Source organism: Condylostylus longicornis, unplaced genomic scaffold, assembly GCF_029603195.1.
Source record: "Condylostylus longicornis isolate FDR11 unplaced genomic scaffold, ASM2960319v2 ptg000072l, whole genome shotgun sequence".
NCBI classification, from domain to species: domain Eukaryota; kingdom Metazoa; phylum Arthropoda; class Insecta; order Diptera; family Dolichopodidae; genus Condylostylus; species Condylostylus longicornis.
The window spans coordinates 3,693,815-3,765,903 of NW_026578040.1; the positions used below are offsets into that span (position 1 = coordinate 3,693,815).

At 25.5% G+C, this 72,089-nt stretch overlaps 1 protein-coding gene across 1 annotated transcript; it reads left to right on the plus strand.

Moving 5' to 3' along the window:
• Positions 1-8,384: 8,384 nt before the first annotated feature.
• Positions 8,385-32,367, plus strand: LOC129612441 (cGMP-dependent protein kinase 1). The gene is made up of 11 exons (XM_055526032.1): positions 8,385-8,614; positions 24,468-24,557; positions 27,368-27,424; positions 28,893-29,185; positions 29,932-30,215; positions 30,282-30,451; positions 30,510-30,748; positions 30,810-31,115; positions 31,169-31,400; positions 31,462-31,811; positions 32,088-32,367. The coding sequence occupies exons 1-11, from the start codon at positions 8,507-8,509 to the stop codon at positions 32,251-32,253; spliced, it is 2,295 nt and encodes a 764-aa protein (XP_055382007.1). The 5' UTR covers positions 8,385-8,506; the 3' UTR covers positions 32,254-32,367.
• The last annotated feature ends 39,722 nt before the right edge of the window (positions 32,368-72,089 follow it).

The window sequence follows — 72,089 nt, forward strand, 5'->3', positions numbered from 1 at the left end:
ATAAAGTTGTGTATATATATTCCATGTCTATGAAAAGAAAGAAATTCACCTAAACCACAAAAACTACAAAAGTATTGTTTGGGATAAAATCTATACGTTCCTATGTTACTAATGTCTGTTTGATTTTGCGTGTAAACCATATTTACCACTTCATTTATATATATATGTATAACAAACAGAAGTCTGATGGGATAACTGTTATCACAAATATTACTATTCAAAACTTAGCTAGTATAAAATCAAAAAAATAGATCATTGTCAACTTCAAACAAAAATATTTATTTAAAAATCATATTATAATAAACAAACTAAAATTTTTTACTTGAATAAGACAGCCGTCACACAGCCCTTAAACACCCTTACATCATATTTTGTAAATGAAGAGACTCTCAATTAATATTATTTAAGTTTATTCTTGGAATTTATTTTCGAACTAAAAATAAATTTCTAAAAATAACTTTGAAGAAATACTTACATCTCTTCAAGAGCTTTCTAAAACTAATAACAATTTTATTTGAGTGCTTTCCAAAAATTTTTTGAAAAAAAGTGCTTATTAGTTTTACTCTGGACCGTCAGTCCGTGCGTGCGTGGACATGTTTACAAAACTTGTACACTCTTGAAGATATAAAACTGAAATTTTATATGTACAAAGATCTTTACTAGAAACCTATTTCCGTAGAACAAAATTTTTACCTATCTCCCCCCCTCTAGAAATTATACTCCCCCAAAACAGTAAAAATGCCATTTTCTAACTATTTAGTGCAGTGAAACCATAAGCATTTTTCAAATTTTGCAAACGCAGAAAGGCAGTGGCTTGCTTCCCCTAGCGCGCTACACTATAGTTCAACTTTATAAAAACAAAATGACCGTTCAAATTTACCGTTATCTAAAGTCCGTTTTTCCCAAATTTTCGTTGTCGTTTTTCTTCTAGACCCCAGCCTGTAGACGCCTGAAATGTTAGGGGCTTTTAGACACTAATAAATGCTTCATTTCGTTGGAAGAAACTTTTATTTCCACTCCCCCTCAAGTTATCGCCTCTTGAAATTTGTAAAATTTGAATTTTTGGCACCTTATATATTTCAGAAATCGCAAGCTTTTTCAAATTTCTATAAACGCAAAAAGCTAACGGTAAATTCCATGACATTAAAAAATATAATTATTTTTCTTTACTCACACAATTAACCCTTAAAATCGAGCATTATGTTAACCCCACTTTATATTAATTTTTGCTTTATTTTAAAGACTGCATAAGTCGTTCATCTTAAATATATGCAATCCTAGAAATAGTTTCGTTTATGAGTGAAAATAATTTTAATAGTGTGATAGGTATACATAGACTGTATTTAGCATTATTTTCACTTGTTGAAGGGAAAAGTGCTACAATACAAACCATTGGTTTGATCCAACTTGATTCAATACTTATTTTGAGATCAGATTTTTCGCAAATCTGATTTCTTGAAAAGTCTGCGAAAAAAATAATTTGCATGACAATATTCACTAAGTTTGTACAAAAAAGTGGTATATAATCAGACAAACAAGTTTTTAGGAAAATTTACTTTTACAAATAAACTTGTAATAAAATATCGTGTACACAACAATTAAATTTTACACATATATAAATTATATGAAATAAAGAACAACTCCTGACAACTCTCAGGAAAAAATATCTTACACAGTAATTTTGTTAATTTTACACAAGTTCTTCACTCTGCCACATTAATTTAAATATAAACGAATTAGGTTTCCTATCTAATGCAGCGTTTCCAAGTTTTTTCAATTATTGTACCCGTATTTTATATAAAGCGATATCCGATAAGATTACTGGTCCCAACAAAGGTTAAAATCTATTTTAATAAGGGTCTTTTAATTAAATGAGAGTTTTGAAATTATAAAATGGGCCCTGTTGTTTGTATAGGCCAAATACGCTGTTCGAAACATAATTATATTGTTCATTTAATATCTACAAAAATATGTTAACATTTCGGTGCTGCTGCTTGGTAAAGTACGATTTTGTTTTATTTAACAAAATCATTATTAGGGTTTTCGGTTTTTCTTATGTTCTTTTTTGGTTTTTATGTTTACTAGAAATAAAATATCACAGAGTGAACATACAGAAACAAATTAAAAAATAAAATTTACAATTTGTTTACAGCAATATTTTTAATATTTTTTTCAATTTTTTGGTTTTTTGTACGGTTTTAGTTTTTATTTCTGTAAACAAAATAGAGAAACTGATGCAATAAAAATTTTCTGATGAAAATTGAAACAATTTTTTTGCGATTTTTCACTTTGACCTTTACATTACACAATCAACCATATGCACATACTCGTAATGTTTAATATGTAAAACCGCTAAAAATATTTTTAGTTTTATTTTGTTGTGGAGACTTTTATGATTGATTTCTGTGTTATTATCTTCATCGTACTTTTGTATACGTGTGTTAGTTTGTTTATTTTGGATATTTTATTTATGAGAAGAAAATTGGGTATTTTCAATTTCATTTTTTGTATTCGCATTTATTCACAGGTAAACGCGCTTTTATGAAAGGCAAAAATTAAGATTTGCGAAAGAATTTTGTTTTTTTTTTTTAATGATAAAGTTAGTGGACATGTTTTTTTTATTTGTTTAACCCATTTCTGTTATTTCATTTTCGGATTTTGTTTGGAAATTATTTTGATTAATAGCTTATAGTTGCATATTTTAGTTAAAATATTTACATATTTTAATAACATTATTTCATGGATTTATCGTACATGTGTATGAAAACATGTATATGTGTATATAGTTATATAATAATGTGGTGGGTGTTCATTCTAATAATTAATGAATTAAAGGTGTTATTTTGAAGGTGTTTAAGAAATGAGAAACATACACTTTACATACTGAACGTGTAATTACATTTTTTGTTAACCAAATAAATAAAATATCGCTTGGAAAAAAAATAAAAATTAAGAAATATAAAAAAAATAAGTTTATATAAAATATTTTATTCATTGAAATTATATTGATTCTTTAGAATATTTAGATTGGCTCGGTACATAAATCAAATTTTTACTTTAAAAAATGGAAATACAAAATAGTTTCAGAAAAATTAAATAATTAAAAAATATTTAAAGCAATTAAATTTTGTCACACTATTAAAGTATTCAGTTCATTCTGTATGCAAATTACCAAGTTTTACTACGTTAATAATATTAAAATATATTTGAAAAGTTTGCATAACACTTAACGTTTTTTTCTAAATTACTGCGCAAATGAATATTTGTTTACAACCTTTTTTTATGAATATTAAAGTGCAAGTGCCTACAATTCTAAGATTGTAAAACTTAAGTTTTACTATAGGTACCTATATAGGTACTACGAATATTGAAATTATTAAAATATTTATGAGTTTCTTAAATTATTGCAATTTACTGGACACTATACACAAAAACAATAACAATATAGTATGTTATATTGTGCATAATATAAGTATATAGTTTGTTTAAATAATTTATTTTGAACACGTTGTCATTACACTTGGCTGATAAAATATTCGATATCAAATTGATAAAAATACGGTAAAGGTATACCTATGCAATTATATGTGTATAAGTTTCATGTATATTTTTATATAGAAATTGTGTGTAAACACTTATCTATAGATAAGTCTTTACAGAACAAAATCTATGTATTTAAAAAAAAAAGATTTTATTAAGGTAACCATGTAACTGAATTAAAAAGTCTATTGATTTGAATTCAATTAACAAATATATGTATTGCACTATTTCGGTCCTTACTGCAATAAAATCAATAAGATATTACTAGGAAAAAGTCCAAACAGTTCAGTAGTTTTATTAAAGAGAAAAAAAATTTAAAGGCTAAGTTATGTCAGATTGCTTATTTGAAAATACTATTTAACACAAACTTATGATTTTGTCATTTAAGAATTTCGAATAATTGTCATTTATTAAAAAGAATAAATTCTATAGCTATCAATTAGTTACTTAATTACTATATTATTATACTCTCCCAAAAGAAAAAATGTTTTTAAAATTCCTAGAAATTTGAGCTCTTGACAAGAGTTTGGGTGCAAAACTAATTATAAATCTTAAAGTCGTGCTGGAGATTCTTTACATTTTTGGAAAACGATTTTCATTAATTTTCTTCCATTTTTCAAATTCAAAAAGTAGTACGCAGTGCGTAATTCTAGGTAATAGCATCTATTATGAACTTAATAAAAAAGGTTTCAGTTGGTTTGAATTATACCCTTATACCAATTGAATTATACCCTTTCATTGTTGTATAGTAATTACTCCAACCTGCGAAACCATTCTATGGAAACTTCGCGGATATTTCTGACCTATAATTGGACACACAACTGCCAAGTTTTGTTATTTTTCCGAATATATAAAATTTTCTTTATTGTTGTATGGTAGTAACCCGAACCCGTTGTCCGAATTGATGTCGATTGCTTTATTCGTTTTTGAGTTATCGTGCAATTGGACGGACGGACGGACATGTCTAAATCAACGCAGAATTTTACGTTGAGCAAGAATATATATACGATTAAGGATATTTTGATTCACAGTTTATTGTAATATTCCACTGTTGTTTTTTTTTGAGTGGAACTAGTGTGGTTCGGTTTTGTTTAAAAATGAATGCAAAATTGTATTTATAAATGAAAATCAGAAAATTCGAGTTTGTTCCAATTACAAATCGAGCACGTTTGGATACCTTTATACAATTAATATATACTTATGTACCTACCTTTTGAACATAAATTTTTAAATGATAATTATGTAAATAAATTGAAATAAGTTAAAACACATGTTATGCGTGTATATGTATTTAATTTTTATATCAACGTGTAGCTATCAATAAGTAGAACAGAAAAAAAAACTAACGATATTTTTTTTTTCGTATGTTATCTCCGATATCTTTATTAATTTTCGATGATAAGAAGTTCACTATTCAGGTATACACTTTTTAGTTCTTACAGTTTCATTATTAATATGGTATAGTTAATATCACATAGATACATATATGTATGTATATAAAATCATAAAGATATTGTAATGTTTTTATCTTTGTATACAATTAAATATTTTAAATTTATTTTGTTAGTAAACACCAAATAGTGATAATGGCGAAACGGAAACTTTAACAAAAAGATAATTATTTTTGTTTTCTATAAAAAAGGAAATTAAATTTATAACAAGAAATTAATTATTTTATTTATATTTTTAATCATGTAGAAATGTTAAGTATGTATAGTTGTATTCGTGAACGTCGAACGATATGTGATGATTATAAATTTTCAAAACTAAATTCCAAAACTTGACTATATTCATTTAAATTTAATGTGGTGTGTAAGAACATTTTTACTTAGAAACAGATCAAAAAATTTAATTTGTGCCTTTGCTATGTAAATATGTATAATATATGTATGTATGTACATATCTTCATAATGTAATAGTGATCTTTCCTGATTTTACGTTGCAGAGTTAATGCTAAACTGAGGGTATGATATTGCTATTAATAAACTGATTAAGTGTTACGTTTTTGGCCTGTACTCTTTTTACTTATGCTACCTTTAACTCCAAAGCAGAAATTGAGGTCAGTCCTTCGTTACCGTACTCTAAATATAAGATAATTTGTACCAAAAATAGAATTTGATTTTTAACAACTATGATTCATAATCACTCTGTTTTTAATTTCATATCATGTGATATACCTACCAAATTTCATTTATTTAAAAAGAAGATATTTAAGACCATTAAAATTTTTTAATATATTTTTAATGTTTGCTTTTTTACCTCATGTGCCTGTCTCAAGGAGATATTAAAATTTTGAAATACATATTGGTACATAAAGTACATCTTTATTACACGAAATGTTTATACCTAAATTTATTTTGTTTATCTACATACACACAAATTCATTATAAATAAAAAGTATTTCACACGTTTGAATTATACCTACTTTTTTTTTAATTTATACATTCATACAGGTGTTGAGTCGCTACAAATATAAATTAATTATTTTAAAGTGTAATTAATAAAAAAGGAAAAAAAAAAACATAAAAAAAAAATTTTTAAAGTTCGAAATTTCCTATTTTCTTTCTGCTACAACAGTCGTTATTGAACGCTCTAACTAATTAGTGGTGATCGGAAAATAAAAGGGTGTCGCCCGATTGATTGTTCAAATAGTTTTTAATTCTCTAAATTTTTTTAAAATCTCATTTAATTTTTTCTCTCTTCAGTTCAATAATTGAACAAAAAACTTTAAATTTATTGCTATGAAAAAAGTTATGAACCGAATATTGTATACGGTTATGAATTCAATTAGTTCTTTAAAATATTTTCAATTTCACGGTAATAAAAGGTACTTTGTACTTAACAGAAATAATAACAACATAACCTATAGTAAGTGGCAGCTTTAATAAAATATAATTTATATTAAATGGAAAGCTCTGATTAAATTAAAGCTATGGTATCGGTAGTTAGTTAAGGTGGAAAAAAAAAATTTACTAAGTGGATAACGCAATATATTAAATAAATTTCATAATTATTGAAAATTTATCATTTTTCGCAGCAGTTTATCGAATTATTAAAAATAAAAAATCTTTTGAGAAAGTGTTTACAAAATAGTTAAAAATTTGTAAACTTAAAAAATTTTTATTTAAAATTTTCTAATATAAAAAATTAATAAATAAAATGTTAGTATTTAAGTATTATTTTATTCTTGAGGTTATGGCATATTATATGTAAACTTATTCTGGGAAAATTTCATATTTCAATGAGTTGGTGAGGTGTTAACTATTAACGCAATTCTTTAAACGAAGTTCTGTTCGGCAAGTAATTTTTAAATCACTTAGTCTATAAGTCATACACTTAATTAATTTATTATTATTCTTTACACATAATTATGTAATTGGTTTGCATGTGTCCGTATTTCTATAAAAGAATGTTAACACAGGATATAATCAAATAATTACCACAAAAATATGATTAATGTTTCAATAATAATTTCATTAAAAACCAGTATAAAACAGTTTTATGAAAATTTTTAGTGCTCAGGCAAGGATATTTATATGTGTATGTATATAAAAAAATTATGATAATATTGTAATTTAACACTAACAATAATAAATAATATTTCAAATTCCTATCAAAAATTAATATCCGAATCTAATTAATTATATTAAACAAAAACACTTTCAATTAGAACGGCGTCGGAGGTACAGGCATTTTTTGCCATTTAGTACAGGTGTACAGAAAAATATGAAAAGGCCATTACAGACTCAAATAAAATACTCGTTCAACATACACCAATAAACATTTATGTACTTCTCCACAAAAAAATACAGAGTAAAAAAGTTCAATTAAATATTCTGGGGTTTCTTTGAATTGTTCATATTTTCCACTTTTTTTTTATATTTAGGTATATTTTAATTATTCTCGCGGGTAAAATTAGTTTTAATTAAAATTACCACACAACTTTACATATTTTGATATCACTGAAAGAAATTAATAAAACAGACATTGTTATTCTATGTTATTTAATATGAAGATAACATGAGGCTGTATGCTGTACTCTCTTTAATAACTTTTATTCATATGATTATATTATGTGTGGTGTGGTTATTGTTTCTTTTAATGATACATGCATAATTATATTTACTCTTAAGAACACTTTTGTATCATCGTTGTTTTCTCATTTTTATTTGTTTTATATTTTATTAACTGTGATGTTTAAAGGTTAAAAAGTTAGCGTCGTTTTTCTCTAAACTTTTTTATAATTTTTGAATGGTTTACTTTTTTTTTATTTTTCTTATTTAATTTTATAAGGTTATGCAAACATCAACTGTGTTGTGACTCAATAAAATATGTTGAAATACGAAACGAGTATACGAGCATTTTTTACCTATCGAATATTTTTAATTAAAAGATAATAATAAAAATAACAATTATACTTACAATAATTACCTTTTATAAATACAAAAAGTTAACAAGACAAATTTAAAAATATTAGAACGCGTTTACGTATTATACAAGTTTTACTAAAATCAAGTGAAAGTTACTAGTATTTAAGCTTCTTCACGTAAATCTTGAATAAGTTATTTAACATTATGTAGGTTATAATACCACCTTTGAATAATAGAACTACAAATAATAAATAATAAGAATAATAGTAACCATTATTAAAATAAATTTTTTTTAATCTTTGAATTGAATTGCAGCCTTTCTTTTTCTTCAATAACTGAATAGTAGCATTCTTAAATTGTGAATTTTTATTTTTATATTAATTAATTTTTAATCGCATTAAAATCATATGATATTTTTATTACAAAAAATATTTGGTTAATATTTATCTTTATAAAGTGAAAAAAATTTACATTTAAATATATTAAGTAAATAATTAATTAATTAACAGAAAAGCAATAAGTAGCAATATTAAAACCAAAGTATTTAAAAAAAAATAAGTTTGCAAACATAAAATTAAGTGTATGGAAAAAAGAAGATGGCTTGTATAAGAAAATTATTCACAAAATGTAATGGATTTAACCCAACACCAATAGTTTCACCAACAGCTGCTAATAAAACAACTATAATTGAAAATAGTAATGCGGTAAATATATTTGATTATTTCTAAAACATTGAATTTGAATACATGTTTAGATGTAAGAACTTTAATCATGTGTATACTTAATAAATATAATTTTTTCATTTCTCTGAATAAACATCAATTCCTCATTAATGTATTCCATCTGCATATTATTTAAACGGTGGTTAATTGAAATTATATCGTGGCTATACCAGTACCATGATTTTTCTTAGGCTTGATTTCCTGACCCTACGGCTCAACAAATAGAACTCTTAAGGAATTATCAAACAAAACTTTTGAATTTTTCCGACCTCTTGAACAGGTTGGAATTTTTGGTCAAGTTCCAAATTCAAAAACTCGTACTCTTTCAGTGATGCATCATATATGTAATATCAGTCGATTAATAACTTAATTAGAGATAGCGTCCTATCAACACTTATAATTGCTCAGCTCTATAACGTCTAACAGCCACTTTCAGAACGGCTAAAAACGTTTATTCATAAACAGGTGATGACAGAAGGACATGCAAATATAAGCACAGACACTGACGTATCAAAAAGCATACAAAAAATAATTTAAAATATGGATCTTAAATTTTAGAATGTCAGAACAAATGTTAGAAATTTAAATTTTCATATTTATAGAGCTAAGTATATAACGTATTAAGTTTTTATTAATAAATTAAGTATGAACTTTTAGCCTTCACTTGAATTTCAATAATTATTAGTTATTGTTGATAGTAACTTATAATTTCTTTGTTATGAAATGGCTTAGTCATTCTAAAATTAAACATTTGTTTCTTAGTATTTTATCAATTAATATTAATATATAGCAGCAACAATAATTTCCGTATTCATAATACTAAATTCATATTCGTTAGTATGAAGTTGTAATTAAAAAATCTCTAATTCAATGGTTATGAATGTTTTCTAACATATTTTTATCATTGAAATAGCAATCCACAAATACTTTCTTTTGATAACTATAAGAGTATTAATTTATCAATCAATTGTCTTTTTTTTGCAATCGATATAATTATTGTAAGAAACTGTTATATAAGTAGATATGATATCCAAAGTACATATAAAAATTCTTTAAATTTCATGACTGATTTCCTTTAAATATATACTTTATTATTATTACTTATTGATAAAAGCTATAATTAACTACTCGATATCTTAATAATTTTATCTTGTAATATTTTATAACTCTTTAAATAGTGACAGATAGTTATTATTATATTTCATATAAGAAATGAAATACCAATGAACCGTAGGCGATAACTGCTAAAAAATTCTTAGGCTGTGGTTAGAATGCATTTATGGTTGTAAAAATTTAAAAATACGAAGTGTTTTTAAATTTTTATAAAGTATCAATTACCATGTAAAGTTGAAATCGCTCGAAAACCTCAATAGCTAGTAGAATAATGACGAATTTGTAGCAATTAGAGTGCGTTATGATGAGATACATAAAGTTAGTTATTAAGCTAATTGTTTTTAATAAAGACGAGAAAAAAAACACAAAAATAAAACAAACAGGAAACTGAGTCGCGACACAAGCTACTTCTATATAAACTGCAGTCAAAAGACTTGTCAACGAAGCAAGTTTGGTTGAGGTCCAATATCACTTACAATATTAACCTATCTCAGAACTCTGCTATGCAAGTTGGAAACGTGTTTTATTATTAAGAAGGAAAAAAACTGAAAACCTGGTACTTGCAAATGTGCAGTATAAAACCATTATTATAACTCCAAAATTTTGTGAATATAATTATTAATAAGACAACTGCCTTTTTGAAAAGGCACAACAGAACATTTCATTCAAATTTTAGAAAACACAAACGTGTAAAAAAACGGGAGAAAAAATTTGCTAACTGAGTTTCAGTGAAGTTAACTTAAGTTTTATAATAACAGCAAAGATCGATAAAAATCGTATGTCTTGGTGCAAGACCTCCCAAAATTTAGGTAATACAAATATATATGACAATCTAGTATTTTGAAAAGATGACTTGTTCAAAACAAAACCACGTCAGACGCCTCTATTTTCAAATGTTTTTAAAATATTGTATTCTACAATATAAGAATAAGTGACATTAACAGTATCTCCATTATTGAGCACTATTAACTCATTAATTTTTGAGCCTTATCTAAATTAATAGTTTCTTAATGTTTACTGATTAATATTCAACATAGGTTAATTGCATTTCTAAATAGAAGTTAAAATAATATTGTAAATGATCTAGGGTGGAGAAATATTCTTAAAGCTTGTTCTTACACTTTAAATTTTATTTGTGTATAAATAGATAATAATGACATTTTAAATGAATTTTTTGGTTTTCTACTTTAATAGTTTAATGATCACACAAAATAATTTTGTGTTTAATATCTAAATTGAATAGTTATGTTCCACTTTTTATGATAAGATTTCAGATACTATTTGATAATTTGAAAATTTATTTGATAATTTAATTTTTTTTTGATCTAATAAAAATTTCACTTGAAAGTATTTTATCAAACACCTAAAAATTTCCTTATTTAAAAATTTCCTAATTTAGAATTTCCTTATTTATACGTCAAAATTAATTACTTCATTTATTTATTCGTTGGGACCAATATTTGGTCAAGTCCAGAATATATTCAAAATTAATGTAAATTCTTTTGAGATGCTTGTATGTGTACTTATGTATTAAAATTTGCAAAATTTAAAAACAGTCCAAAACTATACTTTGCATTATTTCTTATAGAATTCTTTTCTGTTGTGTTTATTGTTCGTATTAAAATTAAATTTTCATATTTTCTTGAATATCTCTATTTTTTTTACAAAACATTAAATTTAAATGAAATGTTGAGCACAACATTTAATAAAATTTATATTTTAATGACAAAACGTAAAGTGTTTCTTGCATATCCAAGAAAACAAAAAAAAAAAACAAAATCCTAATAGCCTAACCAATACCCATTTGTTATTACCATAATCAAAGTAAAAAATTTCATCTCTGAAATGCCTTCCTTTCATATTAAATCAGGAATTTCCAAGGATTTTCCAATATTTTTTCTTCTTAATTTAAATAATATCTGGAACTAATATCCGAAACCATAGAAATTTTTAAGCATTTTTAATGTGAAAAGTAATCGAAAAAAGATAAACCAATAGTACAACACTAGGATATTGAATTTTCCGCCTGTCTAATTTAATAATAACAAAATTTATAACGAATATTAGCTGCAATAAAGTGATTCAATATAATTTTTTCCAAAAGAAGTTAAAGAAAAAAATTTTTTTAAAATGAAGTATGGATTAAAGTATTCATTTTACAAACAGCATTTTTTCCACGTATTGGAAATTAAGTTTAAGTAATGAAACTAAGTAAATTAAATTAATTATAACAGTAAACTTGAATTCGACACTCTAATAAAAATAATTTAAAACTTTAAATTCAAAATTTAATTTAAATTTTAGAAAATTCCCTAATATCTTCCTGCAGTACCAACTTACGCTCCATAAACGTTAAAGGTTTTGCTTTTCAATGCTACATTTTTTCTCCTTCAAAAATTGCGTTATTTGTGTAAATGTTGTATAAAAACGATTTCTATATCAATTTTATAAAATTCATATTCAAAGCAACATAAGCAAAAAAAGAGAAAAAAGTCTATGTAGCTATATAATTTTTTCTGCCTTTTCTAATCCTTTGGGTCGACTTATCATTATGCTAATTCTATTAAATATTGAGGGAAAAAACTAAAATTTCCAACATTAACCTTAAAAAAAAGGAAACAAACAAATAAAAATTGGTACAAAAAGTAAGGTAAAGAAAAAAATTCTTATCGAAAAATAGCCTCAAAATATTTTTAGAATTACCATGTTAGTAATGTTTTTGCAAAAATTTCCCATACCAGCATACCTACAATCATATTTACTATTGTACGATGTTATCTATACATACGTACGAATCCTGGCCCAAAGTAAAAAAAAATATTTTAAAGGTAGAAAAAATAATATTATCAAAAAGTTTATAAGGAAAAATTTTTGGCAAAACTATTCATGAGAAGCAAAACAAAAAAAAATAACAAAAATAAAAATATTAAAGTATCCTTTATAACTTGTTAAATGAAAATAAACGAAAAAATAGGAGTATGTATAAGAAATCAAAAAACAAAAATGAAAACAAAATTAGAAACTGTTAATAATTGTAAGGAATAAAACTAAAATAGTCTAGATGTTCATAATAAAATAAAGGAAGAAATTTTATATGGAACTTGTTGCTGTTTACTTGTAAATATCAGCACCATTTTGAAGAGTGAGTCAATATCCTTTTTAAACATGATTATTTCCAGATGTACATTATGCTCCTGCAGATAGTATAGGTACATTGATATATACTTTATGTCTTTCCCGTGATATAAAAATCGGGTTAAAAATTTTATCCTTAAATAAAGATAACTGTAAATAGATCTAAAAAACAAATACTTTTGGTAACGTAAGCAAGGAAATGTTACGTAAAATCCAAAGAGTAAAATTCAAGTTTCATATTATATCCATTCCTTTACTTTTAAATTTTTCAACAGATTTTGTCCAAATTAAGAACGAGTTATTTAAAACTTACTAAAATTTTAAAACTGAATGAAAAATGCTTTATAATTAGAGAAATATTTATGCTTAATCTACAATTCTACTTTTTATATAACATGTTTATAGTTATTGCAAGCAAAATTATCAAATTTGTTTATGTTTAGTTCATTTTGGAAAGAACTAAATTCAGTCGGCAGTATTGCCTGCAAGCTGTGATTTTGATGAATTCAAATGAAGTATGAAGAGGAAAAAATCTTTCTCGGTTTTTAATGTCAACGTGATGATTATATATTTTTTTTATTTTTAATAGAGAGTGAGAGCCAACAACTTTTCTTTGCTTATTTATTAATTATACAGTATTAATATGTGAAAACATTAAATTTAACTATGACTTGTAATATGGCACATTTCCATTTGACTACTTCGGTCTAGAGCTCATATTTATATAGCTTCTGGTTTAAAAAATGAAAATTATGTATTGAAATAGTTTACACACAATTTTGTATAAAATTATGAACATTGTTCAAATAACTTTCAAAAAATTTATTTTAATATAAAGCTTTTAATAAATTGATATTTTAATAAGTCTGTAGGTTAGTCAAATTAAATATTTATCCACTGAAAATTGTTAATTTCAACGATTAATTTGGTTAATTTGCAGATTAGTAGAAAAATGAATTGCAGATTAGTAGAAAAATTACTTTCAATATTTAAGAAACTGCGATTCAAGATAATGATCAATTTGAAGGGTTAATACAGTGCTCATACAAGTAGTTTATTAAGACGAAAGAAATGATTCCTCTTTTACATATTTTAATAAAATATTTTATTTAAGAGAATAATAATATCTTCTGCAAGATCTATTTTATGTACAAAATTTAATTTACTTATCTAAAACTGTAAAAAAATTTTTAAAACAGACGTACAGAATGTAGCTTATTTTACCAAAATATGCTTATTTTTCCAAAGTTTTTTTCAACATGCTGAAAACCCTGTACAATCAAATTAATATACTTAGAAAAAGGGAATTTATGAAATTTTTATGAAAATTCGAACTGTTTTTATAAAGTAAGAATTAAATTGCCGTAAATCGAGAAATTTACGAAATGAAAGTATTTTTTAAATTTTTGCAAAAATATTGTTTTCTTGGTACTATGCTAAATATAAAAAAATATTTAGTTCTGAAAAAAAGAAAATTTCGGTTTTCTCATTTTAAATTATTACAATTTTTCCGCTTGTTAAGGTCAAAAATACAATAATAGTATAACCTTTTTTTTGAACTTAAAAACGTTTACGTTAACTTAAAATATTTTACAGTAACAGGATAGGAAAGAAGGAGATTCTACAAAGTGTATAGACCTTCGATTAATATCCTTTTTTATACATTTATACTTGTATACGCACCTAGATAATTTATACACATTAATACATACATATGTATGCATGTAGTGTGCCTACAAAGGTAACTATATAATAGAATGATTGATGATTATTTTAATTTTCTTTTGATAACTTTGGGTTCCTAATCATCTTAAAATTTTTTTCTCTCTTTTTTGGGGTTTCTAAAATGTGTCAAATCCGGACTTTGTTATATAGAAAAGCAAACAAAAAAAAACTTAAGTATCAAAATATTTTTGTTTTCCTTTCTAATGGTTGTCATAGTGGTGAGAACTATATACATTGTATAAAAGAATGTCAAAGATTCAAAGAGCTATTTTAAAGAAGTAATTTTTATATATATGTACATTTAAAAAAGCATTTAAAGGTTAAATGGAGGTTATTTACAAAAATAAAATAAAAAACATTATATTTATTTTTAAAGTTATTTTGTAGGTTAATAGTTTTCTATTAAAAACCTATTGATACATTTTCTATTTTATAGACTCTACTTGCTATGATATAAGAGTGAACTGTAATAAAATAGCAAAGGATTAAAACAAGGATTGTCATATAAATTTCATATTAAAAGAGATTTGTTTATTCTGTACTATTTTAAATATGTTTTAATTTATTTCGGTCATTTTCGTTATTAAATAAAACTAATAATTAAATAAATATTTTGAAAAATCAGGTTGTTGTTTTTATGGTAAATAATTCAATAATGAATTAGAAGTAAAAAAATGTCATATCTAAGGAATTCGATTGAGTTTTAATATTAAAGCCTGTTTTATTAGCCAGGATTTAAGATTTTCATAAGGCACTTTGATTCAAAAACATATTATAATTATTATTAAAATAAAGATTTTATGAATTTTTAATTCAGCACATAACCGACCTAGTTTATGCATTGCCTACAGAAGATTATGAAAATACCTTTTGAGCACGCACATCCTTTCAGTTTTAAGTAAGTTAGTAAACTTTTAGTTAACGTATCTAGAAAAGTGTAAATTTGGCTCTTAATATTATTTCGCGTTGTGCCACCCGTATTCCCTAAAGAGTTAGCCAGTTAGTTTCGGTAACAACCAGAATTGAAATATTACATTTTAAGAAATTCTATGAATTTGTTCCGTATATAAGGTAAAAAATGTAAAATCTGCCCCCAGTTCGGTTCCCGAGCCCTGATCTTTCCAAAAAATTTACAGATTCATTGGCAGACTTATTTCTCTCTGAAAATAATTTATTTACGTTTCCCCCCCACCGAAATTTGGTGCCATCACAGAATCTTCAATATTGTACGCAATGCGGTCGGTGAAGACGAAATATTTTAAAAATTGAAGTGTTTGAATAGTATAGTATAGTAACATTTGCAATTCAATATTTCGCTTTTATTTTTTGTTGAAGTTAATAAAAAAGTCCGAAAAAAACAAAATTATAATACGATGCAACGTGTCATCATTTTTGTATCACAGTGGTCCTATATTCTACAATATTAATAAATAAATTTGATGTTAGACTCGCTAGAAAACGGAACCCAAGTATTAAATCTTAAGAAATGTTGTTAACTAATTAATTTAAGATATGGCAGAATATGTAAAGTCGGCTCTAAGTTTTTTCTGCGAGCCACGATATTCTTAGTTCGTTTTTTTTTATAACTGTAGTTGAATTATAAAATTTCAAGGAAATCGGTTTTAGTTTTATTATTTTCTCTACAAGGTCGTTATAAGTAAATTCTGCTTGTAGTTCGATTGTTGATAACAGATTTCTTCGAAAGGTAGCTCGTCGTACTGTCATAGGGGTTTTATATATAAAATTTTAAGAAGATTTTTTTTAATATATTCTTAAAAATGATCAAAAAAAAAAATCAGATTTTGATAAAGACACAGTTCCTGAGACCTGTGTCATAACAGGGGCCTAAGAGGAGCCGACAGACCTCCTCCCTAAAAAGAGTTTATGTATACCAACATGGAGAAGTGAATTTCCACAAGAAAAACTATTTCGTTTTCTGAAATTTCATGACATTAGAGCTGAAAGTTTTCCAATACTCTCTTCAATTTCGTAGAATGTCAACGTTGACAAAAAGCAATAATGAAAATTAATTTTATGTATTTATTTATGTATCTATATATTTATGTTGATATATTATATTTTTTACTCAACTGATTACAGTTCTCAATCACATAAAGTTTTGATAATTTTTGAGTGAAAAAAATATATTTTTTGATAAGATTGGAAGCGGTTGACCGACTGTTTTCAAGGTACTTAAAAAATAAATTAAAATATTTAATTAATTAGAGAAAATAAATTCAAAAACACGATTAAAAATTTTAATAATTTTATTATCTGTTCATATGTATTTTTGTAAAATTGCATGAAAAGAGATTTCTTCAAATAGATATAGATAATTAAAAATTTTAAACGGTAACAAGCTCATATACATAATTTTTCTTTATATTTTGGCATTTTCAATTGATATTCAAAAATTAAATGTTACCTAATTCCATTAGATTAAAAACCACTTAACCGACTTATATAAGGTGTATGTTAGATCACAAAGTTTGGCGCATTTGTAATCGGTAATTTTAGTGATTATACATTAAAATGACTAAAAATATAATAAAGATAATACTGAATTAAAGAAAGTTTCAATGCTGAATTATTATTAAATTTAATGAGAATTATTGTTGAATACTTTACCCATTATGCGTATCTAACGAAGTAATGCACCTAAAATGGTATATCTGTCACTGAGCATTGCTTCGTTGTATTTTTCATCGTAGTTAGAGCTAATTATAATTAGGTATTTAAAAGTTTAAATAACAAAAAACTAGTAAAGATGGGCTTGTGTCAATCCTTCTAGACAATTGTAAATGATTCCCTGGAGTTATAAAATATAAGGACTAAGCCACTATAATTTTAAAATAAATCTAATTATTTTAGAATTGTGGCAATGTTACTCAATTTGTTTGTTTAAATATTGTAATTTAAATTGGTCTTCGAAATATCTGAATGTCATAAAAATAATTTTATAATTTCACAGCAGCTACCAAATTTAAGTGATATAATATTAAAAATTTTTTGAAATATTGCCTAATTATTTTTCAAATAACAATTTTGCTGGCGAGCCTCTTTTGCCTTAATCCTATCAAAGTAGTTTTGCTTGAAAAAATTTAGACAGGAGTTAACTATGTATTAAATACATTTAATCAAAGATCAATCATAATAATGTCACGACAAATACGCATGATAGGATAATGGTCATAGAAAAAAGTGTGAAAATAGAAAATATAATAAAATTGGATCAAACCAATGGTTTATAATTTAGCACTTTCCCTTCAACAAGTGAAACTACTGCCCTTAAAAACAATCTAGCGATGTACTATATTATTAAAATACGAATATATTTCAAAAATTGCATTCTTTTAGTATGAGAAATGTAAGCAATCTTTGAAAAAAACAAAGAATAAAGTTGGGTCAAACGAATGGTTTGTATTGTAGCACTTTTCCCTTCAACAAGTGAAAATTCTGCTTTCTATGTATACCTATCACACTTAAAATTATTTTCATTCATATACAAAACTATTTCTAGGATTGCATATATTTAGGATGATGCATACATGCAGTCTTTGAAATAAAGCAAAAATTAATATAAAGAGGGGTTAACATAATGTTCGATTTTAAGGTCTAATTGTGTGAGTTAAGAAAAATAATTATATTTTTTAATGTCATGGAATTTACCGTTAACTTTTTGCGTTTATAGAAATTTGAAAAAGCTTGCGGTTTCGGAGATATAGGGTGTCAAAAATTCAAATTTTACAAAATTAAAGTGGCAATAACTTGAGAGGGGGTAGAGATGGAAAAAAATTTTCTTCTAACGAAATGAACTATTTATTAATGTCTAAAAGCCCCTAAAATTTCAAGCTTCTACAGGCTGGGGTCTAGAAGAAAAACGACATCAAAAATTTGGAAAAAAAGGAGTTTAAATAACGGTAAATTTGAACGGCCATTTCTAATTTCGGTTTTTCTAAAGTTTAACTATAGTATACCGCGCTAGGGAAAGCAAGCCAGTGCCTTTCTGCGTTTGCAAAATTTCAAAAATGCTTATGGTTTCTTTGCAACAAATAGTTAAAAAAGGCCATTTTTAAGGTTTTGGGGGGGTATAACTTCTAGAGGGGGGAGATAGGTAAAAGTTTTGTTCTACGGATGTAAGTTTCTAGTAAAGATCTATGTACATATAAAATTTCAGCTTTCTATCTTCAAGTTTTGTAAACAGACACACGGACAGACGGACGGGACAGAGTGAAACTAATAAGCACTTTTTTCAAAAAATTTTTGGGAAAGTGCTAAAAATTAAAAAAGGCTTTAACATAATTCTCGATTTAAAGGTTAATCGCGTGAGTTAAAAATATAATTATATTTTTTAATGGCATGACATTTACCGATAGCTTTTTGCATTTATAGAAATTTGGCAAAGCTTGCAATTTCGGAAATATAAGCAGGCAAAAAATGAAATTTTCCAAATAATGAGCCGATAACTTGAGAGGAGATGGAGGTGGAAAAAAGTTTCTTCTAATAAAACATACTTCTTGTCAATACTTAAAATCTTCTTATAATTTCAGACTCCTAAAATTTACGGTTTAGATGAAAAACAATATGAAAAATTCGAAAGAAGACGGGCTTGAGATAACGGCTAATTTAGCAGCAATTTTCTTTTCCAGTGTTTAATTATGCTATATTGTGATAGAAAAAGCCTCACACTACCTTTCTGCGTTAACAAAATGTCATGATGGACAAAACGTACCAGAGAAAAATGGACGAACGAGATAATGAAAAAATTGTTTTTCCAAAAAAATTTTTTAAAAAGAAGCAATTTATGAAAATTGATATTCTTTTCAATCAAAAAAATCTAGAATATTTATTAAGTTATTAAGACCTTCTCGAATTTTAATAACTTAAAACATTTGTTTAGTTTATTCATAATTGTATTAGTTAATTTTTCTGCTTATGGAGCGAAGTTTGTCATATACCTAACGGTATAAGTGTGAATCAGAATAAAAAAAAAATATCTATTAATAGAACCCATTGGTTTGAAAAAAGCTCAAATCGGTTTGGAATCTCATTGACAATTCAATTTTTATACGTAATTAAACATAAGTTTGCTATGTCTTACTTTTTTTCTTATATTGTATTTAACTTTCTAAAAGAGAACAAAAATAGTTTTAATATAGAAGGAAAAAGTTCAAATAAAACTGAAATAACTTGATAATTTGATTTTAAAAGCCATTTTAAAAAAAAGAAAATTATATGTCCCTACCATGCCTAAAATTTCAATTCCCAATCCAATTAAAATACAAATTACTGGTCCTCCTTAGTTTTTAAAAGTGCTTTTTCTTAGAGAAAAGGAAAGGACATTTTATTTGATTATAATTGAAGACATTTCATTACACCTTGTTTAATTCTTTGGTACTGCCATCGTATTTTTATTTTAAGAAATGGACAGAGAAATTTACTCTACCCTAAAAAGTCCTTCCGAAACAAAAATAAAAAAATCAAATTAAGGACCAAGGTTTAGTAGAATGAGTAAAACTTCTAGTATACTTCTAACACTTGCTATAATTAACACAAAAAAAAGTTATTTTTGTTTTTGCTTTGTCATTAAAAAATATTCCTTTTCTCCTTTTTTTTTATTTTTCAAGCATAATAAAAATTTTCGATTAATTTCTTTTATGAAATATAAATTCCTGAAAATATAAGAAAGTTTGAGTTTTAAGTAATTTTATTTTTTGTTTTTTTTTTTTTTTTGCAATTTTTTTTACACTTGTCTTTTCAAATTTCCTATTTATTTCCTTCAAGAGAATTAAAACGAATATATACTTCCATCAGTTCCTGACTTTAGCTGCAGGTGCACATATCTATATCAAAGATATAAATAAATAAGGATATTAGGATATTTTATCATGTATTTTGTCCTCATAACGTTATTTAATAATTTGTAGCTACATAATATTATCTCGGAATATAAAACATAAGACAATCTTTTGCTTTTAGTTCCTTTCAAAAACAAAAAAGATAAAATGAGCTCATTAACTTTACTGTATCGGTCCGTTTGTTTCTCTTTCTGTCTGTGCATCAGTTTACAAAACTTCTTAAATTAAAAGCTGAAATTCTATATGCAAACTCATTCTGGCATTTCTGTGGAACAAAAAATTGTACCTATCTCTCCTGTTTTATAAAGCTGTAGCTTCACAAAAATTAAAATATACTATTTTTTTACTATTCTAACAAAACCGCAATTTTTTTAAAATTCCGGAAGCGCAGAAAGAAAGCGGTACACTTCTTCTGCAGCCCCGAAAAGTTGAACATTAAAAGCAAAAGGTAGCCTTTAAAATTAGCTGTTATCGAAAGTCCACTTTTTTCAATTTCTTGATATCCTATTTTCTTCCAAACAATAAGTTTTAAAGGTATAAAAATTAGTAATTTTTAAATACTAATAAATAATTTATTTTGAAAGAAAAGTTTTTTTCATCTTCATCTCCTCTCAAGTTATTCCCTCTCGAAATATGTGGAATTTGATTTTTCAGGGCCTAATAATTCCGAAATTGTAAGCTTTTCCGAACTTGTTCAGAATCAAAAAGGTAACGGTGAATGCCATTTCATCAAAATAAATAATTATTTATTTTAATTCATTCACTAAGCCGTCGAATTCAAACATTATACTCTTTCTTCTTGCAATTTTTTTTGCTCATCCTTAATATATATTATAATTTTATATTTGTTAGTATTTAAGGATATAAGTAATTTAAATAATGACGTAGATGGTTTTTTACTTGTTCAAAGGAACAGCACTTTTACTTGTTTAAAGGAAAAGTGCTATTTTTAAAAGCAATGGGTTGAACCAATTTTATTTTGCTTTTCTACTTATGTACAGTTTTTTTGTTTTTTTTGTGTTATATTTACATATCTATTTTATTATCTTGAATAAATGAGTATAAAAGATTCTCCTTGACACAAAGTAGCCATATCATTTATATTGGTTATATCACACCTTAACAAGCTACCAACTGAACTATAGGTTAATACTTACACTGTAGTTAATAATATTGATTATTTAAATTTTTATAATCCACTACATATTATATAGGGGATGTACGAGCATTATCACGACGTATGTAAAACCAAGAAGAAAACATTTACGAAGAAATCATTTGAGAGCGCAAAGAGCCGGTGACTTTCAGTATTGGCAAAGGTTATAATAAACTTTTACTGTATTAAATATGAGTTCTGAATAAAATCAAATTCAATTTCATCCCGATTGTAAAATATCAAATCATTGAACCCAGTCACTTATTTTATATGCTTTTAGAACACATATTGTAATAAAAATCATTTTGTTGTAAGTAATATCTATATCTACACACATACAATTACGGTTAACATAATCATTTCCGAAACTAAAAAGTACAAAAGGAAATTTCCCTAACGGGTGATTTTTATATATTTTTCGGCATATTGTCCCTAAATTTTTTTGTTTCATTTTTTTTTTAAATATTCAACAATTTAAAAATATGCACATAGCTAGTCAGAGTTTATTAAAGAAATAATTGTGTGATTATGTAGATAGTAGTAGTGTTATATTAAAATTAACGGGAAAAATATTGTTAGAATATTTTTATAACGGTAATGTTCTAAAAAAAAAAAGAAAACAAAACAAAAACGAAAAGGTGAAATAGGTGATGAAAATTGGTTTTAAATGGAAATTTCCATATTATATGTGTATACATATATATACGAATTTTTCAACTATAAAAATTGTACTGAAGCTATTTAATATACAAATATTAAAAAATTAAGTAAAAATATCCTTATACTTGTTTTATCTTTAAACGAATTTTAAAAGGAAGAAAAACTCCAAATTTTAATATTATAATGAAAATAGCTTTTTTCTTCTTGTGTGTACGTACGCATTTGAATAAAAAAAGGACGGAAGGAAAGATAATGTTCTGGATGAAAAGGTACAAAAATTACTTGAATACTGCTACCTTGGGTAGTTGCTGGTGAGATAAAGGAGAAAAAAAATTGTAAACCGAAAGGTCGGTCAATCATTAAAACGATATTATATAAGAAAGTAAATATTATAATACAGTAATATTGTTCTTTACCGTGAATATTATATTTATGTATATATGTACATATAAAATGAATAATATAAAATGTACATAAGGTGGATTTTAATTTTTGGTAGTGACTTAATGACCTTTTATCAGCTAAAAATTTTTACAATATATTTTGTTACTTTTTATATACATACATATCTTGAACAATTCTTATTTTCATGGTGCTGGTGGAATAACAACAAACTTTCAACAATTTCTTAAAAAATATTTAAGCGGGAAAATCTTATTCTTCTCATTCTTTTTTTCACATAACCCTCCTCATACCCATGTCATTGTCCGTACATAGTTTATAAAAAGCAAAAATGAGGTTACAATTTTCTTTAAGAATAAAGAAGTTTGTAGTTAACGGTAATAACATTTAATATTTCCTTCTTTATTATCTGGAAGATTACCACCATCACCACTACTATCTCTTTGATATTATTAAATACGCTAATTTTACACACACAAATTTATATTTGTGTTTACAGTTTTTATTTTACGTGAGTGTGTCGAAAATTTACAATAAGAGGAAAAAAGAACTAACTTTGTTTAAGTGAGAAAAATAATCTAGAAATAAAAAAAATAAAGGAAGAAATGATCCTAACAAGGATAATAAACTGTTAAGATAAAATTTGTTGTACATGTTAACGAAAAAACTTCGTTCATCGGTAACGGTTTTCCTAAAAAGTAATTTAAAACATTTACAGGATAATAAATAATTACGAGGAAAATTTTATTAAAAAAAATTCAGTCCGTCTCTATACTCTTATACACCCTCTTTCAAGAAAAGCCAATTCAAGTACCATTTAAATAAATGAAACATATACAAAATTTTACTTACGACTCGATGCTGTTTTATATGTGTATGGTTTTAGTTTATTTTAAGTTGTTTAACAACATTATATTGTTGCTTCTTTTATGTACATAAAAAATGTGAGGAGAAGAACGGATATAATATCAATAATTAAAATATTGACATTTTCTAAATAGGATTTTTAAATTGGAATTTCTTTTTTTTATGTTGTTTTGTAATTACATGAACCAGCACAAGGAATTTAAATTAATTTTCGAATTAAAGTGAAGAAATTTTTATAATTTTAAGACGCTTTGATATTTACAAAATTTGTAGATTTGTTGAGTATTTTTCTTTTGTAATATTAATTTGAATCTGGAAACTTATAAATTGGCGATGCACGGCTATACAACATTTTAACGTATTTATTGAGATAAAATATATTTTTGGGATATTTTTAAAAACAAAAATAAGATTAATACTTATTCCATCCATGAGAGTGTTGCATTTTTAATAAAATAAACAATTCAATATTGATCAATTGATTTGATTTGGAAAATATGGAAAGTTTAACGGCGAATGAAAATGGTTTTCAATTTAAAATAATTATCAGTGTGCTATCATTTGAAAAAATTATGTGATTTAAAATATAAATTGTCTGGGTACAAAATCGGGTACAAATTCAAAAAACATTATGATAATACTATTACTGGTGGTTTTGAAAATTGAATTGAATTATTCTATAAACCTTGTTTGAGAAAAAAACATCTTTTAAAAAATACAATAACAATTCAAAAAATATCTAAGTACCATAAATACAAAGATTCATAGGAAATACCATTGATTCTAAATTAATTTTATAACTATGTAAATAATTTGCATAGTCTGGAAACATTTATTATTAAATACATTGAAATGCTTAAAAATCTAAATTTTTTGAATTTGAACAAATAAAATTCAACTATATTTTTACTATTTTCAGAATACTGGTCGTTATACATTGCATTCAGAACGTTCAGAATATCCTAAGCAAAATGAATTGAATTCTTCAACCTCATCGCCAATCAGTACGGTAAGTTTAAAATTTATATCAAAAAACAATTTAATTTTCCTCTTATTATAATATGTTATGCACCACATAAATTGAACACAAAATTAATTAACAAAAATTTTCTAATCTTTTCTTATAACACAAACAAAATATAATTCGAACATTTACCAAATATATACACGCAAATATATACACTCTTAATGACTAAATACAAAATATTCAAAAACCAAATATAATTGAAATTTAAAATTTTCTTCTTAATTGCAAATGAACACATTCACACAAATTCACAAAACATACCAACAATATAACAATGCGCAAAATTGAAATTATTATAGAATAATGAAAACCCTAAAATTTCTGAAAATGAAGTTGAAATTATTGAAAAAGAACAAGAACAACTGCAACAAAATAACGATTCAACCACTAATTCTATTGTAGACAATACTAACCAAAATAATAATAGTGATAGCAATAATAGTAATAATAACAATAACATTAACAATTTGGATGATAATGCAATACTAGAATTTTCAGAACAAACCAATAACGTACAACAGGAATTCTTAGATTCAAATTGCAATAATAAAAAAGATATAGAAACTGAATTAAGTGAAGATAAATTGAATAATAATGAAATTATCTCACAAGGATTATCTACAAACGATGATGTTACTCTTAATGAACCTGAAGAAGAACAAAAGCAAAAACAAAAGGATGTATTCAATGAAAATAAAAAGCAATTTTTGGTTTCTGATCACGAAACCAAAAACTTTAAAACTTTAAACGCTAAGGCAATAGTAAACGATTGTAATGAAAATGTTTTGATTACTGTTACACCAACAACTGAAAGGAAACGTTCTTCGGAGTTAAATGAAAATAACATTTTAAATAAAATTTTAAAATTTGAACATATGAATCGAACATGTTCAGTAAATGCAACACAAACCCTTCCAACTAAAAACAATCCCAGTGCAAAGGAAAAACCAATAAAGGTCACATCTACAAAGAATAATCAAACTGTTAGCAATAATATTCGTTATGATTCAAAAACAAATAAGAATAAAATTTTGAAAACACCACCTATAACAATAACGAAACCCAAACCACCTGATCTGAATTCAACAATTGGAAAATATTCACTTGAATTAACAAATGAATTAAGGAAACAAGAACTTTTTGTGGCTAAACAAAAGGAAAATAAAAAGCAAGATAAAGGTGAACGTCATAAGCAACAAGCTATCGTAATGCCATATAATGATAAAAATTTCAATAATCCATTAGCACATAATAAACGTCATAAACAAAATTATTTAAATCGTCAACAGAATCGTCCACATCAACAACGCCATCTATTAAATCCGAATGGATTTATGTCCCAACAGGATATTGAATATTACGATTATTATAAAAGACAACAACAAAAACTGAAATATGAAAAAGAACAGAAAGACCAATTGGATGTTTCTTTGTTTTCGAATACCAATTTAATTGGTAATGAAGAATACGAAGAAGCACGTCGCAATCGGCAACCAATACAATATACAAGTGCATCGAAAATAACTAATGCAGTCCCTTATTTGGAAGAACTGAAAATGAAACAAAAACAGCATATACGTCAGCAACATCAATTATTACTTAATACATATAACGTTCATAATATGCCATTAAAATCAAAAAATGAAAAAATTGAAAATTATGAAAAGAGAAAAGAAACTTCAAATCCAATAAAACAAACAAAAGCAACAGCACCATTAGCACCCAGAACTATTTGTAGTAGAGATTTTGATAAGAACAAAGATAAAAATTTAAAAAATAATTTCATTCCAAAGAACATGGCTGCATTAGATTCCAATTATTCTAATAGTGATGATGATTATTATGTTGATCCATTTTTAAAAATGAAACTATTGAATAAAGAAAAGATTCCGATGGAAAAAACTGACAACTTCAAAAATATTCCGCAATTAATTCAAAATCCAGATAGAATTTGTCCAAATTATAATAGCAAAAAAACAATTAAAAAGAGTGGTAATCGCGAATTGTTTCAATTATTTAATAGTAAGGATGTTTACCTTAGTGACAAGGATGTAAAAGCTGCGAAAAATGTAGAAAAATTTGTTAATAATATAGAGAAAAATAAATTTTTTACCACAAATCAAAACGGCGACAGCAAAACCCCTAATCTGACGGTAAAACATAAAACAAAGCAGTCCAACCCAACATTTGATCCAACAAATATTCGAAATAATAATGATTACATTAATGAACCTAGCAATAATAGTTACATAACTACAGACGAAGATGAAATTAGTAGTGAACTAGAAATATTTGCAGGAAATCCAAAACGCAATCTTCATGGCTCAGCTAATAAGTGTAAACCAAATTATGGATATTCTGAAGAAGATATCAACAGAATTGATGTTGTAAGCAATTATTATGAAGAAGACAATAGTCATTACTATAATTATAACAGTAATGATAACAATATTTATCAAACAAATTATGATTGTAATAACAGCTGTTATGAGAGTAACAGTAAACAAAATCGAGAAGTTGTTCAGGTGAATTACAATTAATTAAATTGTAAAAAAGAAATACTATTATAAGAACAAAATCATACACTAACACAAAACAGTACATTTAATTCACGTGCAAATATACATACAAATATACTTGTAGTATTTAGGTTTTATACCCCTTTTTATTACTAACGTCCCAAATGCCTTTATTATTTTATATATTAAACTAATTTGAAATTCTTAATTTATAAATATTTCTTTAAATAACATAAAAAAACTGAAATTAAATGACATTTTTTTACTCTGCAGCGTAAAAATAATGGGAAAAATGGCAGCCACGGAAGAGATTCTGGTGTTCAAGTTGATGTAAGTTTTATTAAGCTTATAATATGAAAGTAGATTACAACATGCAAATTAAAATTTTTATTTTGGAAAACAAATTGAAGATATTATCTGATCTAATAACTTGTTACATTAATCTGGCACTCCATTTTGTTGGCAAATTGCTAGGAATAAGAAACCTTCCAATACTGTTTTTTACTGTTAACACACAAAGGGAAAATAGATAATTGCAATCTATTCAATGCACTGAATAATGTTTTACCGACCGTACTGTATAAACAATAGGTAGGTTATGTGATGGCAACAAATTTTGCATATGGAGTTTTCGGTGGGAACGTACTTCTCCATAGTAGGGAAGTGTAAATAAACTATTTTTAGCAACCTGTCGGTCTGTCGGTCTGTGTGTGCACGCGTGTATCTCAAGTTCGGCTGAACCGATTTTGATGAAATTTTATATGTAAGTTTATTTCCACCATGGCACGGATTGATCAACTTTTGGTATATATCAGGCCTCGGGAACTGCACTTTTTAGCGGGCCTGTTTTACATTTTTGAACATTTTGAAGAAAATATTCAACCGATTTACTTGAAATTTTATATATAAGCTCAGCTCGACCGTCCGCGAAAATTTCTATGTTTTGGAAGAAATCAGTCATCGGCAACTAGACGTTTACTACGGGCCAAATATACATTTTTGTGTATATAAAGATAAATAATCAACCGATTTCAGTGAAATTTAATGTATGAATTCCTCGTATTAAAACAATGAAAATATAAATTTTTTGGAAATTTCTTGAAATTTGATATTTGAGTTCTGGTTACCGAAACTAGCTGGTGAGCATTTCAGGGAATTCGGGTAGCACAAAGCGAAATTCTACTAAGAGCCAAATTTACATTTTTCTAGGTATGTTAACTATAAGCTTACTAATGTCCTAAAAATTGGAAAGAAGTATTTAACAGACATTTTTATAATATTCTGTAACACTTTCATTTAACTAGACAATACACAATGCGATCGGTTATGTGCTTACCACATCAGATTTTTTTAATTTTGAAGACATTTGCGACTATTTCAAGAACCTTGAAATAAATTTCGTGTCTTTAAATGATTTTTCAATATATTAAACGGCATGACATTTAACATGATATGCCAAAACAGTTTTTGTTTTTCTTGGCTAAAATTTCCCAAATATTTTATATACTATAAAGTGAAAAAATATCATTTTGATTGATACATTCAAAATTCATTGACATTTAGCTGGAAGAAAGTTGAAAAATTTAACGATTGTAACCTTAAAATTGACTTTCATATAAAATGGATCATTTAACTTTCATTTTAATTTTCTGATTTTATGGTCAATGGAAATAACTTTCTACGTATTTCAGAAACGAGCGAAAATTGTATTCACGAATTTACGTTTAAAAACTGTAAATGATTTGTTATTTTAATACTTAATTGTTTACTTTTATATTTATTTCCTTTATTATTTTAGGAACCTGAAAACCAACATAAACATCATCAACAGCATCAACAATTGGACATTACAAAAATAAAACAATCATCAGATGATAGCAGTAGTGGTAATGGTAATAATAGATCCATTAGTAGTAACAGTAATAGAACCGACACAGGTCGAAGTAGCAATACGCCACAAGATTCAAGAGGTAAAACTAGTATTCTCAATCCAGAGGAATCTGATGAGAATTTAAGAAAAGGATTAATATTTCATAGAAGAAGTGATAATAAAGAAGCAATCGATATACCAATATTTGAAAAAGATAAAGAGTAAGTGTATAATAGCTTTCATAAATATAAATATAAAAAAATTGGATCATAAATAGGTTATATAAAAATTAATAATGCAAACTGTATGAAATGCATACCATTTAAAACAGAGCTAAGATGATGAATTAAAACTAAGAATATAAGTAAAACTTTCCACTAATTCTTATTGAATTTAATATCTTTGGTTTTAAAAAAATGTTCTAAATGCATTTAAAACAAAATTAAATTGCTCTGTATAATTTGACACTATCCCTTTCAAATAATAATTTTAAAGTAAAAAAATTTTCAATAGAATTCTTTAAGGATTCTTAAAAGCAGTAAAAACGTGTGTGTTCGCATTACTTTTATGTATTTAGAGTAGAACATAATAACTATGTGTAGAAACTCTTAAAATCGAATGAAATGCTTTTCTATATAAAAAACATTATCTACTTCTCACCACATTTCTAATTATTATAAATATTTAATAATCATGGCTAATCTAAGTGATAAAGATGTCTTTTAATAAAAAGTAGGTACACTCAATTTAGCTTTGAAGTATAAGGTTTGAAGTTAGTTATTGTGTATTAAAAAATTTCCCAATTGAATCCCGTTATGTATATATTAAAGTTGTAATAGTAATATCATTTTCAATACCTTACATATAGAGGGGCCAACTATACTTATTTCAAATTTTTGTACTTTTATAAAACGTAAGCATTAACATTTATGTTCGGTACATTTTCTTTTTTTTACTTTTTCTCTAGAATACGTACCCTTATTACAAAAGCTATTGAAAAAAATGATTTTTTAAACAATTACATGGATAAAGAACGTAAAAAACGTGTTATCGATGCTATGGAACCTGAATTTTATGACAAAGGAGAATTCATAATTAAAGAAAATGAAGAAGGATCAGAAATTTATGTTTCAGAAATGGGTGAATTTGAAGTTATTAAAAATAATAAAATCTTGACAACGTTAGGTCCTGGTATTGTCTTTGGTGAATTAGCAATTCTGTATAATGCAAAACGTTTTGCTTCAATTAGAGGTAACTGGAAATTATTTAATCAATAAAAAACGGTATTAACTTTTAATTGTTTTAAAAAATTTTTAGCTAAAACCAAAGCGAAAGTTTGGAAAATTGATCGAACTAAATTTCGTACAATTATGTTGATATCAGGAAGCGAAGAACGAAAAGAAAATTTAAAATTCTTAAAATCAGCTCCTTTTTTAGAGGAACTCTCGGATGAAGTTCTATTAAGAGTTTGTGAGCTACTAAAAAGAGTAAGAAATGAACTTTTCATTTATTTTGAGTGCTTTGATCTTAAAATTTTTTTATTAGAAATTCTTCCCAACGGATACTCGTATAATACGGCAAGGTGACAAGGGTGATCTATTTTTCATAATACGTGGGGGATCTGTTACAATTAAGAAAACTGATGAAAATGGACAAGAAAGAATTGTTGATAGACGAAAACGGGAACAATATTTTGGTGAACAAGCACTTTTAAATTGTGATCAGCGTTTAGCTAGCGTATATGCTGATCCACCAGGAACTGAGTGTCTTATACTAGATCGAGAGTAAAATATAAAAATTCTTAAATAAAATAATTTCATTTTTAATAACAATAAATTTCTGCAGGGCATTTATAAATTACCTAGGAACAATAGCAGAATTAAAAAAGAAACCGAAAGATAGAGACATTCAACCGGATATCAAAATTCCATCTAGTCAGTTTGATTTTATTAAACTGAAAGATTTAAAAAAAGTCACATGTTTAGGAGCTGGTGCATTTGGTGTTGTTGATTTAGTAACATATAATGAAAAGTTTAGTTTTGCCCTGAAAGTTATTAAAAAAATTGATGTTATTAAACAAGGTCAAATAGATCATATATATAATGAAAAACTAGTGATGTCAATATGCCGAAATTCACCGTTTATAATAGAGTAAGATAAGTGAATATAATTTTGTTCTTTTATTATTCAATTGCACTGTTTAGATTGTATAATACTTTCCGTGACACAAAATATGTATACTTCTTAATGGAGGCTTGTTTAGGGGGGGATGTCTGGACAATCATGTACCAAAGAAAATTTTTTGATGAAAAAACCGCCCGTTTTATATCTGGTTGTGTTGTTGAAGCATTTGATTTTCTTCATACGCGAAATATAATTTATAGAGATTTAAAACCAGAAAATTTAATGGTAACCCCAGACGGTTATTGTAAATTGGTAGAGAATTTTTTTATAGAATTGCAAAAGTTTATATTTTAAATATTTATAATTGTTATAGGTTGATTTTGGTTTTGCGAAACGCCTTGTAACTAGCAGCAAAACAAATACATTTGCAGGAACACCGGAATATGTTGCACCAGAAATAATATTAGATCGAGGTCATGATCGTGCTGTTGATTATTGGGCATTAGGTATATTAATATATGAATTGTTAGCAGGTAGAACTCCATTCCGGGGTACAAATCAAATGAAAATTTATCAACAAATATTAACTGGAATCGATGCTGTTAAAATGTCAGCTAAAATCACAAAACATGCTCAAAATTTGATAAAAAGTTTATGTAAACAAACCCCAGCTGAACGATTAGGTTATCAAAGGCGTGGAATTTTAGATATTAAAAAACATAGGTATGTATAAATACAATATACATAAATTATAAATTTTTTAGTTGCCACTCTTAGAAAATTTTATGAAGCAAATTTGAAAAACAAATTTGGAAATCTTAATAAAAATAGTCCTATATTGTAAGATTGACTAATACAAAGTTAAAAAATGGTCATAAGATTTATATAAAGTCCAAATTTAATAGTAGAAAATTGCCTTTGTTTAACCCATTTAGTCTAAAGTGGCAACACTGACTTTAATATTACAAATTTTTAAATTGAAAATAATTATTTGTTTAGTTGGTACGATGGATTCGATTGGAATAAGTTAAGAAACAGACAGATGTCATCTCCAATTAAGCGTCCAATTAATAGTTATATTGATACACAATACTTTCCAACGAAATTTGAAAATGATGGTAGTGATCCACCGGTAGAAATGTCTGGCTGGGATGATGAATTTTGAATAAACTTTTATAAATTTTACCTTGTAAAAAAAAAATGATATTTATGTTTTAGGTATGTTAAAAATTTATTAAAAATAAAAATTCAAAAATGGTTTTGTAATTACTAGCATAAGATCAATGACACCTACTTATTATTTGAATTTACCTTCATAATAATAAAATTAGTGACTTTGTCCTAGCTTAAGAAGAGGAAATACTTATTTGATATAAAATTTGAATTCTGATCTGATGATATTTATAACAGTTCAATTCCCGAAAATCTAATTTTTCATATTTATAAATTGTTTTCACGCTTTAGGAAATTTACTTACGCATTACCATTTCGAAAGTTAAAATTGATTAACTTAGATTTTTTTTTAGTTTTCGAAAATATTTCGTAATCAAAATTCTAAAAGTAAATGCTTTTCCCAAATCACCTTTTTGTTTTTCTAGCACAAAAATACTGTTTTAGTAATTTACTCTTTAAAAATTTTACAAAGTAATTTTCAGTTTGACATAAGATGCACACATAAAAGTGTTTACTTTTCGCAGATTGGAAATAGGTTGATTCTCTTTCAAAGCGATTGAACAACTTTTTAATCAACTTAAAAGCGTAATTTTTTTTCGACATAGAAAGTATTTTTTTTTTTTATTTTTTATTCAATATTCTTTGTTGTGGAATCAGTTTCACAAAATTTTTCATTGAATTTTTTTTTGTTCTTACAAAACAAGACGTTTTTTACTTTGTTGAAAAGTGTTTTCGAATTTTTGTTTTTAAAATTTAAAATAAATAATATGTTTTTCTTTTATTCTTATTTCTTATATTTCATTTTTGTTCTGTGAGTATGAAACTCAATATAAAATCTCTTTTAGTTAATTTTAAAGAATTTGTAAGAAAATATGCACCCACATTCTGATAGTCGTTTCGCATGAAGAGTCACTATCACGTCTATGTATTATTCTAGTGAACATGATAATTAAAGCCGGTGTCAGATATCAAAACCTTCGCATATACTTTTTCTGTAAAACACTTCATACAAAGTGATTGTAAATTTTTATCACCTTAATATTTGTACTAGATGGACCATAACCCCAACGTCTTTTAGGCTAAATATACATATAAATGAAATGGAAAAATCAAATAGTTTACAAAAATTATTTAATTAATTTTATACTAAATATTTTACGCTATTAATTTTTATATTGATAATCGGGGTTTTTTGTATTTTATACAAAAAGAATAACAAATATGAGAAATCTAATAAAATTATATGCAGATAATGCTAATATAGCCAAAGGTTTTTTGGGATACTCAAATAAGTATTAGCTATATATTTATGTACGTTTTATTCTAATATTTAAATACATACAAAATTTCTTTAAAATCTTCAACTTTTTTGTGACATTTCGCCTGTTGCTATTGGTGCAAATCATAAAAGCATTTTTTATGATTGGCACAACCACGATTACCAGAAAGGCATATTGACGTGATAGAATTATTTTTTATTACGTCAGCGACGCGACAAACAAAATATGAGTGATTAATTTATTTCTTGTATTTATGTAAATAACAGAAGCGATTTTCTTTATTAGAAAACAAACTCGTAAAACGGCGTATAATCGATGAGCAAACCAAATTGCCAAAGTCATTTAAAAATGAGGAAATCTTCTCTTCAGTAATTCTGATTATATTCTCAATTTTATTAGTATTACAATATAGCAATTTCAATTTAAAATAGAATTCAAAGTACTAAGAATAAGAATCAGAAGATTTCGTGGTTCGAGACAATAGACGTGTGTTCCCATACTGATAACTAATTTTTCACTAAATACAAAATTTGTTTAAAATTGTTGATACATTTGATCTATTTCATATAAGTATTTTCTGCATAGTTTTCCATTTTGTTAAAGACCTAGACTCTAAACCAGTATTTATTGCGATTCTAAAAGCGAAATTAATACGAGTATATTTCTTCGGCTTATGTTATAAATATGTATTCTTTCTGTTAAAAAATGATTTAATTCGATATGTTTATATAGTTTTTAATGTACGTATGTACATGTTTATATAGTTTTTAATGTACGTATGTACATTAAAAACTATATAAACATATAGACTATATTCGTATATATTTTGTAAAGCACCTAAGTGAGGTTTTACATAATTAAAAGTGCAAAAATATAAAAAATTAAAATTTGAAATTTTTATTTAAAGAACCCATATAAGAAAAACATTAAAGTAATGACCTTCAAAGAAAAAAGGATGGGTCCGATCTAAATGATATAATAGAATTAATTTAGATATTACTTTTATTTCATATTAAATTTATCATTCTAGTGAATGTTATCAGTACAAATTAAATTAGAAATTTCTTATTTTTAGGTTGCTTTATGTTAGATAAAATATATTTTTAAACCCACTGCAGTCTAACACATTATTTTTATGTATTGTAAGCAACCCACCAAATCATTCACGTTTATTATTTTTTCAAAAATTAATTAAAATATAAGGTTCAGTTGCGTCTATTCTATTAATATCAATTTTATAATTGGAAAAATTGATATTTTCTTTCATCTGTGTTCGTCTTTGTATGTTTTATAATGCAGTATGTATTTATTATCAAATGAAAAATCAAAGGTAAAAGCTATTCAATCGAAATTTTCAGAGGCAAAGAAATTTTATTTTAAGAGGATTCATTTCGTAATGAACCACATGAATTTATGTAATGTGTAAGTTCTGTTAAGTTCTAAGAAATTTATTAAATTTTTTTGCAATATTTGTTAATTTCTTTGTATAATTGGTTTATAATGTTTCAGATTTTTGAAATTATTGAATATTTTTTAAATTTTAAAGAACATTGCACACCTATAGAACACATTAAATTTTTTTTATGGTGCCTGTAAATTTAAAAATAACGAGCTTAAAACATTATTTTGCACATAATTTACTTCAAATAATTTAGATTTTCTTTTTTTTCTGTTTTTGTTTTATAAAATAAATTACATTTCGTTATATTTTCTATTTCCAAATTAAATATTTACTATACATTTTGTTTTTAAGGTTATGTACCTTTCGACTTAAAAAATATAAAAGCCATAAAGAAACAGAAATCTTTTCAAATGTGTTTTTTTTATTTTGTTTTAGAATTTCACTTGAAAACTCTTTTGAAAACTATCAAAATTATCCTTTCACAAAAAAAAATTTATTTTTAAATAAAAAGTGCTGTTTAAAATTATCTGGAGAGAGAAAAAGGTCATGTGGGGTACTGAAAATAAATCAGGTGTTAAAATAGCATATAAAAATTTACAATTAAGCTTTTACAGATTTTGCAACATCAATACCGGATTGTGTTATGGCTATTGCAAACCAAGATCAAAAAACTTAAAATTGGGCGCTATTCAAAATTTATAACAGTTAGCATAATTAGCAATTCTTTCCTATGAAAATAGAAAAGTCAAAACATACAAACTAATTTTGCATATGCGCGAATTCGTTAGAGTGGGAACGATATATCCTTATCTATCGCATACATTTTAATTCTTTAAAAACATTAAAGGTTATGCCCTGTTGGATTATGAGTTTGTGTATAAAAAAAATTTCCTATTTATGTAGCTCAAAAATTTTCTTGCAGAACTGTAGTTGCATATTCAAAATTTACACATAAGAGTATGTAAACATATTAGCACAACATTATACGAGTATGAATAGCATAAACAAAATATACAAACATTATTTATAATTTAACACGACATATGAAAAAAACAAAAATAGTACCTTGTTTCCTATACAACTAAAAATCTCTTTTATACCGAAATTAATGTGCATATGTGTTATCCTTTTATTATATAGATGCTATGCAAATGCCTAAGTGCATATGCGATTATAAATGTGTCATACTTTATTTATTTTACATAAAAAAAATATTCTTTCAATTATATTGTTATACTATATATATAATGAACCTAGTGTATATGGGGCTGGTAGGTATACAAAATTACAAAAAAAAAGGAGCAAACAAAATGAATACAATTTTTTTGCTCCCAGTCAAATTACATTACAATGTTTTTCAAAAAGACTTGAAATTCCATTTTAAAGCAATAAAGTATAAAACTGTTTCAAGTTGTATGTAATTTTATTTAATGGTAGGTATAATATACAGTAATACAGTTATGAAAAATTTAAAAATGTTCAAGTATATTAAGATTAAAGCAAAATCAAGTATCTATATGGTGTGTGGTCAAACAATTCTTGTTTTTTTAAAAAAAAAACGTGAAAAATAAATTATTTTACATTTATGACTCCAAGTTATTCTATTGATTGTTCATTAGGAGTACATTTTAGTATTTATTATATCGCTGTAAACTAAATCGAATTTTAAAAATCGTTTTGATTTGTTAAAATTGCAGATTAAATTATGGAAGGCAAGAAATAGTAAAATAATAACAAGCTTTATATTACTTGAAAAATCATATTTTGTTGCAACAATATACAAAACTGCAAGTATAAATTGCGCTTATAATTAAACAGATCAAATTTCTGTAAAATGGGTGAAAGAATAAAATCCCTAAAACCTTCTATCGCAAACTCCCTCTAGAAACATTTAAACATAAAAATTTTGTAAATATTAACAAAGCCTCTAATTTCAAAATTTTTTTGAAAATAAATGTACAAAGAGACAGACAAACAATGGTTCAACGAATTGCCGAACCACGTTTAAAGTCTAAAAATTTGACCTAATTTTCTGCTCTATTTATATGTATATATTTTCTTTGTACTTTTCCAAGAAATACTAAGAGTAAAAAAGAAAAAATTCAAAAAGAGGAAAAGCAATTTCTTGAACAAATTCAATCACATTTTTCTTTTTTTCAACTTAAACAAGAAAAAGAAAAGTTATAGGAAATTTTCCTAAAGGATATTTTCATATATGTACATATGTTCATCTTACATTTTTACTTTTTTTCTTTATTTTTATTCAAAAATTTATAATTTGAGCCCTTTGATGACAACATCGAAGACAAAGTCACACAAACAATTTTTTTTTTCTTTTAAAGTTTCTCACTTTTTTAAAGAATTTTGTTTTTGAAAATAAAAAATTTTTTTATACGATTTTTTTATATTTTTTTTTCGTATTTTATTTTTGGTTGATATAGAATTTCAACTCCATCTGTTGGTAATAAATTTAAAATGAAAACGAAAATTATGTTTTTTTTTTAAAATGGAAAATTTTATGTTTTCCAAAAACATATTAAAGAATGGATTGTAATGAAATAAAAAGCAAAAAAAAAAACAACATATCAAAAAATCTCTATTTGTTTTTTTTGTTCGTTTTTTTTTGTTTTGGGTAATAATTTACAAAAGATATCCTTAAATTTGTCATTTTCTAGTAAGAGTTTGGTCTTTTTCATAGAATTCATTTTGAAAAATTGATTCAAATATAACGGGATATTATTTATTTGTATTTGTAATTTTTTTTTTTGTAAGCACCCCTTCCTCTTTAATATTTTGTTGTTATTCTCTTGCTTATCATTTTATATTATTGCGTTATTTTATTAAAATAAATTTACGTTATAATTTTTCTTTTCGATTATAAAGGACATATGGAATTTGTATTCATATAATAAACATGAAATATTTATTTGTATATGTGCTTATATTAAATCCGACCAAAATAGATAACCCACATATAAATAGAGAAAGAGAGAGAGTGAATGTCCTGAATGAATGTCCTTTTTTTTATGAATATTTTTATGACTTTGTATAAATCTTATGGCAAATAAAGTAAAATAAAAATATTTTTTTGTCTCTTTTCGATTCATTTTAAATATTTCACAAAGAACTTTTACTTCAATTTTAAATTCATATACACAATTCGACACAATAATTTCGAACATGAGGGCATATACATATAAATGTATATGAAAAACAGTAAAAATATATAAATTTTATCGCGACACCACACTCATGTCCTCATGCCATATCAATTTTATACGAACACTTTCATTTATTTGAATGTTGCTTGTATTTCTATAAAATTTTTTATGTGTTACATGTAGACGTACGTAAATTTTTCCACCATTTAGGCGTATGGTTGATTTTTGTCTTTTCCTCTTCTTAATGCGATTTATTTTTTTAGTTTATTTTTGTTATTATTCTATTCCTTTAGGGGTTTCGAAAGGATTATTATTATTTTTATATGCTTTTCATATACATATGTAATGCAAATAATTTGTTTAGATGCTGCTTATTTTCACTTTAGAAAAAGTGGTGAGTTCTTTGTTTTAGTTTTCTTATTTTTATTGTTTTTGTCCTTTTGTTTTTTTCATTCACTTTTAAACCATTGTTATGACAGAGAGGCTGTACTTAACATATGGAAAGGATGAAAAAGGAGAACATAAGAAATTTATACATTTTGTTTGAATTATGTGACAATTTATGAAAATTCTTTGATTTATTTAAAAGGTTTGTGATACTGAATGAGTTTAAATTTATTATTGTATGTTAAGGTTATCTTAAAACAAAAAATAAATATATGTAGCCATATAGAAAAGAAAATTTATTTTAACACTTTCGGATACGTCATAAAGCAAATTTTGTAAAAATATAAAAAATTTTTAAAATTTAAAATAAAAATTTATTAAGAACAAAATATGAGTATCTACTCTATTGAACACTTTCTTTAAAAAGAAATGTGCTGACAAATCTTTTATACCGAAACAAAAATAAAAAAAAGCGAATAAAGAATAAAAATTGCCATTTTGTAAATTTCTAAAAAACGATTGTATAAATTGTAATATTAATGAATGAATACAAGATTCTTTTGATTATGCCATGATTCTTAGAAATTATACATAAGTATTTCTATATATATATATACATGTACGAATATAATCTGAAAAAACAATGTAGGTATGTAAGTGACGTATGAAATTTAAATGAACTACATGTGAGTATTCACGCAAGACTTTAAAAAACAACTGAAAAAAAATTTAAAAGTATTTTAGGTGTAAAGAACATTTACCCGCGTCTATATTTGTATTGTTATATTCACATTTATTCTGACTGTCACATTATGTTCTGTTTGTCAGTCTATTACTTTGATTAATAATTTTAGAATTTTTAATATACAATTAAGTAAAATTGTAAAAAGAAGGATAAAAAATAATATTTTTCAACTTACACAGAAGACAAGAATCGTGTTGAATGAATAATAATTATAGAGTAAACTATTCTGCATCACAGTGAACTACACTAAAATGTATGTCAAATAATATCACTAAAATATGTATAATTAATAAAAGAAATATATTATCATAAATTTTGCATATTTTGCGGCACTTTAATAAAGTATTAGTAAAATAAGTATAAACATTGCAAAAGAAAATTTGAAGAAGAGTTAAGTGAAGTGTCAGGGCTCTACCAATATAGCTTTTCACAAAAAACTTCTTCGTATTTTTGAGTCCTTATAGCTCGAATTTTGTTTATAGTAGCTGAACACAATTCTCAATATATCATTGCGAGAATATCAGAGTTGCAATTATACAGATTTTATTGATATTTTGAAAAAACCCCTGATTTCGAAATTCATTCATTTCGAAAAAACCCCTGATTGCGACACTTATTCATACAGATCATCAAAATTTTGAGGGTACTTTCTGAGGTACTACAGAGAGCTAAAATTTGGTATGTAAGCTAATATAAGTACACAAACAAGAACAAAATCTAAAATTTGGAATTCTTTGCCCTCAACTCTTTAAATAAGAAGATGAATTAATTCTACTTGAGACTTCCGTAATTTTCATGCTGGAGGATTCAATATTTACATAGCGATCCTTATTATAATTTTAAAGATGTTAACTTCAAAATTTTCTAGTAAAAATGTAAAGAAAAATTTTTTTTAAATTTAATTTGACTAAAACTTAATTTAATTTTTCTTTATTTCTTTAAAAGAAAATTTAAGGAAAATTAAAGAAAAACATGCAAAAACAAGTTCATACCAAATTCAAACAATTTAATTAGAGAACATTATTTTTAAATTTCTGAAATATTTCGAGTTCCTTTTTTTTCAAAACTTATCCGCTTTTCTTTTCCACATTCTTTGATACTTTATGAGAACAGCAAAAGACAAAAATAAATGTTAAAAGTTAAAATGACGAACTAAAAAATATGGCAAATCTTTTTATGAGAAAAGAAAAAGACAAAAAATAATAATAAAAGAAATATTTATAATTTGTCATGGTCCCTGACGGAATCTACGCTATTACGATGGATCCGATTATTTTCAATCTCTTTCCACTACTGCACTTTCAGCATAAACCAAAAACAAAATATTTTTTTTTTCCCTCTTTATTATTTTTTATTCATTCAATTCTTGTGTTTGCTTTTAAACTTCTTTAGAATTTAAAAATTATTTTCATATTTAATAAAAGTTTTTGAAAACGTATCTAGTATTAAAACTATTCTGTGAGCAGAAATAATAATTTTCTATGGAAAATGTGTTTTTCAGTATTTCCAAAGTCAAAAATACTGATGTGAACAAATAGCTAATAAAGATTTAAGACTTTATCGTGAATATGAAATTTTAGTTGAAAATTATTCCAATCATAAAACGGACGATTTAATCAAAAAGCTTCATTCATTGTTCTATTACTTGTGGAATATGGGACTCCGGCAGATTTTTGGCTTTGTGTGATCAACTGGTGTAATAGAGTCGAATATCACAATAAGCTTGTTATCTGCAGTGATCAAATCGTTGGGTTAACCTGCACTTTTGAACGTTGAAATTATTACGTCAAAATCCTTTATTTGGAATGGAAACATTTGGTGTAAAGTAGAAATGTAATAATTAGTTTTAATTCATAATTTCTAATTAATTGCAAATAAAAATCGACAAAAAATTTGTTATACTTAGATTACAGTAACATTCATGAATCATACGCGAAAACAGTAATTATCTCGAAATTTAGTAAGCTAAGTATGCTATTTACCATGCTGGTTGATCTTTTACAAGCACTGTTTTGCTAGATAAATAACAGAACACATCATCCTTTAGTTTTATGTATTATTATTTTTCATTCTGCCGTTTCACATTATTTCTTCATTTCAAAATAAGTACTTTTGGAAAAACTAAAAGAAAAAATAAAGAGTTAAGATGCGGTTAAGGTAAATGACTTTTCCCTCTGTTCCATACTCTTTATATAGTTAAAAGAATCAAAAACAAAAGTAAAAGTTTTCAAAAACTGTAAAGAGATGACAACGACATCTACAAGTGAGACTGACTTATTTTTTGTCAATTTTGTCTTCATTTTTTCGCTTTAATTTTTTCTTCTCATTTTTTTTTTTTTGGTGTTTGGCTTAAGGCAAGGCAAGAAAGAAATCATAAAATTTAAGTGTTTATTTTTTTTCCTTTACTTTGATTTCTGGAAGAAAAAAGTAAAAAAATTGAGGTTACGTTGGCATATTTTACATATTAAATTAAAAATTGAGAAAGAAAAATACGAGAAAATGAATGCATTAAAAAGTAAATTCGACAATAAAGTGATGGTAGTGTAAAAAATCAGCTAGAGGTGAGGGAAACAGAAAATGAAAAGTTCATTTCACTTAATTAGCAAAGAAAAGATTTGTTTTTCTTAATTCTTTTTCTTATTTTCATATGTACTTTTCTTTTTCTAGGATGTTTTTTTTTAGATTTCAAAGAGTTTAATTTAAAAAAATTTAAAGTTTTTATTCAATGTTGAATTTTGAACATAGTTGAAACTTTTATTTTAATCCTTTCATTCTGTAATAATGGCACGTGAAAAAAACATTATTTTTCAAATAAAATTTTCTCTATAAAAAGGTGTGAAGTATGTGTGGTGTTATAAAGCGTAATTGCGGAATTGTAGAACATAATCACATTAAAATTTTTTATACGAATTTTGTATAAAAAAGAAAAAAATATTGGGAAAACTTTGTAAGGTTGGCCCAGATTTGTCTTTTAAAAACGAGATTGCTATATTCAAATATTTATATATTATTATATAGTGATTTTATTTCAAAAATAATTTCAATCTGTCATTTTATATTTGAAGAACTTCAGGGATATGAACTGAACGGCGAGCAAATAAAATTCAATCCAGAAATCAAATTTTGATCATCAAACACGTAATGTGGTTAATAACTCGTTTTAGTGGAATGTTCCAAAACCTAGCTAAAATTAAATTGTTTATTTGAACAAATTACTTGCTGAAAAACTACAAAAGAAATGCAGATAATTTTTAAATTGTATCCGGCGAAAAATTAATTGAAAAGCCTATTTATTGACTTTCTTGAGATAAAGCACAGGTTTATCACATCCATGCCATTCAACTTATGAATTTAGGGTTGATTATAAGTTAAAGTCAGTATTATAAAGCCAATAGCGCAATCAACTCACTTTAATGTACAATAAATGTACTTATGTGTTTTGACACAAATTTTAACAAATTTTGCTTGTTATAATTTCCAAAAGTTATTTTGAGATATGACTATATTAATTCTGAAATTGCTAAACAAGTAAAAACGTTTCAGTCGGTATAAACCGATTGAATTATACCCTGCACCTTTCGTTATTGTGTAGCAATTACTCGAACCTGTAAAATCATTCTAAAGAAACTTCACGGATATGTCTGACCTATAATTGGACATCCGACTGCCAAGTTTCATGAATCTGACTTTATTATTTTGCCGAATATAAAAAATTTGCTGTTGGAGTTGTATGGCAGCCACCCGAACCGGGGCAGCTATCCCATTATAATTTTTAGACCATATGTAGAATATAATTGGACACATGTATACAAAATTTAATTTGGTATGGAGTTTGTAAGGGTATATGGGACGGACGGACGGACGGACGGACAGACGGACATGTCTAAATCGACTCAGAATTTTACGCTGAGCAAGAATATATATATACTAGGGGCCCCTGTGGTTTGCTTATAAGCAGCATTATCTGTTGTAAAAACAGGATTGTGGCAATCAATTTTAAAATAAGTTTAGAAAAATTTGTACATATTATGGCATACATATGCAGGTATATACTTGTATATGCATAAATATCATATTGGTTTAAATACTAATGATAAATAAAAGTAATGGAAATATTTTTAATTTAATAAATTTTAAGATGTAATATGTGTCACTGTTAATTACATAGATATGATTAAAATTCAAATTAAGAATTAGTTAACAATTAAGAACGAAAAATTTCCTTATAAACAACGTTATCTAGATAAGTACGTAACGTAACGTTATTCGTGTTCTTATATCTCTCACAATTTTTAGTTTTATTTTTTTTAATTCCATTCCATGTTAAATACAACAACAAAAAATTATTTTACTCTTACTTAACTCATTTAAAATATTTCGCTTCCTTTTGCTTTTTATTTTTGTTTATGGTAGTAAAGCAAAAAAACAAAAAAAATATTACTACTCTTTTTTTATTCTCTTTCGCTTTTCGCTTTTCATTTTTTGTTTTTGTTTTACAGTATGTATAATCAATTGAGTAATGTATCTACCCAGTATTCTCTTTTGCTATTTTCATTTTTTTGTTTTTGTTATTTATTAGATTATATGTATACCTGTTCATGAACTGGAAAAATCTTGTAAAATATAATATAGATGTCCATACCGCAGATGACTCCTTCAAGTAGTTACAAACTCCATACCAAAGTTAATAAGCAAAGTTTTATACCCTTCACGAAGTGCAGGGTATAAAAAGAATCAAAACTCTATTTTGTCTAAAAATTATTTTCTCTCAAAACTTTTTCTCTTGTTACTCTTCCAGGTTCTTTCATATATAACGAATATCTGCAGAAAGCTGATACTTAGGTAATGAATCCTTTTATTTAAAATTTAATATTTCTTTGAGGACTTACTCAACACGTATTCACTTGACGTTTGACTCTTACGAAAACCATAAATACAAAAATAATTTGCTTTAGTTTTTGGAGAGTTCAAAGAAAATTGCACAGCGTATTTTTTCAAAAGATTTAATTTTCTTATTGAGATAAAACACACACTTCGTGAAGGGTATATTAACTTTGGTATGGAGTTTGTAACTACTTGAAGGAGTCATCTGCGGTATGGACATATATATATATTCTTGCTCAGCGTAAAATTCTGCGTCGATTTAGACATGTCCGTCCGTCCGTCCGATCGCACGATAACTCAAAAACGAATAATGCAATCGACACCAAACTTTCACAAGTTTTTTCTTGTGTGCCAAGGACGAGCCCTATTGTTATTGGACTAATTCGGATGACGGGTTCGGGTAGCTGCCATACAACTCAAAGAGTTTATTTTAAATATTTCAAAAACTAATAAAGCTATAAATATAAAATTTTGTATACATGTGTCCAATTATATTTTGCACATGCTCTAAAAATTATAATGGGATAGCTGCAACGGTTCGGGTGGCTGCCATACAACTCCAGAAGCTTATTTTAAATATTTGGAAAAATAATAAAGTCAAATTCATGAAACTTGGCAGTCGTGTGTCCAGTTATAGGTCCGACATATTTCTAAAGTTTTGGTGCGATTGCTTGACAGGTTCGAGTAGCACCCATGCAAGTCTAAAAGCTTATTCTTAATATTTGGAAAAATAATAAAGTCAGATTCATGAAACTTGGCAGTTGTGTGTCCGATTATAGATCAGATATATTTGTGAAGTTTTGGTGGAATTGCTTGGCAGGTTCAGGTACTTACCATACAACTCCAAAAGCTAAGTTTAAATATTTGGAAAAATTATAAGGTCAGATTCATGAAACTTGGCAGTCGGATGTCCAATTATAGGTCAGACATGTCCGTGAAGTTTCTATAGAATGATTTTAGAGGTTCAAGTAATTGCTACACAATAACGAAAGGTGCAGGGTATAATTCAATCGGTTCATACCGACTGAAACGTTTTTACTTGTTTTTTGTTTTTTTTAGAAATTTTATATCGTATTTTATAGCAAAACGCTTTAATTAATTAGAAACGAAGGGAGGCATAAACTTAATAATGGAAAAACGTCAATCAAATAAACTTTTCAAATTTAATCTGGGACTCTTGTACAAAAAAAAACCGAGTTAGTACTAATTTTTGTTAACTGAGTGCTCCAATTTTTAAGCTTAAAAAAACAAAAATTTAACATGCATTCCATCGAGTTCGAGAAATTCAAAGCAAGTACTTAAAATGTTATTGAAATATTGTGTTTGTTTAAAAAGAATAGAATGTCAAGAATTTGCAATTTACCAATACATTTGTGAAATTATGTACCTACACATATGTTGTATGATGCACGTGTGTTTATGCATTTAAAAGTGTCGAAACATTCTGACTTTGCCAAATTTTAAATACTCAATTTTAATTTAAAAATATTTTTTTTTTCTAATTTTTGTTCTATCTACTTCTATTATTCTTTAAATATAAAAATACACTGATAAAAAAATATAAACTCGATGATATCCGAAAAATTTATCTCAATGAGCTCATGTCAGAATTTATTGGATGATATCATCGCACTTCAATTTCAAGAGAATAAAGTAAACTAAATACATACAAGCTATAAAGAAAATCTTTCAATATTAAGACGATTTGCCAATGAAAAATACAATAATACTATAATAATAGTAAGAAAAAAATCAGTACGTAACAGTAAACTGTAAGTAAAAATAAATCCTTTTTTGTACTTATTCTCTCAGTTCTTTTTTTTTAAATAAAAATCAAAGATTAATTATTCGTCTCGGCATTAAATACTTTAAGAAAATGGAAAAGTTTATCCTTCTTTTACTACATTTTTAGTTTCTGCTTTTTTTATTGTTATTATTATTTTTTTTTTGGTAGCATTATGATTGCAAAGTTGTTGTTATTTTGTTTTTTTTCCTGCCTAATTATATTGCTAACGAAAATTAATTAAAATATAGTATATGTGTGTATGTATACATCCGAAGAAAAACAACATGGTTATAATCTAAAGTTAAAGAACAAAATAATTATTGTTTGTAATAGCGTTGTATATTACTTGCTAAGGAAAAGTGAGTGAAAAGGAAAAATGTGATTAAGCGCTCTTAATTATAGTGTTTGTGTGTGTGAGAGTATAACAGTGAAGAAGCTTTAAGAAAAATATATTAAAGTAAAAAAGTCTCATTAAAAAATAAATAAAGACGAAAAAATGAAAAAAATAACAGGCATAAATCGATGTTATTCATTATTGATTAATTAATTTATTCATTGTAATTAGTTAATTAAATTGGATTTTAATAAAATTAAATTTTTAAGAATTGTCACTTTATTTTTAATCCTTATTCAAAATATACTATATATAAATGTAAGTATTGTTGCAACGGTGTTATGATGAATTCTTAATATATTTTGTTGATCTGCCAAAAAACTGTATTTTCTGTAAGCTCCTTATTATAAAATATAGGCCAAATGAATAGGAAAAACTGTCTTTAGCTGGAGAGAAGCGAAACAAAATTTTAATTATTTAATACTAAACAACATTACCTTATACAAAATTGAATCATAACTTGATTGGCCAATTGAACTGAATTGGACTATAAAGACGTTAGGATTAAATATGTTTAGTTATTAATTTTTCCTAGAGATGTTGAACTTTCTCATTCTTAATTTTTCAATTTTCCTACTCTAAGACAATTACATTTCTATAACTTATGAACAAAACTAAATTCTAACACAAAACGAATTCAATAGATATACTACTGTTTCTAAAGTCCTACAATATAATTATAGTAAACATACATTAAAAATAGTACAACATATTATAAGGCTTCTGAGGTCATTTTAATATTTTTTATTGGCAATCCTTGAATTCCTTTTTCGTATGCCAATATTTCAGTCTTTGTGCAACTTTATGGTTGACTACTTTCGGATAAAAGCATTTTATTTTTAAATATTTTTTTACATTTTCCTAGAACAATAAAAACACGTTCTTTTTTAAGTTGACAAATTCCTTAAATAAATAAAATTTCTATAATTGAATTACTATAAAAATTCATTCATTTAAAACAATAAAAAAGAAAAAAAAGCCAAAAATCAATAAAATAATATGAAAATGTTGAAATATCAATCAATTTTGTACATTTCCCTTATAACATTTTCGATTATATAATTATGGTATGCAAATACTTTAAGAAATATCATCGAATTATTTTGAGTTGTTGATATGAAAAAGTAAAAGTCTTAAGTCAACTTTCTATAAAATTGAGCAATAAATCTATTCCAACTATAGTTGAGAACAATAAATTTTGTCTGACAGATGACATTGGATTTTTGTATGAAAATTAAATGTCAAATCATTCATTTTTAATTACAAAAGCTAACTACTTATAACTACCATAGAATCGCTTAAAGTCTTAGAAAACAATGGTAAATAGCGAATGCAGACATAACTTTTGTTCAATAGTTCGGATGTTCCGTAAAATAAATGATGGTATTTTTGTAATTAATTGTAAAAAAAATATTAGCTTAGTTTTGCCGGTTGCGTAAAACTGAAGTTCTTTAAGATGTGCAATGTTTTTTTTTGGTTTTTAAACATTCGAATTTTGCGCTTAAGAGATTTTGTATTGGAGGTATAAATACATATAAATGTACACCCATACATTTGTAAATAAATTTATATTCAGCTGTCAATCAATTTAAATTCATCATAGTGGAAAAATTTCTTTATAAAAAATTTAATTTGGCATATAACATATATTAAACCAAGCATATTAACGGTTTAAAGATAAAAATGTTAACGGAAAATAATGTTAAGTTAAAAATTGTGACATTTCCCATAGGAATACCGACATTTATATTTTATTTTTTATATATTTTTATTTTTAGAAATTTTAAAATATATTACATAGGTTTACATGTAAATAACAAGTATGTAAATATAAGTACATAAGTATAGTGTATCTATATAATATAATTCATAATATGTATAAACTGAAATGGGATTAAAATATTTTCAACGATGCTTATGTTCTTTGTGTGTTGGTTGGATATAGTATTTTTATTTAAAGAATTTTACGGTACAATTGTAATATTTGAATGTGTGGTAACTATATAATACGAGTATATTCACTTTTCCTGCTTTTGTTAAAAAATATTCTAATTCTAACAGAAAATGTTATTTGTGATTTCTATAAATACACTTCTCTAGTCATGCAAAAATAATCAAAAGTAGTATGCATAATTTTGTTTTACATTTTAAATGTACCTAGGTAAATCAATACAAAGTAATCTGATGTACAGAAAAATACTGGGTCTCTAACGATTATTTTAATAATGTAAAAATTTAGTTGAAACTCAATTACATATAGTGAAGTATGTTAATTTCCCAATTATTGTTTCTAAAACATGGTTCTGTAAATCACCAAGTAGAACAAAATAGTATAATGTAACATTTTGTATAATGCTTGTTTACGCTATAATCTTAATTAAACTCGATTTCGGAGGAATAACCAAATTTTCAATCTATTTCGCACAAATTTAAGAAATATTAATATTTGAATTCACGCTATTAAAATCCACAATTTCAGAAGGTTTGAATCAATTAAAGCAATTCTAAAGTGAAAAAATTAAGATAATAAGAAAACGCATTTCTCCTATAATTTGGTAAATTTTAGAAAAATTTTCTAAATCTACCTCAAAAAAATTGAACTAACAAATTACTAAAGTCTTTTATAATTATCGAAAAGTGATTTCAAATTAGTTGAAAATAGTAATTTCAGTTTAAATTCCTTTAATTTGCCTGACCAACTGCTTGTTTCATATTCTGTTTATTCCATATATAGGCAAAATTGAAAATAGCACAATTTACTTTGATTTACTCAACTTTCATAATTCCTCGATTCTATTCAGCAAAAATTAAAATATAAAAATTCGATAAATTTATTTACAATGGAAAAATTGTATGATTAAATTTGATTTTAGAAAATTTTACATTATTTAAATTCAAGGGACAGGAAAATTTGTGGCAATATATGTATATAATATGTATACATATAATATAAACATACAAAATACAAACACATATTTCAAAAGAAATCGTTTGTTGAATAAATAAAACTTGTATGAAAAACGTGTAATAAATAATGGTTGTTACATACATAACAATGTAAAAGTATAATGTATTTATATTAAATATTAAATAAATAAAATTTATATTTTATAAATCAAAAATAAATATGGTTAAAAAATATCTAGATATTATTATAGTTAAAGTGCCAACTACATTGTATAGGTGTGTATTGTTAAAATAATTGTATTTTTGGTAAATTATAAGTTAATTAATAAAAAACGAGAAAAGGTCAAATTTACCGTGTCAACTCTGTGATACCTGAACGAATCTGTGAGTAATTTTAAGTGCTGTGTATTGATTGCCACATTATTCCGTACGTCATTCTGTCTTTTTATTCGTTTTTGCAAAATTTTAGTTCTTTTTAATTCAATAATTTCCATAATATAAGGCCGAATGGCTTTCGAAGTTGTAAAGCAACTACCACCACAAGTCCAGGAATTCCAATTAGTTTTATCATATATAACAGCCTTAATAATATATTTACTGGTGCGAAATTTTGATATTTTAGCTTCAATAACTTCTGAGATGTATAGCCAAATAACTTTTGAAGTTGTTGGACAGCTATAAGAACCACTGCCCCGAAAACATCCAATTTAAATAGGGTTCCGGGAATTTACTATTATAAATCATTTGCGAAAATTTGGTGATCAATTAGTTTTGGAGTTATAGCTTAGGCAGATGGACAGACGGACAAACCGATAGCCATGGTTAAATCGATTCAGAATTGGACAATGATGAAAAACATACACTTATGCCGTTATATCAGACCATTATCATTACAAACTGTAAGGCAAATTTAGTATACCCTTCGAACATACGTTCATATGGGTATAAAAATTAGCAAGAACATTATTATATGTAAAAAATTATTTTTAGTTAAAAAAAGTGTATTGACGTCATCTATCGCAAACAATAATAATGACTTTTAATTTGAAAACAATAGTTGATAATTTGGTATCCTACACATTTTATTATGATTAATTATTATGATTAATTTTATGAATTTATAATGTTTAAAAGGATCGAATATTTTAAATAAAAACTCTCCGATAAATTCTAATAAAATATTATTAAATAGTAAATAAATTAAATTATGAATTATTAAAGAATACAACAATTAATTATTTTTTATTCTATTATACTATATTTTTGTAAATATATGTGATTTTAATGTTATGTAAAGTGTGCTACTTATACAAAATTGCTTGTATATTTTAATTGGGTTTTATGCGCAATGTCCTTTTATAAAAAGTAACCTACATTTTTTCACAAATTCAAAATTTAAAACTATTTTGATGAAAATGACATATACTGTAATATTGGTAAAGAAGTAATTTTAGTGATTTATACAATATCAACATATTTTATGATGTTAGTGGAATAGGCGATTAAATTTTTTTCGAAAATTATTTATAAAAAATATTTATTTTCTTTAGAAAAACCAATTAAAGTTCAATATTTTTACGATGTCCAATGCAATAACAATTTTAGGATTAGTGGAAATTTTTGGATTAATGTTTTTTATTTCAGTTTCTGTACAAGTCCATAACAAATTTTATCGGGATAACAATTAAAAGGAGATCAATAACATTAATAAATTATCTAATTTTTTTTAATCCGATGTAGAAATCTAAAACAGAAAAAAAGCAATATTTAAGTAATTTATTTTAATGTTAAAATAAAATTTTATATGCAATACTTAATTTTATTTGTTTAAATTGCATAAAACTAGGACTAATTTGTTTTTAACTCGGTAATTTTCTCTATACTATGTAACATGCATCCCTTGTCAAAATAACCATCCCTTTATTTATCATTTTTTTTAACAAACGTTCATTTTTTAGTACTTTTCCAAAAAAATAAAAAAAAGTACTTGTTAGTCTATCCGTCCTAATAAACACTTCACTGCTATAGAAAAAAAATTTTTCCCACACCTTCTCAAATTCAAATGTTTGGCACCCTATATTTCCAAAACTGCAAGCTTTTCTAAATTTCTGTAAATGCAGAATGCTAATGATAATTTTCATGCCATTAAATTTTTTAACTCGAGCAATTAACCCTTAAATTCGAGCATTATTTTAATGCTTCCTTGAATTTTTTTGCTTTATTTCAAAGATTGCATACACTTAGGATGCATATTATATTTGTATATGAATTCTATAATTATATAAAAATATTTTCAACACTTTGAATTGTAGTTTAAATATGAATTGTGAAAGTAATTTTAATAATGTAGTTTTTAAAGGCAGTATTTTCACTTGTTGAAAGGAAAAGTGCTACATTACAAACCATTGCTTTAATCCAATTTTATTAATTACGTTTAATTACAAAACTAATTTGAAATTATTAAAATTTATGTGTTAAAAAATTTATTAATTTGTTTATGGAATTGTTATATTATTGTTTTTTTTTTAAATAAATTACTTTAAAATAATATTAATGGTTATATTATTGAATAAAAAGATTATATCAGCAACTTAGTGAATTTGTGGCGTTTAATTTTTTTATTTTACTTTTTAATAATATTTAAATTAAATGAAAATGGAATAAAATATTGTTATATAAATGTGCATAATATTTAAATTACAATTCAAAGTGTTGATAATTCTTTATATAATTATAGGATTTTATATCCGATAAATTTTTTTAATGTATGAATAAATTATAATTAAAACAACACACAATTATTTCCGAAAAAAAGCAATATATTAAATGAATAAAGGTGAATGTGCTGAAATATTGGCATATAAATATTGCAATACTATGGAAATATTGCTAAGTTTTGCAAGTTGAAGAAAAATATATAAAATTTCACGCTAATTCAACTATGTTGCGGTACTGAAACACGGATAGGTGGAAGGGATCTGAGAATGTAATAATATTTCAAACAAAATTTATAATTCTTATGAAATAAAAATCAATGACCTTAACTCTAATACAATAAAAACTTTTTGGATTGAATTGATGGTGTGACTTTAATCCAAATTATTTCAAATTAAATTTTTCAAATTTTTCTTAAATATAGATTAACAGTAAAATATAATATTGCAATTACTGATCTCGATTTTCTTCTGTTGAACAAATTTTTTTTACTGTCTTGAAAAATGTACTTTGTTTCAAAAATTACAAAAAAAATCATTTTGGAAGGCTCTAACTTTCGATTCTAATGAATAATTTTATTGTGATGCTAAATGCATCACAATTTCATCAATTTGATTAACTAGTTTTTAGCTTTAAACTGCATTTTGAGAATCGCATGTTTCTGAGAAAAGTTCCAGAATTCATATTGAATAATGTGGGAGTTTTTTGCATAACAATCGTAATTTGAATAAATTCCTTCGCTTCCCTTCCCGTAATTCCTTGTAATTTGAATTTTATTTTCAAATATATTGAAGCTCTTCAATATTACAGAAAATTGCCAACATTTAAAAATTCCAATTTATTTCCAAAAAGCATATAGCAAGTATACATAACTCTCCTTAGTAAAGCATGATTTTAAAATGAACTTCAACAAAATTTTTCTCTTTAATCTTAGTTTTTTATCGCAATTTCATAAGACTTTTAGGCGAAAAGTTTTAAAAGTATTCAAAAATATAAAAGAATCATTATTTTTTATTTCATAATTTTAAAAAATTAAAATTACAGAAAATTTAACAAAAAGTTTTTTTTTATTTTTTTGAAAAATTCATTTTGGTATCCGAAGACTGTAAAAATAACCAGAAAGTTAAAACAGAGAAGTGAAAAGGTGGAGAGGCTGCTTTTTATTTATCTCATTCGCTTTTTTTCATTTTGCGTTTCATTATTATTATTTATTTGGTCCTTTTCTGTAAATTCTTCAACTTTATTATCCTTACCTTATTTTACATTTTTCTTGTTGGAGCTGGTAAGTTCTTTCTTTTTCATCTCGCAAAATCATTATTTTAGAATAACTTTTTCTTTTTTTTGTATTATTTATTTTTACTTCTCATTTACAAATATTTCAAGGTTAAACTTTTCTCTTGCTTTTTCTTTCCCTTGCATTTCCAGTTTTTTACCATATTTATTATTCATTTTCATTTTCTTGGGCATAAGATGCTAAAAAATATTCCTTCTTAATTTTCACTATACATACGATTTTTTTCATTTCTGTTCGCCGGAAATATTTTCCAGATTAACCAATCTTTTTTATGAATGATAACTTCCGTTACGTAAAACAACCGGAGAATAAATAAAATGAAAAAAAAAGAAACAAAACAACAAAAATTAAGAAGAAAAATGCGGTATATTATGGCAAATAGAAATTAAGTCTGTATTTTAAGGATATGTCTTAAACACATCCTGCGGATTTTTATTGTAAATTAAATATATATGTGTATACAAGAAAAACAATAAGAAGAAGAAAATAAGAATGTAAACAAGGTGCACACAAAAATATAGGAAGTAATTTTTTATGTTTGAATGACTTTTATTTATAATTTTCAGCATATTATTTGGGTCTTCTTCATAAAAAACATGAAGCCAAAAAAATGAATACCTTCAATTTTAAGTTTACGTTTATTTGACAAAAGAAGGCGAAGAATTTAGTAACTTTTTCTCGTTCATGAGTAGAAAAATAATTAAAGATTTTAAAAGAAATGTGTGTTCAAAAACAAGACCTTTACTTAAATTTTACTTAGGAACTTAATTGTATTTAAGTAGAAGTAAAAGTCATATTTAAGCATTTAAATATTTAGAAACTGTCATTTATAAGAAATTTTCAATGCTTCCTTTAGCCTCAGATGTAGATTTTCCTGGATATATTAATCTCGTGTTCCAGAAGATACCGATTGCAGGAAATTATAAGAAACTAGTTTTGAAATTCACACCAATGATAACAAATCACTCATTATTATTATATTTTTTGGACTATACTGGTATGGAGCAGTTTTTAAACTGCATTTAAACTCGAGTTGTTAAAGCATCAGTAAACTATGCGAGGCGATCTCTACTTTTTTCTACTTATTCAAAACGATTTCCCAACAATTTCGGAGTTACTCTTCTACGAAAGATTTTGAAATTCAATATGGAATATGAAGCATTGCAGCCAAAACTTGTTTTTACAAGATGGAAGCTAGGGTATATTGAATTCCAACGAATCCCTGTTCCACGTATGTTAAACTCGTATAATATTTGAATTACGGTTACCAGAAAATCAAATTTGACTTAAAAAGTTTATAATTTATTAACACTGTGTTTTATCCATTTTTATATCAGATTAGCTTAAATTATCAGGAGATGTGGCGTGAATAAAATTTGAAAAATTATGTCACAAAGCAGAATCCAAATACATATTTTTTTTTTTTTGTTTTTTCATAATGACCTTGAAAACGCGAAAATTATTATTTAAAAGCTTTAAAAATTTAATTTCATTATTTCATTTTGCAAAAAGGCTCAGAACATCGTGATATACGAAAAAATCATTTATGTTGCAAATTGAAAAACTACTCAAAACGTACAAATGTTATAATTCTTTTAATGGTTCAGAAAAACGAAAAAATATTCTGGCTTAACTTTAAAACAAAATTAAATCATTTTTCAACACCAAATTCAGTAAACGCACACAAATATTTTTTCATTATTCGAGCAAATACTCTTAATATATTTCAAAAAATTTATTTTCATTTTTTGTTTATGTTTGTTTAAGGATATTTGAGAGATCCTGAAATATCACGTTTTTTATAACATTTTTTATTATGTACACTTAAAAAAAAAATAAAATTATAAAATTATATGTGTTATACTTTATTAGTGATTGCATTTTAAAGTAATATGAATAAATTATGGAAACAGGTAAAAATCTCCGTACCGTGTAATTGAAAGGATGGTGTAAGATGTCTTAAAATTTTTGACGCAGTAATTTTGAGACAAATTCTTGTCCGTAATAAACTAGAGCTTTTTAATTAGAATTAGAATTATAAATAAAAAGCGCCATACTAAAAATTGTTTATAAAAAAAAATTTAGAAAAAACTGGCCGTCATAGATCAATTCAAAAAAAAACTAGTTCAATATATCTTCGGAAATTTTTTTTAATCATCGTTCACATTTTAAATGTGCAGCATAAAAACTTATTAATTTATAGTTTGAAAAGTAAATGTTTCTCTTTTAGGGCTTACAGAGTTCCAATCACTTATTCGCCATTTTCATTTAGTGAAACAATTTTCAAACCTAAATTCATGATCATTTATTTAAATTCTTACTAGGGGATTCATAGGGTTTGAGTGATTATGATTAATGTTCAATAATATCTACGTATTTTTCAAATATTAAAAAATACTAAGCCACTCAAAAAATACAGAAAAATATTATTTTTTTTTAATAATATATATGTACCGTAAATCCTATGCAAAAGCCAATACACTTGTTGTTACCCTATATATTGATAAAACAAATCACACCAGAAAATGGCAAGCACCTTACCTACCGCATTGTGTATTTACCGATTAACGTACACATATTATATATATTCCATTTTATTAATATAACAAAACTATATATGTATAAGACTACGAAAATGTCGTTCAATTATTTATTTTTATAACTCTAGGAAAGCTATTAACTTTCCACATATCATGCCTCCAAAAATATTAATTCGATTTTTAGTAGAAGTTGTGGAGTCCGATTTTGGAAAAATTTTTTGATTAGTTTTAAAGATAAACAAAATTCAAATAATAGATTCAATTCTTTAAGTCGAAAATCTAAAAGTGGACTCTGATGATGGTTGATACAATAAGGAAGACATAGAAAAAAATTCGTATAAAATAATTGTTTTTAGAAACTTACACCTATATTAGGGATCTACTATATACAAGCAAATTAACTAGAATATTTTGCTATGTAAGTATATTTATAATATTTCTTCCACTTTATTTTCTAGCAGAATGTTAAAAAACAAGAGTTTATGCAAGCGAAAAAAAATTGTATAAAAGTAATCAGAAATTTATTAACCCGTTTTTAGGCTTTTCACACTATTAGCGTTGAAACCCCGTTTGTTGTATGAAAAATAATAATGAGCCAACCATTATAATCTGTCACTGACAAAAAATTTCCAAAACTTAATACCAAAAAGAAATTTAGGAAAAGGATACTCTCTACATTTTCCTTAATATTTAATAGGAACTTGAAATTACATAATAAATGCTCTTTGTAATTACATAAATTGATATATAAATATAGAAGGCTTTCTATAGAGGACGTATTCAAATATTGGATAGAAGAAACATATTAGCGCACATAAAAAGGTAACGGGTTTGTATTGAAATTAAAGATTTTGCATAAAATTATGTGCTTAATATATAGGCTTTACAGTTATAACGCCGTTGTCATCGTTCTGTCACCTTCCTACTCACCCTTAAATTTTTATGGTACCTACATGAGCCTCATGTGAAACGATTCTCTTTTTAATGTCAAAATTATGCGCTTAACTTAATACACAATGGAGTTGTTTCACCAATTTGCTTTATCCCCCTTTCTCATAATTGTCATATTATCCTTACAGTTTGTTCTAATACAGTGCCACTCGTTCGTAATGAAAAATAAAAGGAAAGAAACCAAAATAAAAAAAAATTACTTTTTTTTCACCAATTCAAACCTGTTTACAAAAAATTTTTCCTTCCTGAATTTTTTTTTTGTTGTGCTCTTTTTTTTTCTCCTTTGTATAAAAGAAGTATTATAACATTATGTATAAGTGTGAAAACTGTAACCTATATATGTGGAATAAGACATGAGAGAAATGCTTGTTTGTAGATGTAGACTACTTAAATTTCATTCGAAAATATTATCAAGCTGTAGGTACTTGAATTCAAACAAAAGCCAGTATAAGTGTGGAATTTTTATATTTTGAAAATATTTTCATCGAGAGCATAGCATACAATAAGGGAGGTATTATGATGTATCGGAATTTTTCATGTCTAATTCGGCCTGACTATAATAGAAACATGTCTTTCTATTTCTCTATCTTTTCATTTGCCTCTTGTACCACTCCTGCTTAATTGTGCAATCTGTCAATTCTTTTTCGATTAATATAAAAGTTTATATCTAAGATTCGAAGGTAAATTTGTGGTTGTTGTGAATAAATCGGTTTTTAGATTCAAAAAACTGTTCTTATACTATGGACCTATTGTAGATGTTGAAAAAATGAAGTAACAAATTTTCGGATTTATCAAAGAGCGGGAATCGAAAATTCCTCAGGATCAAATTTTGCATTTATGATCATATCTAAAGAAGTGATTTACAAAATTTGAAATTTAATACGATTTTCGTCAGTCGCACTATTTAAGAAAATTGTAGAAAGGAGGTGAACTTGAAAAAGTAAAACTAAGAACCAAATTTTAATTTTTAAAGGTGCTACAGTCGGTAACTGGTTTACTAAACATTTTTACAGTTTGCCTTTATCCTTTGGGCAACCTAAATTGGTAGAGATTACTGCTAATATTATTTACTAAATACATATTGGTGTCCGATTCTATGCTGACTTCCTCAGCTGTTTATACAATGTAATAAACATTTGTATAACACTTATTTTCATTATAACATCCTGCCGATATCCAGTGTGAAAGGATGATTAAAATGTGTACTTAGGTAACTGCGAGAATCAAGAGTCATTAGTCGCAAATTATCTAGGATATTTTCAACAATATCTATAGAGAGGTAGTAATATTCATGTTGAACATTACGATATTAAGGCATACAATGTAAAATAAGTTTCTTACGTAGGTATACAGTAAAAAATGAGGTAAACTCAGTTGGTACTTTGGAATTCATTTTATGAAACTTTGAAAAGAAAATTAAAAAAAAAAAACATTTAAAAGTTATGGAATCAATTTTTAACATTTCTCGTGTTTTTGTTTTTACGTTTTCACTCCGTTACATTTTACTTTTTCTAAAATATTTTAGGTAACTGCAATTGATGGTGAAATTTTTCCGCATGAGTAGAACTTTCGTAAATAATTTTTTTCTAGTCTTTTCCTACAATTTTTTTACTACTATTCATAAAAAAAACAGAAATTTTCTCATATTTGTAAGTTTGAAATATTGATCTACGCGGTGGCTTTATACGGATGGCTTATGTATGTAGAAGTTTATTTTATAGAAAAAAAAAGTTTAAATTGATGGTATCGATTAACCAATATTTGCCAATTAAAACTTTTTTAGAATTATACCTAGCTAAGTGTGAAAACTCAAAGTACCTTTTTTTAAATGATGGGGTAAAGACAAATATCCGATGTAGAGAAAAAAAGAAAAGGAAAGTTAATCAAACATAACTGTTCTTGTAATTCAAATATAAAGTGTTTATAAACAACCATAATTAATACTTGTATTTCATAATTTTTTTTAAATAATGGTGTTTAAATTAAGTGTTTAACAAGTAGTGATGCCCTTTTAGCACTTTTTGAAAAATTTTTTGAAAAAAAGTGCTTATTAGTTTCACTCTGTCCATCCGTCCATCCGTCCGTCCGTGTGTCAAAACTTCTACACCCTTGAAGATAGAAAGCTGAAATTTCCTATGTACATAGATCTTTACTAGAAACTTATTTCCGTAGAACAAAATTTTTACCTATCTCCCCGCTCTAGAAGTTATACCCTCCAAAACCCGAAAAATGGCCTTTTTTAACTATTTGCTTCTTTAACTATTAGCAATGAAACCATAAGCATTTTTGAAATTTTGCAAACACATAAAGGCAGCAGCTTGCTTCCCCCAGCGCGGTATACTATAATTAAACTTTAGAAAAATAAAATGGCCGTTCAAATTTACCGTTATCTAAAGTCCTTTTTTTCCAAATTTTTGATGTCGTTTTTCTTCTAGACCCCAGCCTGTAGAAGCTTGAAATCTTAGGGGCTTTTAGAAACTAATAAATGCTTCATTTCGTTTGAAAAAAAATTTTTTCCATCTCCACCCCCTCTCAAGTTATCGCCTCTTGAAATTTGTAAAATTAGAATTTTTGACACCTTATATTTCCGAAACCGCAAGCTTTTCTAAATTTCTATAAACACAAAAAACTAATGATAAATTAGATGACATAATATAATTATTTTTCTTAACTCACACAATTAAACTTTAAAATCGAGCATTATGTCAACCCCTCTTTATATTAATTTTTGCTTTATTTCAAAGACTGTATATGTATATGCATTATCCTAAATATATGCAACCATAGAATTAGCTTTGTGTATAAATGAAAATAATTTTAATAGTGTGATAGGTATACATAGATTGTATTTAAAAGCAGAATTTTCACTTGTTGAAGGGAAAAGTGCTACAATACAAACTATTGGTTTGACCCAACTTTATTAGATTTGAAAAAATTGAGAATCACATTTTATATTATTTGAGAATTTTTACGTGCAATTACATTTTCATTATTTAAATCCAGTTTTTGATGGACAATGAAAAGAAAATAAAATAAAGTTGGGTCAAATCAAAGGTTTGTAATGTAGAGCATTTCCCTTCAACAGGTGGAAATACTATTTGTAAAAGCAATCTATTACACTGTTTAAATTAGTTTCACTGATGTACCAAATTATATACAGGCTATTTCGCATAAGGTGACAAATAATTTCAGTGATAATTCTTTGATCAATTTCCAGCAAAAAATTTGTTTTGGGGGAAGGGGGCATGCATATAAATAATTGCTTATAATTTCGGAACCATACAACATAGAGTTGCCAATGGGCGCTTTTTTTATAAACGATTGATTGTTCCTTATTTTTAGTTTTACAATTAATTTAGTTTGAGCCATAGTTTTCGAGATATAGCTCGTCAAAGTCAGAATTTTTTTTTTTGGAATTTTTTTTGGGCTATATTGAATCTAGTAAACATGTTTTTTTCAAAACTTTTAGAAAAGTCCTAAGAAATTAGCATTTTAAGTAAGCCTGCACCTAAGTAGATCGGTTGAATAAACAAATAAAATTTGGATAGGAATAACCGAAAAATTGTGTTTTTTTTGTCTTATTGATTGTAGAGGAGAAAACTCAATCCGATAAGATTCACCCTTAAAATTTTAAAATACTATTGATGAAAATGTTATTAATAAAGTGATGTTAATATGAAAGTGAGAGCTTTTGGATTTTGCTATGTTAAGTACATGAAATTAATATTGTTCCTTTCTGATGGCAAATAAAACAAGTATTTGTCACTAAAAGTTTGTCACGTTTATAAATAATATAATAATATGCAAGTTTTGAATTTTTCTTTCCATTAATTTAAGCTTATAACATAATTAATTATGTTTCTCCTTTAATTTTTAATGCTATAACTTCTCCTTTTAGTGCAATTTTGCTCATATTCCATATTTCGATTCAGGTTTTTTCTAAGCAATTACTGATGTCTTATTTATACGAAGAGAGCACTATTGAACCAAATTAACTTGAGTTTTTACTCCGAAGATTTACAAAAATAATCAATTGTGAAAATAATTACGAAATTTATAATATAAGCGTTTAATTTACAATTATGTAAACTTGAATTTTCAAGCATCTTTTTACCGACCGGGCATTGCATGCAATACGGATGATGGGTGTTTTCAAGTATTATGCAAACGATGTATGTATATTTTTTCTCTCTCAAATTAAAAAATTTGTTTGTTCTCATTTTTGCAGTTCACTTACTCATTATTTTTAGTATTACTGAAAACAGAAATCATTTATTCATTATTAACTTATTCACTTTAACTCATTCATAATTAAGATGGCGAAGGGAAAGATTTTTAAAACTTTAATCTTAAAACAAATAAATATGAGAGAGAAAATAAAATTGAAATAATTGCCTTGTAGTTTAATTAATAAAATTTAAAATGAAGAGGATCTGGACGAAATGACCTTTGTTTTCAGTTATTTTCAGCCATTATACCTGCTCCTTACTTTTTGAATCATTTTATTAAATTTTTTTTCTTTTGTTTTTGGTTTCTATTTTTTCCTTTCACTTTTTATACCGTTATTATGCCGAAAAATGTCAACAAAATCTAGGTCATTGATTTATTTTGTATAGGTACTTTTTTTTTCTTAAGAAAGAAACTTGCTATATGTAACGAACACTTGAACGTTCTTATAAAAAATTTATTATTTATTTATTATAAATTTGGAGAACAGAAACAAATAAAATACACAAAATATTTCATCCTTTGCGTTATTTTTCTCGACCAATAACAATTTTCGATTGAAACAAAACCTTACAGCTATTTGTGCACCACATAAATTTTTTCTTTAACTATTAAGTTTATTCTTATTCGCTATTCATAGTCTAATTACTCAATGTCTATGGACATTATCTTTATTATGTTCACCGAGTTTTGTGTCACACTCAGACTGTATATGAAAATGTAATAACTACATACTTCGGGTGTGAGTGTGAGAGAACATATTATTCTGTTTTTGATTTTTGTTTTTAATTTTAACAATCTCTGAAAAAATGCACGGGGTTTTTTTCTTAGCTTAAAATAATAAAATAATTTCTTTATTATGTAACTTAAATGCCTTAAAGTGAATAAACGCCTCAGAAAAAGCAAAACAGATGAAATTTTTAAAAAAGAAGCAACAAATTGGGTTTCCAAATAGCCTTAGAATTTATTAATAAAGCAGTGATGTATAAACCAGATGAAAAAATTAAAAGTTTCCATTTTATACGATTTTATCTTGGGACTTAAATAATATAACGATGATCGAGAAAATTACTCAACTTTATCCTTATTTTCTCCTGCATTCAACTATACTATATATTAAGAATGTCGCTAAATAAATCCTATCTAGCTAGCATTTTAGAATATCTTTAATTTACATTTTGAATAACAAATTGGCTTTTCCAATTTGATATTCTTGTTTTATTACAATATCCTTTTTCTTCCAATGAAATTCAAATTATAGAACTGAAAGGACATTAAGTCAAAAAGAGAGACAATCGTTTTTTTTTCCTGCTTATTTTAGTGATTTATACTAAAGCAAAGTAAAAAGTGATATTTTATTCTGCGGACAAAAAAAAATGAATAACAAAAAAAAAAGTTTTAAAATAACAAAACTCTCACTTTATTTTGATTTAAAAATCGCGAATGAATTCAATTTAAAAGTCAAATTTTTTTTTGCTTGTAATTTGGTTTAACATTCCGAATATTTTACTGTAATCCTATTCAGTCATATCGAATAATTTATTTCATTTCATTTTAGTTATTGTAATGTATATTTTAAATTTTTCTACATAGGATAAAAAATATGCTTTTTGTTAAATTTTAATATGTCCTTTGAATTTCAATATTTGGATTTTTGTGTTACAATATATGGAAGGAAATGGAAAGAGGGAACCATAACTTTAGTACTATATAACAGCTACGATTTGTTATAATGAATATCATTGAACTGTTTCTTTTGCTCAGTATATTGAAATTTTCTAACGAATATTAGTGTACTTGGTATATAGATTTACAGTGTATTATTTAGTACTACTCAAAGAATCCCCACCTTCTCTATTTCCTTACTCTCTTTCTCTTTTAAAAAACTGGACAAGAGAGAAAATACGAAGAGTTAATAAAGGTAACATCCGTCATAATTAAATAAATTTAAAAAGTTTACAAATTTCAATTTTACTTTAAGATAAAAAGAAAAATTGAACGAATTGTAAAAATCGAACGTTTTGCAAATTTCTGGAATTAAGGCACTGATACTCGTATAAGGAAAATCTTATTATTTTATTGATTATGTTATAATAACTTGTATTGAAGTTTAATAACAATTAAAACTTTTACAAATTAAATGGAATTGAAAAGGAACTGTATCAATGGAACAGATATTGTCAATGATTTTTTTTTAAATTTGGTTTAATACCCGATGAAATGTTTAATAAATTGTCTGTAATTTGGAACTTATGGAGAAATTTTTCAATACAGAAAATCAATGGAGATAGAATAGGGTGTGATATCATTTTCTTCTTATTAATGCTTTTATACTATACAGGATGTTTCGCATAAGGTGGTTTTGGAAAAATTTGGGTTATAATTTTTTTTATATTTTTCGATGCGGTATAATGAGATGTAAAAGTTAAACCATGTAACATTGTCTTCTATCTCTCATAGTTTTGGAGTAAAACGTGTTAAATGTGTTTACAAAACTGTAAAATTCATACATTTCGAAAACCAAGAGTGTTTTGCCACTTCCTGCAAAACACCCTGTATGTTGTGTACATTAAAATAAAAGTAAATGTTTTTGAGCGAATAGTAAAATGGTATTTTGTTGAAGAGAATAGGCACTATAAAATAGAAGTCTCTTTGAAAAATCTTGTTTTGCTACATTTTTGAATTTATAACATATAGGATACATTAAATTTTCCTATACTCAAAAGATTTTTCATAAAAGCCCTTTTAAAAAAATAAACGAAAACAGTAACTTTTATAATCATTATCCTTAAATAAATCAAAATTCTCTTTATAACTTTATTTTAAAAATGATTTATGCAATAAATTATAGCATTTTTTCCCATTAAAATTTATACACACAAAAACATATTCAGAAATAAAAAAAATTAAGTATAAAATTTCAATAATTATACCCAAGTGTAAATTTTTTTTAAAGTGAATTAAGCAAATAAATTTTATATATAATATAAGTTTTTCTTTTTATTTTTATTTGCGAATGTTATCACCCAATTTTCACTCTCAAATATCTCTTAAATCTATAAATTATCAGATATTAATTTTATATTACTCCATAAATTCTTCTTAAGAGCTGCAAACATTTTTTATAATAATTTTTAAGCTTTAAAAGTTTTTCTTAAATTTATTTACCAGAAAATCTATGCCAAAAAAAAAATCATTCACTTAATTATTAAATTGTCATCGTATACAAAATTACTAGGTCAAATATGGAAAAAAAGAAAAAAATACAAAATGGCTACATGCAAAGATGTATGTGTAAGCCAGATTTAAGTTAAATATGTAAAAAGAAATATAAAAGAAAAAATCATACATTTATTTTATTAACTTTCATCTTTTAAAATGCATTTGTATTTGTGTGTTCCAAAAAAAAACATATTTGAACTAAAATATAAAGGACGAAAATCAATAAATGTTAAAAAAAATTTTGTTTGCCAAAAAAAAAAACCAACAAAAAAGAAAATTTAACAGACGAAATAAAGAAAATTGGCTAAAAAAACAGAATCCTTAAAAAGAAACCCTTAAAATGTGTTAATACGCCCCATATATGGTCACCTACTCATGAAAAGAATAAGAAATTCAAAAAAATAAAGTAAAATAAAACGATCTGTTGCCATTATAACCTGGAGAACTAAAGAAGGAAAATATCTTGCTCACATTGTACTACTAACTGTCACATAAACATCCACACATACATGTTTCCATGATAAAATTATAAAATTTTACGAAAATGTTAAGAACGAACTGGGGTATGCGTACCTAAGTAAAGAACTTGAATTTCAACAAAATTTTTATCCTCGTTTTACATAATTTTGTAGTTTCCTTATGCAATATTAAGTGAGCTGGTAGAAGTTTTACAAAAACTTGTTCAACACAATTTTTATTCCTTTAATTCAATCTTTTAATTTTTTTTCCTCTTGATTTTTCGACTCTGGTACCTTTTACTAAAGAAATTTCTACATAAGAGCAAGAAAAAAATTAATGATGAAAAAAATGCAAAAAGTTTAAAGCAAAATCTAAAAATTAAATGGAGTTCTGGTATGTTGGCTGCTCCTACAAGTGCTAAAAATGTGGGATTTTTGCATAATTGATTTTTCTGAATCTGTGTACTTTCTCTACACATTATCGACAATTTGAAAGAAGTAAGTGTGCATATATACTTGTACAAAATGAAAATAATTTTTGTTTGTTTGCTTTTTACCTATTTGAGAAGTCTTTTCTAAAAATTTGTTAAAATAATAGCGAAATGTTTGAAATTTAATTACTGTGGTATGTGAGAAAACCAGAACAAAATCCTTCCCAATATTGCAACCTTAAGAAATCATATAAAATTTGATAAAATAATATATAAACAAGATGGAAAGAACAAATATTTCGATGTAGATCAAATAGTGAATAGTTTGACGTAATTCTATAGAAAGCAGAAGAAATTTTTGTCTGCAATACGAAATCTAGTTAAGCAGAGAGTAAATTAAACTTCTATTTTGCACCAGATTTTGAACGAGATGTAAGAAACATGCGATTAATTGGTTATAAGTCAAACAAAAAGAAAACCTAATAGTTTGCAACAGAAAACTCGTTAGTACCATATTATATATTTAAATTTATTAAATAAAATACTCGGGAAAGTTACAGAATATTTGATTTTTTGATTTTAAATTATCAAAATGAAATCAAACATTTCTTTCAATTTTTACAACCAAAGAATATATGTATAAATTTAATGGTAGGTTATATATATAAACACGTACCTACATATATGTATACAAATATGTACACGCATTACCATAACACTCTTAACAATTATAAGAAATAAAATCTGAGATGCTCAGCATCTAACCGATTGCAAAGTGTATTTTCTTGTTTGGTTTGAAGTAGATAACTTCAAGTAGCTAGATAACTCTCAGTTAGTATAGCTAGAAGAATGGATACATTTCTGGTTCTTAATAGAGGTTCATTTTACGGTCCCCAATTATTTTTCTTTGTGAAGAACAATAGTTCACCCTAAGATATGATCAAATGTTCCTGTGATATGGTTCTGGCTTATTGTTTTAAAAAATACCGTTGAATTAGTAAAAGTCAAGATTATTAGTTTATCAGACACTCAATTTTTAAGCAACTAAACTAGTTGAAATTATGCTAAATTGCGATCGGATCAGAAAATTTGATCAATCGAGGAAATTGTAAAAGTAAACTCAAATATAATTCCTTATCAAAGTTGATTCAGTCAAAATTGAGATAATATGAGCACACGAGTAGACAGAAAGACAGAAAAATAGTTTATTTAATTTAGTTTCTGAATGAATGAAATGAATTCTTGTTGGCAACTTGGCATGTAAAATTTGGTCCTATCACATCACCTGACTTTTTGCATGATTTTGCTTTTTGTAAGAAATTGGAAGAATAGTATGAAAAAATGGATAGGATTCTTTTTTTCTGGTTCTATCTACGATAAATCCTTTCTAATATTAAAAGGACTATAAAGAATTTCATGGAAACTGAATTTCACATAAAAAATAAGAGAAAAATTTTAATACATTTTAGACTCTTATTAATTTCATAATTTTTCACTGTAAAACTAAACTAGAATATCAAGTTTACTTTACTTTATGCTTACTTATTCTTCAGGTCCTTATAATAAGAATACCATGTAATAGAATTTATTGTTATAGATTTAATGTGTATACATAAATGTATAATTTTTGCAAATGTAATTGTAAAAAAGGACTACTCTACTTAGGTATATAAGCAATACAAATTTTTTATCAAGATTGCCTTTTTAACTTCTGAAAATAAAAATAATATTACATAGATTATACCTAGTATTATATTGAAGAGAAGGTTACACAGGATTATTTCAAAAGGTTATTTCGTTTTATAAAAAAAAATTATGTAGATTATACTTCTATACATATAGGTAGATAAGGATACATTGATATATTATGGTATGTATACGAAAGGATAGTAAGGACTTTAAGACAGTTCGCTCTTGTCTTTGAAGGATTTTTCAATTTTCTCTTTTTTTTATTTTTTTTTTATTTTCTGCAACCATACATAAAATCGAATTTTGCCTTTTTATACATAGAATGAAGTGACATTATCAATAAATTTGTCTTCCATATTCCTTTTTCAAGATTTTTGTTAGTTTTTGCTTTTTTTGTTGTCTTTTTGTCATTTTAGAAAATTTTCCCAATCTCCATTTCTACTTTTTTAAAGATTTTCTATTCTAAAATAAAGATTGTATAAAATTCCAGATTTTCTTATCTTAAATGTACATAGAAAATATCCTTATGAAAATTTATACATTACGAGTATAAGGGAAGATGGAGGAAATTGAATTTAAAGTGATTGTTTTTTAGTTTAAATGACATAAAATATTTTTAAGGAAGTTTATTTTGAAGCAAGTAACTAGGAAAACAAAATAAAAAGTTAGAAAAATTAAAAGTAGAAATAAAATCCACAACAATTTTAACCAGAAAAACAAAAAAAAGGACATTTAAATTTAAACGATATTTTTGTTAAAATAGAGTTGAGAATAATAGAAAATCGTTTGAAATCCGAGTTATATTGCCTTGTCACTAAAAAATTTTCAATGAATAGATATTTTTCACTTTTTGTGGAAAAAAATGTGATTTACTTAATTATTATTGTTTTTGTTGGTGTTTTTGTTTTTACGAGTAAATGAGGTAATAAATTTTGAAAATAAATTACAAGAAAGGATCAAAAGATCGCAAAATTAAAATAAAATAATGAATTCCCACAAGGCTATTTTTTTATCGAATTTTTTTGTGTAAAAGAGTAAAAAAATTTATTAATGGTACATACTCGTATTTTGTTTCAATATTATGTTTTAAATATCCTTGAAATGAAAAAATTTCGGTTTTAAAGAAAATAAATTTGGTTGTAGTTTAAACTTGCATTTGAAAAAAATCTTATTGCTGTATTATTGATTCATAATGTCCACGAAATTTAAATGTGAAAATTTTTGAGTGCAATAGTGCTCGTTAAAGAAATTAATCGCAATGTTACTTAAAAAACGAAAATTTGAAATATATTTGACGGATTACTTTATAAATTTTTCAAAGTATTTGTCTAATTAATGTCACAATTTCAAAAAAAAAACACTCCTAATTATAATAATTAAAATATTTTCCATTGACGTATGCTATGAAAATTGTTAACGTTTTGTAATGAAAAATTATTCTAAATGCGTATCTTGTCCTGTAATCAGAAATTTTTTAAGATTCTTCTTTGTTTTTCAAGTTCAAATAACTTTCTTTTTTTTTCTTTTTTTAAAGTTTACACTTCAGTAAACCTTTATGTTATTAAGATTTTCATTTTATTCGTCCTTTAGAACAAATCTCGTCCTTTTTTGTTTTTATTTAATAAAGGATGAGTAGAAGTTATTATTTCTGGAAATTAGAATTTCTGAAATCCATTGAACAAAAAAAAAATTTCCTTTTGTTTTGCTTTTCGTAAAATTCCTTATTATTTTTTTTTTTTAATTTTGTCTCTATTGCTAGACAATGTTTTGCAATATGAAAATAAAAAAGATATTATACGAAAAAAAGAAAATAAAAGGAAACGCATAGAAGAAATTTCATTGGAATTCCAAATTTTCAATATTATAAAATTAAAATATTTTTAAGAAATAATATATTTATGAAAACAAGGAAAACAAAAGAAAACAAAATCTAATATTATTTGCTGATTTTCTCCTTTAAAACAACAAAAAAAATTTTTAAGAATGCAATTATTTTTTGAACAAAATCTTAATTTTTAAATAATTTTGTAACACAAGGAAATTAAGTAATTTTTTCTTTTATAGGAAAGTCAAGTCATAATATTCCTGTACATTAAAACAATGTAAAATCCAGGCAATATATAAGTTTCGAATATAAAATTTAAATAATGTTATTGAAAAGTAGAAAAACACAATAGAAAGTCTTCCTATAAAATTAATAAGCGCCTCAAGTAAATTTTACACAACTATCTGAATGCAAATAAATTGAGCTCTTTTAGAATATTGTGTACTGATTAAAGAGCACGAGAGAACTAAAAAATAAATTTTTCGATAACGTAAAAATTCAGCGCGGGTCCTAGTAGCATATAGTGTGACCGGCTTTACTTATTAGTCATTGTTACCACTAACGCATTTCTTTTTTTTGAAAAGTGTTAGAAATGATAACAATTTATAAAGTATGTGTATCAGATTATTTAAAACGGTTAAATTTTTTTACGTGTTTAGATCAAAAAAATGTTTTTAGTTAGACAAATTCAATGAATTAAGTGGAGAATAAAAATCGGCAAACTATTTGAAAATATTCTGTAAGAAACTTAAGTATTTTACTTACAACGTTGTAGGTGTATGTTACAACATTCTGACTATAAAGTATTGCAACCAAGTTTGGCCGCAAACTTAAACTTAAAGAAATTTTTGTATTTTACTTCGGATTTTCCAGGCAAACATTAAAATTACAATTAGAAAAGAAAAAACACCAAAACCCCAAATATAAACCTTTTTTTTACATTAATTTCCTCTTTTTTTTCTCTTTTTTAATTAAAAAGAAAAAGAAAATACCTATACTAAAGTTTTTCTTTAATAAAAAAAAATAGAAAAAATTATTTTATAACCTTCATTCCGTATCCGATCATATAATCACCAAAGGAAAAAGAAAAATTAAGAAAGAACAATGAAAATTCTTTTAACATGTTTCAAAAAAAGCGGTGTCAAAAATTTAATTTTCACAACCGCAGTGCCTTCATTGATTTTTCCTTCTTCTTCTTATTTTTTTATTTGAATTCCTTCTATAATCAAGTTAAAGATTTTCTCTTCTCTTTTTATGCTTTTCTTTTTTCCTATAATTTTATACAAATTCTCATTCCTTTTTGTGTCTTTTTCCTTTTTTACAAAGAATATGGAAAACTTTTCACTTTCAACAACCTCTAATATTAAATATTTATTGTACCTACCTATACATAGATTATTTGCATGCATAAAATGAGTGTGTACTTGTTTAACACTTGTAAAAATCAATACAACTATACACATGTTCATGTACATATAAAATAGGTTACAATTTACAATATGTACATATTTTGGGATATTAAATAATAAGAGGAATAAAACCAAATCCTTTCCAAAAGGGGTTCCTCTTTGTTTCCCATTTAAAACTCATAATATCTTAAATATTATATTATATAGAACCACAAAATTTCCCAAAAATATTTATACATATAGTAAGTAGGTATGTAGGTCTTTTCTGTATACAGTGTGTACAATATTCTATATGTATATGATGACTATATTCTTCCTATTATTCAAACTAATGAATTGTAATATTCTAGGACGCGTTTTTAAATGTGTTCTATGCCATATACGGTATATTATATTGAATATACTAAGTATATAATATTATGTGGGATTAAGCATTTGTATTAGATTTTTTTATCTATTACAGTAATCTTAAATATATTTTCTTCGATAGGGTTTTTTTTAGACAAAATTTTAGTTTTAATAGAAATGAAAACATTCTCACAATAAGAAGACAAAACAAATTTCAATTACAGTATTTTAGCTTTAGGTCTGAGTATATTTACATGATATTTGTGTATATTAATTTCGAGAAAATTAATTCTTCCCGTATAGTAATTGCTGTAAAATTGAATGAGAAATAGATGGGCGATCTGCGACATATTTATAAAAAGTTGATACTTAGCGATTTTAATGGCTAAGTTAATTTTTAAAGCACTTAGAAATAGAGTAAATCGGATTTGAAATTTATAGTTTTTTAATTTTTTACAGCAATGAAAGGCACTTGAATGGAAGAAGAAAATGTAATAAAGATTTCTGTCAATAAACTACTGAAAAATCTATCTGGGAAGCAAAATATGAACAAGAACGTTAAAGTTTATTAAAATTACACTAATAGAGCCGGCGAAATTAAAGCCAGCACTTGATATATGCAATAAAATGGTATACTGAAGAATTAGATGGAGATGTCATGTCCAGTGGAAGCCACATTCGAGTAAAACAAGGAAATAAAATAAGCGAAACTATTACCAAACTATACGTATTTAGCTATCATACTGAATTATTGCTCTAATTAACTGGATTATTTTATTATGGAATTTCGAATCTCATTCCCCGACATAATTTTCTGAAAGCCTACTGTTCACGCTATTCCTATTCAAATAAATTCTTTTACTTATAAGAAGATTTTATTAAATTCGTTCCGAATGCAGGAAGAAATTTTACTTTTTTATAACATGGTTAAAAAAGTTAATTGGGAATATTCGTTATGTAAAATGTAGGAAAAAACTATACAATATATATAATATGCAGTAAAACCACCTCAAATGAGTTACACAAAAAACTCTCACGCCACCAATACAAACTTAAATCAATTTATAAGTATATGGTAGCATTAATTTAAAAAGTATTTCGACAAAAGTGTTGGGCTTGATTTCATTCATTTATTAGTTCAATATTCTCCTCCAATTTTTTCTACACAATAAAAACTCTTAAAATTTATCTTGAAATTTAAATCTTTTCATTTGAACTATATAAAAGTGAAAAATTTTTTCAAAAGATCCTTACGATGATGATGAGTTGTATATAATAATTATCAAAGGAAGCATAAGAAAATTAATATTTAAAGAGTAGCGGTTAAAATTAGGTTATCCTTTTTCTTTCATATTCTTTGAAAATTTTTTTTTGTTCCCTTTTTTTATTCCTTGTTTTTGAGCACGCTTTAATAACATAAAATAAAACGTTTAATATTTTTTTATACACTATAGTAGGTTTTTCAGTACTACCTCCCTTATAAATTTAAAAAAATATTTTAAAGTTACTTCTGGATGATTTCATTGATATTAAATTATATTATTTGTACAGTAACTTTCCGAAAATATTTTGAGATTCTATTTGAAATTATCAAGCTTGTTAAATTTTACTAGAGCAACTAGATATTTAATTAATTTTTGAACGGGGCGATTAAGGGAATTAGGTTTCTATTAAGATAGATTTCTGTTAGAGAAAGATAGATTTCTATATTAGATGAGATTAAGATAGGTTTCTGTATGTAGATAATTATAAAAACTTGATTTTAAAATAGAT

Bases quoted from the DNA above. Each gene is read 5' to 3' on its own strand.
- LOC129612441 (XM_055526032.1), top strand. From the start codon at position 8,507: ATGGCTTGTATAAGAAAATTATTCACAAAATGTAATGGATTTAACCCA. The intron at 27,425-28,892 runs GTAAGTTTTATT...TTATTATTTTAG, and splicing joins ATTCTGGTGTTCAAGTTGAT to GAACCTGAAAACCAACATAA. The intron at 31,116-31,168 runs GTAAGATAAGTG...TGCACTGTTTAG, and splicing joins AATTCACCGTTTATAATAGA to ATTGTATAATACTTTCCGTG.